At 38.8% G+C, this 72,089-nt stretch overlaps 2 protein-coding genes and 1 pseudogene across 2 annotated transcripts; all 3 read right to left on the bottom strand.

Annotated features, from left to right (window-relative positions):
• Positions 1-18,659: 18,659 nt before the first annotated feature.
• LOC146556679 (nectin-4-like) lies at positions 18,660-26,969 on the bottom strand. Its single transcript, XM_085249277.1, has 6 exons — positions 26,852-26,969; positions 23,106-23,447; positions 22,688-22,990; positions 20,361-20,454; positions 19,352-19,506; positions 18,660-18,772 (listed from the first exon to the last, which is right to left on the bottom strand). Exons 1-6 carry the CDS (start codon positions 26,967-26,969, stop codon positions 18,660-18,662), a joined length of 1,125 nt encoding a protein of 374 aa, XP_085105403.1.
• A 9,807-nt stretch (positions 26,970-36,776) lies between these two features.
• Positions 36,777-48,004, bottom strand: LOC146556678 (nectin-4-like). The gene is made up of 7 exons (XM_085250370.1): positions 47,839-48,004; positions 46,215-46,556; positions 45,795-46,097; positions 44,359-44,452; positions 39,940-40,094; positions 39,480-39,576; positions 36,777-38,620 (listed from the first exon to the last, which is right to left on the bottom strand). Exons 1-7 carry the CDS (start codon positions 47,912-47,914, stop codon positions 38,605-38,607), a joined length of 1,083 nt encoding a protein of 360 aa, XP_085106496.1. The 5' UTR covers positions 47,915-48,004; the 3' UTR covers positions 36,777-38,604.
• Positions 48,005-61,095: 13,091 nt separating this feature from the next.
• Positions 61,096-67,426, bottom strand: LOC146556677 (uncharacterized; annotated as a pseudogene).
• Positions 67,427-72,089: the final 4,663 nt, after the last annotated feature.

Genomic DNA, 72,089 nt, shown 5'->3' with positions numbered 1-72,089 from the left:
TTCTGGTTACTTTTCCATTTCGTTCCAAAGCTATTTTAGAAACAATTCTTTTACTGCTGGCACAGCTCTGTTTTGTCACGGCTGCCGAGGCGAGTCGTGTGGTATGAAGGGAGAAAGGACCCAAAACGCAGGCAGTAGATGATAATGCTGGTGAAGTTTTATTTACACAGTGGTGAGATGGCAAAACAGGCAAGAGGGAAGACAAAACTAAAGACCTAAACTGGGAAAGCTAAATGACAAACCTGAGAGGGTACCAGAATGGGGTGAGAGACAGAGAGACACAGACGAGGGACAGGACACCGTGGCCCACAGACTGACACGACGTAACACAGACGAACCGGCAACAGGCAGGAGAACACATAGGGCTTAAATACACACACCAGTAATCAGGGGATGAGAGACAGGAGGGCAACACAGCTGGGAGGAATCTGAGCTGACGGGACAGGGGAAACGTAAACTGAGCACACTCACATACGACACAGGCCTTCACAATAAAACAGGAAACTCAGACACATGGAACCAGTCAAGACATTGAACTAAACAGACAGATTCACAACCAGATGGGGTGACACCATAGACAGACAGATACAGACGCAGACTGAATATAACAGATAGAACTTAAACAATCATCATCAAGAAAATGATAACGAACTAAAAGCGCTGGGTCACCGACCCAGGACCATGACATGTTTATTAGGACCTTCATGTTTACGGTGCCTTTCTGTTTGAGATTTTGAAGCACAGAATGCTGTTTCTCATCACATTTTCCTTCCTTCCTGTCTTCTAATTTCATGAATATAGATTCATGATTTTCACATACATTGCTCTAAATAGCTTGGAGCTCTAAATTAGAGGTATAGTGACCCTCAATAAGCATTACTGTTGTCTTACTTATTTTGTACTGAGTCCAAAATAAAATCCCAAACCAAGAGAATTATGTTTTATATTTCTGCAATCTTAGAATGAATCGCTGGTTCTGCAGCATTCAACCACAAACAATTAAAATTGATGACTGAATAAAAATACATTTGTATTTTGTTTTAATTTTTTAAATTTTCTTTTATGTTTTTATTTTAATATTGATTTTTTTGACTATTGTAAGTGAGTGACACCAAATGTCACAATACCCCTCAACAAAGAGAAGTATGTTGACAAAGGTGTTTACAGAATTTTGATGTTGTGTCTTTTTTGTTAAAAATACCGATGTAGGGTCATCCTCACTTTGTCACCAGTGAGGCACCACTAAAATAAATCAACATAGTGGGTGAAAGGATGGTGAAAGTAATTCTCTGTCTCACAAATGTTTGTTTGTCTGTTTTTCATAGTAAGCAAGTTTAGAGGTATCTCAATCTTCTGATTTCCACTCGGAAATAAGGTGAAGATGCACGTTTATCTGCCTTCATCCTTCAGGGCAACATTGGATAACTGGAGACTTCCATTTTTGTCATCAAAAATTATGACATATTTAAATCGGCCATCATGTCCATTGACAATCTGTAGTCCATTTCTGGGTTACATAGTAATAAAATTGCCATTGAGAGGTTTTTCTCTTGTCCTCCTCTGCCAGGTAATTTGTGTCAGGTCATCGTTGGTATCAGTGATATGACACGGTAAAATAGCGGTACCTCCCTGAACTACTGTCACACTTCCACCAATCACATGGAGAGCTGTAAAGACAAACACTATTAAAGAGAGGAACTAGGAAAACCAGAAACAGGGGACCCAAGAAGATTTACAGGTTTAAACACTAAAGTACAAGTTTACTTGCGTCTGGCCTCCTCAAAAACTCTTGAGGGAGAGGCTGGAATTTCATTAGAAATTACTTGATGTATCAAACCTGTGTCATCCATTGCATCTTAGATGGAGCTAAACGAGAATCAGATCTTACACACCAAGTTTGATTGTCTTATTTCACAGGTTTGGCACATTCTTCATGAAACAAAAATAAAAATAAAGCCCACTTTGCACTGGTAGGGGTAAGTAAACTAGTCATAGGCAGTTGAAAGTCATGCCTGTATTGCTAAAAACAGGACTAGCTGGATTATATTCTATGCTCCAGCTACTGACACAACAAGCACACCTTTATCATGACTTGAATTTTCACAGCAGATTGGAAAAAAGAATAAAAATTAAACAACTCAACGGTGTGGACGATTGGCCTTCTCAGAGAATTACCCTATTTACCTTAGAGTTGTTTTTGATTTAATGGTCTCATTCTTTGCCTATGCTTCATTTTTCTGCTTTGTGCTGTTTTGTATAACCTTGGTGAAAGACAAGTAACGACTAAGGAGAGTAATGAAAACATTTTTCCATTGCTCTCATTTTTTTACTAGCTTCCCACATCCTTGTTCAACAAAGCAAGGTAAAAAACCAATAGACCCTAGATGTGTGGGACTGAGTCTGAGAGTAAAACAATGTGAAAGTTCATCTTCATCATGAAAAATTTCTTTAGCTATCCAAATTTAGTTAGGGCTCAAACCGGTGTCTACTGCCATACTGAGAAACTCTCAGCTCATGTGAGAAATTATCACATAAAGGCAAATTTACAAATTTCACACATATATGAAGCATTGGAATTCTAACTGAGAAAGTAATCAAGCTTAAGTGTGAATTGATTTGCTGCATTGATGGAACTGTTCAACCTACAAACAGTTCAGAGATTTTCAGAAACACAGGGAGGCATAAAACTGTCACAGTTCCTAGGTGTTTGACTCAGTGTTTTGTTTTTCACTCTTTATTTTTTCAGTATAATTTATTATTGGGTTCTCTTTTTTTTAATTTTTAACTTTTTTTTTCTTTGCTTTACTGCTTTATGTTGATCTCTATGATATTCTTTTGCATATTGAGTCTTTAGTTCTTGTGAGTTTTAGTTATTGAGGATTTTCTGGAGCTTGTTGTCTTTCAGTTTTCTGTCAGTTCCCCCTGTACTCTCTCTGACCCTCTGTTAGTCTTGGTTCTGTGTTTGCCTCCATTCCAGTTTAATATCTTGTTCCCTTGTTTAGTTATGCTTTGCTTCCTGTTTAATTTTGGTGTGTTTATAATTTTGCTTATTTTGCCATTTTTTGAAGTAGCTTCAGATGTTTATTTGTTTTTTCTTACCCTCTCCCCGATTACCTCTTGTGTATTTATAGCTCGAATCTCACCTTCAGTTGTTGTCTGCAAATTGCTCAGTTAATCTGGAGATTTAGCAATAAACATTTTAATAGCAGTTTATAGTTTTATCACTGTGTGTGCTCTCACTGCTGTTGATGGATGCATATTAGAGCTTTGTAACTTTAAACTGGAATCATTCAAACATCAAACCTTACTAATGAAAAAGATGTGGAAATCGCTTGAACTTGTGAAATAAATTTGATTGATTGTCTGATTGATCTGTGATTCCTAGAGTGCGAAAGAGACACAAACAAACAATAAAACAATATTTAATGGCTTTCTAAATCACCAAATTGATCTGCAACCATCCCTGTGGTTTCAGTAAGGTACAGCTTAACAACTTGAATTCTGTCACAGCTGCGTCGTTAGTTGTGTGATGTGGAGAGAAGGACCCAAGTGCAAGCACAGATGTAGGATTTGTTATGATATAACTTTATTTACAGAGGGGTGAAACAAACTACAAACAAGGGCTGAACACAAGAGCTGCTACACTGCAAAACCTAAACTGGAAAGACTAACTAAACAAACCTGAAACGCAGATAGAACACAGGGAATGAAGGGCAAAGATGACAGGACAGAGACTATCAAAGTAAAACAGGAAATGCAACAGGTATGCACAGACATGAGCTTAACTCTAAGACATCAGACATGGCAACAGGGAGGGAACACAGAGACGTTGGACCAGGGCAGGCACAGAGACACAGAACAAAAGGAGCTCAAAATCAAAAAACAGATACCAAACCCTAAGAGCAAGATAATCCTAACAAGAATTAACTTGAAACATAAGATAATAATCAAAACCAAAACCACTGAGTCCACAGGCTCAGGACCATAACACATTCATCAAATCTATTCTGCCAGCAGAGAATCAATATCATATTATGACATTTATTAAGTATCTAAATGAATTTAATAAACTATTTAAAATGTGTTATACATTTTTTGTTGCCAATAGAAAAAGAAGAGGAATAAAATCAGGGAAACACTAAGACATTAAACCAGAGGTGTGGACTCGAGTCACATGACTTGGACTCGAGTCAGACTCGAGTCATTAATTTTATGACTTTAGACTTGACTTGAAAAAATGTTGTAAGACTTGTGACTTGACTTGGACTTTTACACCAATGACTTGGGACTTGAATTGGACTTGAACCGGTTTACTTGAAAAGACTTGATATTTTACCCCAAATATAAAATTTAACATGCATATTATATAGAGATTGAAAATGTGACGTCATTCACGGGTAGAACCGCAAAGGATTCTGGGAACTCGTGGCAAGCGGTACTAGCGCACGCAGGCTTTCAATTGAAATCAGTCACACAGCGATAAAAAGAAACACAAAAATGTCAAGAAGCTGTTGTATTATTAACTGCAATAGCCGGTCGCATGACAGCCACGGGAAGCCGACGGGTAAAGTATGGCGTTATTTTTGTGCCACTATTCTGAGCGCACGTAAAAAAGGTTTGCAGGTGCAAGTGTTGCATTTTGAGGAGAAATTTATTTTGAGCGAAGAAAAGCTGAATTTGAGTGAACAAAATTCATTGCTGCATGCAAAAAATGTATATCCGTGTTTGCTATTATCCATATACACACGCACAATAGCAGCCCCTCTCGCTCAGTTTTTGTATTTGCGCTCGCAATGTGTCGCTCACGCTCTCAACATTTCTGCCCGTGCACGCTCAACTCTTTCTGTACACCGTTATATTTGTGCCACAAAACCAGCCAATCACAGACTTGGATGCAAAAAAATCTGATTGGCTGTTTTTGTCTCCAATCAGCTCGAAAGGACGAAATGCAATATCCCAGAATCCATTTCGTCCAAAGCTCAAACGAGGCAGTGGCGGAGGAACACAGAGTGGCGGAGTTTGAAATATTACTCTTTCTGGGACACAAAATAAACTTTTAAGATATTTTCATGTTAGAATGTAGCTGTGTGAACTTCAAATATCTGCTCGATTTATCAAGACATCACATATTTGCATAAGTGCTCCAACGTTTTCGGAGATACGTCATTTTCATAACATAATTGGTGATATAGGTTACAAGCAAGTCTGGCGCTAAACAGAAATTGTCGCGCTATGCTCCTTTGTTTATTGTGCATAAATAGTGAATTGTCCTGACACAATATTGTGTTTCGCTTCTGTTATTATGGTACATTGACAAAAACATATACTTTTATTCACAGGATAAAACAGGTTTTTTGTATCACTAATTGCCCAGTACGATTACAGCATACAATATTGTTGTCACTGCTACATTTCTGTGATGGGTACCAGAAATTATTTCCACTACTAATTAATTACCGTTGAGCTCAAAGGTCCTATTAATAAACGGTTAACGAATGTGTATTTATGACGACGATTTGTGAGACTGGTAAACTTATGATATGTACGATGGTCTTTACTTTCTACACGGTGCATTTCAAGGTCCTGCACCCATCCGTCGGTAAACTGTACCTGGGCTTGTTGCAGTGACCGGAAGTTACTAAACTTCATGAGTGTGTGCACTCACTCCAAGAACCGTATGATTATAAATATGCATATAAATATGCTAAGATGAGATAGCTGACTTCATCTAACTAGCAAATGTTTTCCAGGCTACGTTGGTGATTCAGTTTTTTTTAATGTGTATGATATTTTTGTCATGCGGTTTTAAAGCCGGTCCTACAACCGCATCCAAGAATAACATGCAGCTTATCTCAGAACTGTCGGTGAAAATTATTCTTGGAGCTAAGTTTAATTGAGCTGCATTTTAAAGAGGTGCAATTTCACAATTTGTGTATATTTTCTAAGTTCACTATTTTGTCATGTGTTGAGAAAAACACAAATTAAAAAATTACATGGTCTAATATTTACATTTAGCATAACTGCAACATTATTTTTTCGTTTTTTTTTTTTAAAGACTCGAAAGGACTTGAAATTCAAAGTTTCAGACTTGTGACTTGACTCGGACTTTTACACCAGTGACTTGAGACTCGACTCTGACTTGCCTGACATTACTTGAGACTTGACTTGAGACTTGAGGATAAAGACTTGAGACTTACTTGAGACTTGCAAAACAATGACTTGGTCCCACCTCTGCATTAAACGGTATTTTAAAAAAAAATTTAAAAAAATTACACCTTCCCACTATCGTGCACAGGGGTCCAAGAGATATTTTAAGAATTGTGAAGTTATTTTCTGCATAATCGATTGTTCAGTTACAGCATAAGTTGTCATAGCAAGCTATAGCAGTAGGTAGTGAACCAGAAAATCCAGTGTTAACCCTGAAGTTACCCAGATAAGCCAAAATCAGACATATGCAGGTAATTGTATTATAGGCTTAGGCCTCTAGATTTAAAACAAGGTATTAACACAGTGAAAAGTTTCCATGGACATGAATGGGTTACTTTTTGGTTGTCTTGGTTATCTTTAAAAAATAATAATAATAATATTTTTTGGATCAATAATAAACTCCAGTAAGGAGCACCACTCGTCAAGCATGGGAGAGTCTGTGGAGGTTTATTACTGGAAAACAATTTCAGTTCTCAGCACAAATGTTTTCTGGCAATCTGTACATTCTGCAGCTGTGGACTGTTGTAGAGCCCTTTGTGTGACCCTGAGGGATGAGGGACATTTGTGTCACAGGAAGAGATGTTTATTATCGAGATTATGTCGACTTTCCTCGGACTGACTTCTATTTACTTCACTTAAAAAAAAAATGCTGTATGCATCCTCCTTTTATTTAGTTTAGTTAGTCTTGTTAAAGTAAGTACTCAATGTTTACTTATTTGCTGGTAACATGTGGGCAATACATGACGAGTTAATTTATATGTATCTATATCTTTACATGATTATTAGCATATGCATAACAAAAAGGAGCACAGTCAGCAGCACCAGACGACTCAGCATCACACTTTCATGTGCTTTCGTGCAAATACAACAGATGTCAGACTGAGAAGGAAATTGCTAACATTCCTCTGACACACCTAACGGGAACAAATGTCCCGCCCCAAGAGTTCTTCAACAGTACCTCTTTGTGAACCTTTTTCTGGCTGTTACTGTGGTCAGGCTGTGTGTAAACGTTCAAGTTGTGCATAGTTTCAAGTAAAGTTTACTAATAATTTGTTACCTATATACATTTAAAATAGACTCAAACTGTTCATTAGTGCAAAACCGTAGTGCTTCCAGCATCCTCAATACTGTTGTGTTGCTGTAATTCTGCCAGTGAACATTACCGTAATATGATTACCAGAACTACAAACAGGCAGTTACTGCTGTTACCTGTACAGAGTCAAAGTATTTATGTTCTTTTGAAAAAGCCACAAAGTGCATTCAAAACTTGCAAGATCCAAATACCTAGACTTTTAGGTAGTTTCTGCCGCACCCTGGTAAAATAAACCACATTTAAACACAGGTGATGTTCCACAGGCTTTTTCCAAAAGTACTGCATTTTTGCACAGTTACCAAGTGCTGTAACCAAAACACATGGCACCTGTTTGTGATTGTTATAAAATATTAATTAATTAATTAGTTAAATTTAGCATATTTAACATCATTACACGTGGTGCTATCCACTGGTAAATTATTTGGGTTCATTTAAGCAGTCAAACCTCACTCCCATCTCCACACCAACTCAAAAAAGAGCTTATGTACCATCACTGGTAGCAAGCAGGTTGGGCTGAAGTACAACATATTGATAAAATATAAAGTTTTTTTTAAAATACTCAGAAGCATTTATTGAAACGACCACCAGAGGGTAGTGTTGATCCAGCAATGAGGGATTTAGCTGCAATTCTGTGTCTATGCCACGTTGTATAATCGGCTTCTATCCCATAATTAATATCATACTTTATTTTGTTATTGGCTTTAATACCGAATGTGAAAGAATAATTGAAATAGGTGTTTATATTATTTCCTACTTGTACCAATTTCAGAACCAAATCCTTACTCGAAAGCCAGAGTGCGTGCTTAATGTGTGGCAGCAAATACAGTCCTTAAGTACTGTGACATAGTCTCATGTCTCTGACTGGACATTATTAAACGGGGACTGGACTGAACCATGTTCCAGAGATCGTGGGTTATTTTGTCCACTATAATAATGTTGGGATTAAACAGATGATGCAAATACATTTGTGAGCAGAACCACAGGAATTCTACAGACTTCTTGAAGGACATTCAAAACTCTTCTTCGGATGCTGGCTGCCTTTTTGTCTCTATCAAGATGATCCCACACTGTTTCAATAAAGTTGAGTTTCATTGTGTGTTTTTCTTTCCAGGAAAGCTTCTATTATATATAATGAAAAAATTCAAATTTTAGTTCATCGCTTGATAAGACCTGATATCTCTAATTCTAATCACAGTTCTTGTGTTATCTGACATTTTTTGTATATTCAAAATATTATTATGTGTTTTTGTTACAGAGTGCTTGCAACAAAGTGCCAGAAGATATTATTTAAAATGGGTTCTTTGCTAAGCTGTCTCTTACTTGCAGATGCAACACTGGTTTATCCGCCGAGTTTGCTGCCTTTTGTTTAATGCATGAATGATTTATACTTCTGTGTTAAGTGTCCTTGTGTTCTGGGCCAGCCTTGCTGTTGTATGTTTGCTGTGTTTTAACTTTTGTACCACAGTCTTTGTGTCTACATGCAGAGCCCTGCTAACTGTGTTCACAGGCTTGTAAATCAGTCTACAAAGTAAGAGAATAAAATATTGAGAAATGTCTTCTTTTTTGTTTTAATGATTTGAGAGCATTGACCCAAGTATCCAATAAAAATACAGCTGGACAGACAATAAAACATTTCAGTTTCACCACTGGGTCCATCAAGCTCTCAGTCATGTCACATGATTATCACCAGTTGGAAGAAGAAGAAGAGTTTGCTGTCTCAACCACTGAATAAATAAATTAATGTAGTTTTAGAGCTACTTAAGATTAAAAAAAAGAAAGAAAAGAAACACTTAATATTTAAACACACTAACACTGCATTTACCAGTGTTAAGGTTCAAAATATTGGGGATGGAGACAAGAGAAAAAACCACAATAACAACACTGGTCCGGTCGGGTTGAGTCAAACGATGATTTTAATGATCACACGCGTGGGAGATGGACACTGTATGCAGACAGCCTCAGATCTCAAAATGGTGGAGTATTGCTCAAACTTTTATAGCCTCTGGTGCCTCCACCTTATCATAAAAAGCCTAAACATTCACATGCTTTCTCTCACACAGCGCCTAAGCTACGACCTTGGCTCCCCGTCTATCTGCTCCTGCTGAGATGGGGCAGAAAACTCCAGCATGTTCTCTTCTAATCAGACAAATAAGACAATAACTTTCTGCGAACAGTATTTCTTATAACTCAGCAGTATAATGCATCATAAACAATATCATTCATTCACAACAAGTCAGCAGTTTAATGTAATGCAAATCAGTTTAACTAATGCAATAGTTATCAGCTTCTTCTAATTCAGGAGAATAATGCAAACTAAAACTACATAATAATTCACAATCTTTAATTAGGGGTATAACATGGCATAAAATAATATTAGAATCTAACAATTCCCTCTGATGAGGTCATTAGAATAATGAGCTCACCAACACCCCATAATTCAGTGTGGCCGGGTTCATCTCTTCTCACTCCTGAGGTCCTTTGTCCCCCTGAGGGGCGAACCATATGTGAGATGACCTCTGTGTTTGCGCAGTTCAGATGCAAGAAAAACTATTATTCCAACAATAGCAGGTACAGATGACACTCCCCGGGTCTCCCACAGCTTTATTTTGGTGCTACCTTATACCCTTCAGACGTACTCAGACTAGAACCTCTGTCTGAGGAGCTTTTAGCCTTTATTTTATTGCTGCAGCTACCAGTGTCGTCCAGTTGGGTGATCCTCTGCTCTTCATTCTTCAACCTTAGGGGTTAGACAACCCTTCAGTCGTGGCACAGATCAGGGGATTATTCTGCCCCGATTTCAAACAACGATCTGTGTATCCTCCAGAAAAAGGAACAGGAATGTGTTCCCCTTTTTGCCCAAGAGCCTCTCGAACTTTGTTGGTCTGGTGTTCCCGGATTTCCGCCAACCCCTTCATGGTTATTGCTGTGTTTATGGGATCCATCCTTTTGTGGTGACTAGCTGGAGCCCAAACGCCATGACCCTTGGACCCAGTTGATGTCTCGGCAGTCACTCTGTCTGTCTCTGCTGCGGAGGATCCTCGCATCTCTGTGACCTCATCTGGTGTCTGTTCCTTTCTCTGTAAGAGACAAAAATGAGAATTTCTCATTTTTAATGGATCCGCAATGAAGTACAGAAAGAGAAGCCAAGGACTGCTGAGTGACACTGGTGCAGTTTAAAGTGAAAATAATTTATGTGTAATCAAATTCACAGTGTAAATAAAACTGCTTTGCTAAAAAAAAAACAAAAAAAAAAAACACGTTTTTTTTTTTTTTTTAAATTCCACTGTCAGTTTGTGAACATAAAGGATTTAGTTTAAGTTTTAAGGTCTCATTTGACAATTTGACAACAAATGATTTAAAAAAAAAAAAATCACCACAGTTTCTTCCTGTGCATGGATCTGGATTTTAAAATGTTCAGTTTCTGTGGTGAGCTGTTCAATAATCAACATTTACTTCAAAGCACATTGGTCGAGAACCTCAGGGTATAACAATTAAATTTTTTAATTGTTAGTTTCTTGACCTCTCTGTATTTTCAGTGTTCACTCAGTGTGGACCGACACATCGACAACAATGTCTCAGTCAGTAACATTTTCCCTCCTTCACTTTCCAGTTTACAGTCTTCAGCTATGACGGAGTGTCAGGATACCCAGTGTGTGGCAGGCAGATGTGAGAATAACAGAAGGAAATAAAATACCAACAGGACACATGGCCAGAGGAAGATTCCGACACTGGACGGAGGGAGACAGAGAATATATACGAGAGGGAGTCAGGGGAGAGAGGAAACACCTGTGTACACAAACATGATCTAACGGATGAGACAGAGGGAGCTAAACTGAACATGACGCACACAGGATGAAAAGAACTGTCAGAATAAAACAGAAAACACCAGGAACACACACTAAGACGCAGACTAAATACAGGGAACACAGCGAGGACCCAGGGTGACAGAGCAAGGGACGGAAACAGCGAGCGACATAATTCAGGAGCCAAACTGGCAAATAAACATGGAGACAAGATTGACTTAACAGGTAGAGACTGGGGGAAGGACACAGAGACGAGACAAAACCGTGAAGGGGACCAAACAACTTAAACTAGAAATATAGATAAACTCAAAAGCACAAGAAAACCAAACTAAGAAACATAAGTCACACAGAGAATATAAAAATAATGTTTAAACAAGACGTAAAAATCCATAAACACAAAACACCAAGTAGGGGTCCAAGGAAGGGAGTCCTGATTTTAATGCTTGAGATTATAATTCTCAGCATCTAAACTGCAAAACAAACATGTTTGCACATTTATCTTTTATAGGTGTTCGAGGTCTGTGAAAACGTTAAGGATGCTAATGAAAAAGAACAAAATATAACAAAAAAACCCTGAAAAAACACCCCAACCTTAATATGTGCTATACAAAGCCATTAAGAAGTGAGGGTGAATAAAAGGAAAAAGCTGTACAAAGGCATTAAATGTGCTTCACTCCCTCAGCCTTCAGAACAGGAACAGACTGCAGAATACTGCATCAGTGTGCTCCAAAATCATTGGACTGCTTGTAAGAACTCTGGCACAGGTTTTCAGCCAACATGCCCTTAGTGAGGCAGCCAAAATCATCTATGACCCCCCTCACATACTTCACCCCGGCTTCCTTCTGGGTGACGCCTCCACCTCCGCCTCCGCTGGTACTCTGCTTTTTAACTCCAGCCAATAAGAACATTTCCCACACCAGAAACATAAACTACACTCTTCTTATACTACTGACACTTTATTCACTTTTAGTCACTTAGTTATTTATTCACCTTTCAGTCACTTTCATTTTAAAACTGTATAATTTTAAAACTGTGTATATTCTGTATATTCTGTGTATTTATTATTTCACTCCTATTGCCTGTTCTTATTGTCCTGATCTTCAACGTATGCTGCTCGGTTGTTTGTTAATTGCCCCTTGGGGATAAAGAAAGTGTTCTGATTCTGATGATTCTGATTCTCTTGGTTCCTCCCTCTTTCACAGTTACACACTCGAATGAGTCCTCTGAAATGTAACAGAGAATTCAAAGATCAAAAACAGAACTGTATAAACCCTCAACTGATGAAATACTGATGTCAAAACAATGTTTCATACATGTTTGAATCCTGTCATGTCAGACAAAACCATAAATCTTGGTTTAGTATCAAGGAGTAATCCTTTCAAACACATTCAGAGTTGTCACTGGCTCACTTACAATCACCTTGGTCTGAAAACATCATATTAGGTTTCTTGGTCTTTGTTAGAAAAAATCCTCTTATTAAGTGAGACAGACAGAGTAGCAAGTTCTAACATGTTTATTTTACTTGCAAGGAAGCAAAAGCAAACACCATGAGTGTCTATGTGAGTGCTCACTGGGGCAATCCTGTGTGTTTCATTTATACACTTCTTCCAGAATTATCCTGGGAACAGATTTGTGTGTGAAGCTCTAACAGAAAAGCAGTTCAGTTACACGATGTACTCGTACAACAGATAGCAGAGCCGCAAAAACAAGGCCTGAGAAAAGAGCAGATTAGAGGGTCAGAGAGACAGATACATTCCTTCAGCTTACTGTAAATAGTCATATTGAATCATTATTATTACAGAATTTTCAGGCGGGGAATGAAGCAGCATCCAGTCAACAAGGCAGCTGCAGAGACTTAAAGAGAAGACACACTCCCACTTCACCTACCAAACCACTGCTCCACTGAAGTTTTGAATGGGTCAGTTCATCTAAAGCAATTTTATTCTGCCAAGTCATCAGAGAAGTTGCACGCAGTCAGAGATCCCCTTCACTCATACCGAGTGTGACTCAGAAATCTCTGTTGATTATAATCAACAATCCAATCTACGTTTTTATAAATTGTCACCCACCAGAAAAAGACTGACTCAAGCCATGCAGGTATTTGATTTCTAGCTTTAAACTCATTGGGCACTCCCCTTGGAACACAGAGGACGTCCATATACACACCTCAAAACTAGGGAACAAAAATGCACGATGAGAGAAGCTTAGTGTGCAGGTTACTTTCCAGTCAGAGAGGATTTTAACTCTCAGCTTATGACCCCAGCAAAGCCACCACACATCACCCCTTCTGGTGGTATGGTTAACAAACCAATCCTATGGTAAGGGGAAGTAGCTCATGTCACATCATAGGTGACATTGTATCAGTTTAAGTCATGCAGATCCTGACGTTGCCCATTCCTGTAAACTGTCTGTGGATGCTGCTTCATTCCCCGCCTGAAAATTCTGCAATTCAATAATGATTCCATGGTAACTTTTAGCGTTGGGGGGGTTTACAGGTAAGTGATGCAAAGATTTATATGTCTCGATCGGGGGCAGTAAAGTACTTCTAAACAACTGCAGAACAAGTGCTAGGCTGGCTGGACCAATACCTGATGTCAGTTGAAATCATAATGTGGTCTGGGTTCGTCTAGCAGGTGCAAATGCCACACACCTCGAAACATTAACTTGGGAGACAGTCGAAAACACAATCTAACAACTTATTTTTCGTCTGTATCTCTAACACTTCTTTAGCATTTGCTATAATTAGGGTCATTTCTACTGTGAGGTTTGTGTGTTGGAAATACAGAAACTGTGTCAGTGATTTACTATTTTAAACATCGAAAATGGGCCGGTGCCTGATGCCCAAATACCTAATGCATCCAACCCTGTGTCCCTTATTTCAACATTTTTCAAATATATTATGCCCTTATGTTCTTAACCTACTTTCTTTATAATGGTGAGGCGACCCTTTACTCTGTGTATTAGCAGGTGTCCCCAGTCAGGGCCTGTATTAGACACTACAAGACCCCAAGCATTAGAATAACATCTGTCTGTCATTTGACTGTGCTGATGTCTCCTTATTTTAAAAAAAAGAGAAAAACTGCTTATGAAGGTTCCTTTTTTTTTTTGCCTGTCCCGTTTGGTTCTTTAGCCATCAGAATTCAATTCAATTCAATTCAATTCAATTCAATTCAATTCAATTCAATAAAACTTTATTGATCCTGATTGTTGACCCCGAAAGAAATTGGGGTAAGGCTGCCGAGAATTATTGTCTGACAGCCAACAAGTTACCTAACGGATTTACTTTACCAAGTGGATCATCACGGCCTTGCAGTATTGGTCTATTTGATCGACCTTTATTTTATTTTATTTTATTTTATTTTATTTTATTTTATTTTATTTTATTTTATTTTATTTTATTTTATTTTATTTTCAGTTGTTACAGACAGGACAGGCATGGTTGGGGGATAGGAAAGGGAGAAAGAAAGAGAGGAAGGAAAAAGAAAAACAGAGGAGAAGAGGGACAGTAAGAAAGGGCACTTAAAACGAAAATATCTCCCAGATCACCTGTTGAGAGAGTAAGAAAAAAAAGAGAAAACAAGCAAAAAGAGTAAATGGACTGATTCTTATATAGCGCTTTTCTACTCTCCCAGAGTACTCAAAGCGCCGTATACAACATGCCTCATTCACCCATTTGCACCCACTCATACAAGCACTTCTAAACACAAGTGCAAACTAAACTACATTCACACTCTGATGAACACATCAGAGGGCAACTTGGGGTTAGTATCTTGCCCAAGGATATTTGGCATGCAGACTGGGGAAGCCAAGAATCGAACAACTAACCTTCCAATCAGTAGCTGAGCTGCTGCACCTGAGCCACAGCCACTCTACAAGCAGCATAATAAACAAAACACCATCGCTTTAATCTAGCTAAGTGTAAATAATAGTACTAGATATTGAATGTTGTTGTGCAGCACACAAGACTGACAGCGCACAATGTGCTTTGAGGTAGCAGCGAAGAAAGGGGTAGTTTTTGTCAATGAACAGTGAATACCCGTGTGCACACCTGTGCGCACACCTGTGTGGACCAGCGGGCTTGTATTCAAAAGGTTTATCTATGTAATGATCTGCTAGGGGTGTGGGGAGCCATGGCCCCATCCCCCAGGGCATGAAGCAGGCATCAAGGAGATCCAGGCCCCAGACATCCAGAGGCTCCCAGAGTGCAAGAGCCCAAGGAGGATCATCGGAGGGGCATCTGTGCCACCCTCCTGGGAAGAGCTGAAGAGAGCCCCAGATGACGGGTCACCCAGCAGCCACGGAGTAGAAGCTAGTTTTTTTTTGTTTTGTTTTTTTGTGTATATTCAAACATAACTGAAGATTAGCTCTGAAATTGCCAGCTCTGGCCATGGATCACATAAGCAAAAACTGAGAGGAGGGTGATTGGCTTAATAGTCACAGGAAGAACTGGACCAAGTGACTGACCTGGTTAAATAGTGGAAAATGAAATATCGAATTTTTCCAACCTCCACAGGAGGTTACAGATGGGAAGTGCATCTGTAACCGGAAGGTCACCGGTTCGATCCCCGAGCTCTCTGTCCTGGTTGTCGTGTCCTTAGGCAAGACACTTTACCCTACCGCCTACTGGTGCTGGCCAGAGAGGTGCGATATGGCAGCCTCGCTTCTGTCAGTCTGCCCCAGGGCAGCTGTGGCTACAACTGTAGCTGCCTCCACCAGTGTGTGAGAGTGAATGAATAGTGGCATTGTAAAGTGCTTTGGGTGCCTTGAAAAGCGCTATATAAATGCAATCCATTATTATTGGTGGACAGGACATTTTTCAATCTTTTTCAGTGGGTAAGCAATGTCAATGCAACCTAATGCCTCCCCAGCAGAATTGTCAGGTGAAGTGGAGGTAAACATTATTGTACTTGCTTCTTGCTGATAAGAAAGCCAAATTAAAGCTCCTGAATCCCTCTTTGTGTGAGTTATGAAGAGAAAGGTGAAATGTAGGTAAAGCAGCGCTAACCCACAGAAACACATTCTTCCTAATGAGATAAACCACATCTCTGTTACCTGCCACTACCTGACAGAGCAGGTATACGTCTGCAATACTTTGTTGTGCTGTCTGGATAGTTTCAGAAGAATATGCAAAGACTTTTAGCGTATCTGCAGATTTTAGAAAGAACGCTTGAGTTTTAATTCCTCAAAAATCAAGAAAGAAAAGAAAGAAAAAGATTTACTTTTGAACTGCTCAGTTCTTTAGAGAAAACCAAACAAGGTGCAATTCAAGTGCAAAACTCGTAATTTTAATTGAAGGCTTTGAACAAAACTACTGTATTGCATGAAGCTGAACTGTAACTGGAGAACCATAAACATAATCATAAAACAGACTGTTTGGTTTGAATACTTTATTGTATCCTTTGTAGGCAATGGGTGAAGTCTTAGAGATCACTGGAGAATGGGTTTTCTCTTCTTGATCCTTTCCAAGCCCTTTAATCTCAGGCTTTTCACTTTCTTATTCTTGGCTCTTACATCCTGTGTTCAGGATGTAAGATCCAGCCAAGTTGGAGTGACATCAGGGGACTGAGTCCATCACTGCAGAATACTACGCCTCCTTCAAAACCTCCTGGGCTTCTTTTTCAGTGTGTTTTGGATCATTGTCCATCTGTACTGTGAGGCACAGAATCAACTTTAATGTATTTGGCTGAAACCAAAGTATACAGGGAGTGCAGAATTATTAGGCAAGTTGTATTTTTGAGGAATAATTTTATTATTGAACAACAACCATGTTCTCAATGAACCCAAAAAAACTCATTAATATCAAAGCTGAATGTTTTTGGAAGTAGTTTTTAGTTTGTTTTTAGTTTTAGCTATTTTAGGGGGATATCTGTGTGTGCAGGTGACTATTACTGTGCATAATTATTAGGCAACTTAACAAAAAACAAATATATACCCATTTCAATTATTGATTTTTACCAGTGAAACCAATATAACATCTCCATATTCACAAATATACATTTCTGACATTCAAAAACAAATCAGCGACCAATATAGCCACCTTTCTTTGCAAGGACACTCAAAAGCCTGCCATCCATGGATTCTGTCAGTGTTTTGATCTGTTCACCATCAACATTGCGTGCAGCAGCAACCACAGCCTCCCAGACACTGTTCAGAGAGGTGTACTGTTTTCCCTCCTTGTAAATCTCACATTTGATGATGGACCACAGGTTCTCAATGGGGTTCAGATCAGGTGAACAAGGTGGCCATGTCATTAGTTTTTCTTCTTTTATACCCTTTCTTGCCAGCCACGCTGTGGAGTACTTGGACGCGTGTGATGGAGCATTGTCCTGCATGAAAATCATGTTTTTCTTGAAGGATGCAGACTTCTTCCTGTACCACTGCTTGAAGAAGGTGTCTTCCAGAAACTGGCAGTAGGACTGGGAGTTGAGCTTGACTCCATCCTCAACCCGAAAAGGCCCCACAAGCTCATCTTTGATGATACCAGCCCAAACCAGTACTCCACCTCCACCTTGCTGGCGTCTGAGTCGGACTGGAGCTCTCTGCCCTTTACCAATCCAGCCACGGGCCCATCCATCTGGCCCATCAAGACTCACTCTCATTTCATCAGTCCATAAAACCTTAGAAAGATCAGTCTTGAGATATTTCTTGGCCCAGTCTTGACGTTTCAGCTTGTGTGTCTTGTTCAGTGGTGGTCGTCTTTCAGCCTTTCTTACCTTGGCCATGTCTCTGAGTATTGCACACCTTGTGCTTTTGGGCACTCCAGTGATGTTGCAGCTCTGAAATATGGCCAAACTGGTGGCAAGTGGCATCTTGGCAGCTGCACGCTTGACTTTTCTCAGTTCATGGGCAGTTATTTTGCGCCTTGATTTTTCCACACGCTTCTTGCGACCCTGTTGACTATTTTGAATGAAACGCTTGATTGTTCGATGATCACGCTTCAGAAGCTTTGCAATTTTGAGACTGCAGCATCCCTCTGCAAGATATCTCACTATTTGTGACTTTTCTGAGCCTGTCAAGTCCTTCTTTTGACCCATTTTGCCAAAGGAAAGGAAGTTGCCTAATAATTATGCACACCTGATATAGAGTGTTGATGTCATTAGACCACACCCCTTCTCATTACAGAGATGCACATCACCTAATATGCTTAATTGGTAGTAGGCTTTCGAGCCTATACAGCTTGGAGTAAGACAACATGCATGAAGAGGATGATGTGGACAAAATACTCATTTGCCTAATAATTCTGCTCTCCCTGTACAACACATATTTTCAAATCACAAATAAAACATCAGAGACCCAGTACATGAGAATGAATTCATTGTTTTAAGAGGATGTTGTAAGTTTTAGATTACGAGCTGTTCAAAAGGCTTCCATAGTTTCCCTGACATCATTCCGGTTCAGGTCCAATCACATTTATGCCAGTCAAAATATAACCGCACAATGTCTGCAATTGAGGCTTGGCCTATTTTTATTCACTAAAACTTCAAAAGCTATTTGTACATTGTGTACATATCCTTTAATATTAGGAGTAGAGTGCTACGTATTCAGTGCACAAAGAGTTATTGTTCTAAGCACTTTTGAAAACACCCGGATTTATAAAAGAACCATGTAGCTCCAATGGCATTCAAGGAAAGCAAAAGACCAAATGAGGCCCAAGCAGCAGAGCATGCTCCTGCAGAGACACAAGAAGGAAGAATATATTGAGAAGGAGATGATTAATCGTTTTCTCTGTTTATTGGAATTTAGTTTTATATTTCACATTTAAATGAGTTGGACAGTATTCAAACACCACCTGACACCTGTATCCAACACATTGAAAAATGTTTTCCAACAGACAAGATCTGACATAGAAAAGAATGTGAGACAAATTTGGTATGAAAAGAACTTCAAGCTAAGACATGCTGTTAGCTTAAAGAACTGGTCGTATTACACTGGGTGGAGCATCACTCATTGATTGATTAACTTATCTCTAGGGTAATCGAACTACTTCTTTAACGTAACTATTCTCCAAGGAATTCTAACTTCTAGGGCATGATGAAAATGCTTAAATATGGAGAGAAATTTATATGGAATAATTTTACTCATAGTCTAGATATTCAAGTCTCTGTTTATATCTTTCAATAGGAGAAAACAAGAAAACCAAACAGAGTAACATCTAAATGACACAACATCCACAAAAGCTCAGATCTAAAAAAGAGAAACAAAAGATAAATTTGAACAAACTGCACAGCTAAATCCAAACTGATCTCACCTGATGCCACATGCACATAGAGCTGACCATGTTTTATTCCATATGAGTTAGCTGCTTCACACTCATAGAGGCCATTTAGATAAGCGGTCAGACTCAGCAGTTGTAGCTTTGCACCCTCTTCTTTGACAGCAGACTCCAGGAAAGACTGCCCAGATCTGATAAAAAACATGAATGAGGCTCAACATTAAATATACATAAAGTGAGTGAGTTGTGATTTGTGCCAAAAGTTAAATGAAAAGTTAAACAAATTTCAGTCTTTGTGATAGTATTTTTCTTTATTCACATAAAGACGATGGATACACAAAACATCATGTTAATGGAGACAATACTTGGACTACAGCTTGAGCTGTGGGGGAATAAAGGCAGTTGACAAAGTCTTTGTCTTTAGTGAAAAGCAGATAAAGAGCCATTCAGTGACATACATACATAAGTGACTTATGTATGTATGTATGTATATATATGTATATATTGTACTATTCTTAGTTAGCGTATTGTCTGTCTTGTCTTAATGTTGGTTTAAAATGGAGCACTGTAACAAAAAATAATTTCCCCCAGGGATCAATAAAGTATTCTGATTCTGATTCAGAAAACCCTATGAAGAGTAGGTTTTCACGGTGGGGTTATCAAGGCCCAACCCAGAAACGAGGCAAATGGTGAGCGGGTATCCCTGGGGCGAGGCTTTAACCCACGAAGCCCTAATAAGAATATCCTGAAGAAATAACATGTGCAGGAGATGCCCTAGGTGTTGGGTACAGTGTTTATCAGGGGCAGCCGAGGGAGAGATTTTAGATATCGTGGGTGTGTCTTGGTAGAGGAGATCTGTGGTGGTGCAAAGACAGGGTTTCTGGATAGTTTTAATCTCCCAAATATAGCAAAAATCTGTTGATACATATCAGAAAACTTTTCTTCGCACCCAGCTCTGCTATGGTACCTTAAATCTGATAGGACCACTAGCACACTCTACTTAAAAAACATGCCTTAGGCAGTAAAAGAAATATTTATACTTTACCTGCTCCAGGTAAAGTTTGCATTTGGGTTGGCTTCTGTCACACACTCAAATGAGTCCTCTGAAATCACTGAAATGTTCACTTCTGTAGGAGACACTGCAAAAAATAGAGCAAGAAATGTGTTAATCTTGAACTGAGGAAATATTTATGCTATCAAAATAACATCTCACATATGTTTTAGTAAATCTTGGTTAGTTTAGATTTTGTTTTAAAGCCATTTTAGAAAACAGTTCTTTTCCTGCTTCATGGTTTTCATTGGCTCACTTACATACACTTCAATCAATCAATCAATCAATCAATCAATCTTTATTTATAAAGCACTTTTCAAAAAAAAAAAAGTAGCACAAAGTGCTTTACATGGTTAAAAGCAGCCCACCCCACCCCACCCTCCAACTTACTCCACACACTCTCATTAACATAAACAATGTGAATACACACATATCCCCCCCCCCCCACAAACACACACACACACACTTAAAGCGTAAAATTGGGCTGGGTACGCATGTGCCAAATGAGGAAACACTATAACAGGGAGCCGTCTGCACCGGGAGCCGGTCACAGACCGCAACCTCCAGGCAGGAGAGAGGCAAAGAAGCCCCCCAGCCAGGCTGAGAGGACCCCCAGAGACCCAGCAGCCACGGTCGATCACAGCCCCGGTGCAGAGAGCCCCCTCCGAGGAAACACTGGAGATATGACGCAATAGGCTATATACAGGGTAAAACGATAAAATAAATAAGAACGGGATACAATATAAATATAAATATAAATAAAGTAAGAAGATTAAAAAATGAATAAGAATAAAATCAATAAATATTAGGTAAAGCCTAAATTAATAATAGAATAACCGGATAGAATAAAAAAGCATAAAATAAATAAACGTTAAGTAAAAGCTGAATTAAAAAGGTGGGTCTTGAGCCTGTTCTTAAAAACGTGTACGTTCTCTGCGGCCCTGAGCTCCTCCGGCAGGCTGTTCCACAGACGAGGACCATACCACTGAAAAGCTGCCTCTCCGTGAGTATGTGTCCTGACTTTAGGGACAATTAAAAGGCCAGTACCAGAGGACCTCAGGGTCCGTGAGGGTTCATATGGTAAAAGCAGATCTGAGAGATAAGAAGGCCCAAGACCATTAAGACATTTAAAAACCAATAAAAGAACTTTAAAATCTACCCTGAAACACACGGGGAGCCAATGCAGCAATTCTAAAACCGGTGTAATGTGGGCCCGCCCTCTGGTCTTCGTCAGCACACGAGCTGCTGAGTTTTGTAAAAGTTGTAAAGTTGAAATATTCTTTTTAGGAAGACCAGAGAGCAGGGCATTACAGTAATCAATGCGACTGGTAATAAAAGCATGCATCAGCATCTCCGTGTTGGCCCGAGAGAGAATAGCGCGGACTCTGGCTATATTTTTTAGATGATAAAATCCAATTTTGGTTACATGTTTAATATGTGGGATAAAACCAAGCTCAGAGTCAAAAATAACACCCAGGTTTTTCACTTGTAGCAAAGGACATAGTGAAAATGCCTCTAATTTAGACAAGAGTTTCTCTCTCTGAGCCTCGGGACCGATGATTAAAACTTCAGTTTTGTCCTGGTTAAGCTGTAAAAAGTTTTCTGCCATCCAAGATCTTATATCTAGAATACAGTTAAAAAGGGCACTTATAGCTTTAAACTCTAAATTTGAGGTATATTGTTCTAAACAAGCATACCGTTGTGTTACTTATTTTATACTGTTGTTTAGGAGTCAAAAATAAACTCTCATAATAAGGCTTATTGCAGTGGAAACTGTTAACGGGGTTTTATTATTATTTTTTCTATGCATACAGACAACAAACAACTAAAATTACTGATCAAACAATAATATTTTTTCTATTTTAATATTCTTTAGTTACTATTTTATGTGGCCTAGGTAAAATGTTACAGTCCCACTCAACATAGAGAAGTAAGGAGAAACGTGTCTCAATTTAATACTTAATGCTACTTGTTATAAAAAAGTGTGTGTCTGTTTTTGTTAAAAACACTGATGTAGGGTTTGTAAAAAGAACTGAAAGGATAGACATTACATTATTCATAAACAAATGTATTTTATCATTAGATAATGAAACTATTTTTGTCTCATGGCTGGATGACCGGTACAGAGTAATTTCATACTGTGAAAAGAGGTTTTTGCTCATTTCAGTTCAGTAGCATTACCTTATGGTTGAATGTAAACGTGTGTGTGTCTGGCTGTGCACCTTGTTAAATAGCAAATTAAACAATTAAAATTATTAAATGGACAGCGACACAAAAGAGGGAAAATAATAAACTCTATTACCGTAATAGATGATACTCACAGTAGACCTGTATGGGGAAGGGCAGGGTTTCTTCTTTAGTCAGGGAGTCACCGCTAATGACACACTGGACCTTGTGACCATTAATCTCTCTCGTAGGAACACCAAACAGAGAGCTGACTGTGGTAGTCGTGCTGTTGTCACACTGGGTGGAGTTTGTTGTCGTCCTCACTTTGTCTCCCAAAGCACCAGTTAGCCACCTCATCACTGCAGGAGGCTTCGATCCAGCAGCCGTGCAGGTAGCAAATAAAACCTCTTCTGTGCCCAAAGTGGGAAGATTGTCCTTGATGCTTGTGAAAGGAGGCACTAGGAGAGTTACAGCACTTAAATAAATCAACATGCAAGCAGGATGGTGAAAGTAACTCCTTCTCTATGTCACACACAAACACAAAGAGTATTTTAAATAAATGTTTTTTCATACCGAGCAAGTTCAGAGGAATCTCAGTCTTCTGATTTCCACTTGGAAACAGGGTGAAGATGCACGTGTAGCTGCCTTCATCCTTCAGGGCAACATTGGATAACTGGAGAGTTCCATTTTTGTTGTTAAAATTCCCGATATATTTAAATCTATCATCACGTCCATTGACAAACTGGAGTCTATTTCTGGGTTGGATAGTAATAAAATTGTCATTATGAGGTTTTTCTCTCATCTTCCTCTGCCAGGTAATCTGTGTCAGGTCATCATTGGTATCAGTGACATGACACGGTAAGATGGCCGTACCTCCTTGAACCACTGTCACACTTCCACCAATCACCTGCAGAGCTATAAAGAGAATGAAACACTATAAAACTGAACTGGACAAAGCAGAAACAGAGGATCCAAAAAGATTTACAGGTTTAAACACTAAAGTACAAGTTTACTTATGTCTGGCCTCCTCAAAAACTCTTGAGGGAGAGGCTGGAATTTCATTAGAAACTTGATGTATCGAATCTGTATGATACAGTGCATCTTAGATGAACCTAAATGAGAATGCCATAGATCTTACACGCCAAATTGATTACCTTATTTCACAGGTTTGGCACATCCTTCCAGAGGTGTGGACTCGAGTCACATGACTTGGACTCGAGTCAGACTCGAGTCATTAATTTTATGACTTTAGACTTGACTTGAAAAAATGTTCTAAGACTTGTGACTTGACTTGGACTTTTACACCAATGACTTGGGACTTGAATTGGACTTGAACCGGTTTACTTGAAAAGACTTGATATTTTACCCCAAATATAAAATTTAACATGCATATTATATAGAGATTGAAAATGTGACGTCATTCACGGGTAGAACCGCAAAGGATTCTGGGAACTCGTGGCAAGCGGTACTAGCGCACGCAGGCTTTCAATTGAAATCAGTCACACAGCGATAAAAAGAAACACAAAAATGTCAAGAAGCTGTTGTGTTATTAACTGCAATAGCCGGTCGCATGACAGCCACGAGAAGCTGACGGGTAAAGAGATCGGTTGTTATCGGATTACGTCGTTGAAGAGAAATTGTTCAAACCATGTTTCCGAAGTAACAAAGATGCGACGGATGGCCTGGATTGCAGCCATTCAAAGACCAATTATAACGTCCCAGAACCCTCCAGCTCACAGGTTAGTCTGCTCCAAGCATTTACACAAAGGTCAGTCTGCTGTTGTAGTTAATGCGTCATTTTTCTTAACATAATTGGTGATATAGGTTACAAGCAAGTCTGGCGCTGAACAGAAATTGTCGCGCTATGCTCCTTTATTTATTGTGCATAAATAGTGAATTGTCCTGACACAATATTGTGTTTCGCTTCTGTTATTATGGTACATTGACAAAAACATATACTTTTATTCACAGGGTAAAACAGTTGTTTTGTATCACTAATTGCCCAGTGCGATTACAACATACAATATTATTGTCACTGCTACATTTCTGTGATGCTACCAGAAATTATTTCCACTGCTAATTAATTACCATTGAGCTCAAAGGTCCTATTAATAAACGGTTAACGAATGTGTATTTATGACGACGATTTGTGAGACTGGTAAACTTATGATATGTACGATGGTCTTTACTTTCTACACGGTGCATTTCAAGGTCCTGCACCCATCCGTCGGTAAACTGTACCTGGGCTTGTTGCAGTGACCGGAAGTTACTAAACTTCATGAGTGTATGCACTCACTCCAAGAACCCTATAATTATAAATATGCATATAAATATGCTACGATGAGATAGCTGACTTCATCTAACTAGCAAATGTTTTCCAGGCTACGTTGGTGATGCAGTTTTTTTTTAAATTATATATTTTTTAAAATATCATTTATTTATGTATGATATTTTTGTCATGCGATTTTAAAGCCGGTCCTACAAGCGCATCCAAGAATAACATGCAGCTTATCTCAGAACTGTCGGTGAAAATTATTCTTGGAGCTAGGTTTAATTGAGCTGCATTTTAAAGAGGTGCAATTTCACAATTTGTGTATATTTTCTAAGTTCACTATTTTGTCATGTGTTGAGAAAAACACAGATTTAAAAATTACATGGTCTAATATTTACATTTAGCATAACTGCAACATTCTTTTTTTCGTTTTTTTTTTTTAAAGACTCGAAAGGACTTGAAATTCAAAATTTCAGACTTGTGACTTTACTTGGACTTTTACACCAGTGACTTGAGACTCGACTCTGACTTGCCTGACATTACTTGAGACTTGACTTGAGACTTGAGGATAAAGACTTGAGACTTACTTGAGACTTGCAAAACAATGACTTGGTCCCACCTCTGCATCCTTCGTAAAACAAAAATAAAAAATAAAGTCCACTTTGGACTTTCAGTCTTTGTTATAGTATTTGTGGGGATAAGTAAACTGATTATAGGCAGTTGAAAGTCATGGCTGTATTGCTAAAACAGGACGAGCTGGATTATATTCTATGCTCCAGCTACTGACTTAGCAAACACACCTTTATCATGACTTGAATTTTCACAGCAGATTGAAAATGAAGTGTCTAAAATTACTGTAACAGTTTGCAGAGAAGGCAACACCCATGTTTTGATTTAATGGTCTCATTCCTTGCCTATGCATCATGATTCTAAATGCTGGGGTGTGCAGTTTTGTTTACACTTGCTAACAGACAAAGTCATGACTAAGTATAGGATATGTAAAGATGTTTTTGCTCGTTTCAAACATACTGTGTCTGAGAGTGAAACAATGTGAAATTTGATCATGATCTTTAGCATTTCTTTAGCACTATCCAAATTTAGCTGTGGCTCAAACTGGTATCTATAACCATATTTAGAAACTCAACACTAATTTGGGAACTTATTACACAAAGGCAAAATCACAAATTTCACAAATGGACTATAGAAATCCCTAGCACAGCAGGTTCACAGCACAAGTTACCATGGGGAATGACCCCAGCAAGAACTCAATCACCTTTAAAGTAGAGAAAATCAAGCATCAACCCCAGAGGTACCAGTATAAGCTTTAAAAAAAATGCTATTATTTTAAAGATATTAATAAACGTTTTTAGCGGTGCACCGAGGTTAACCAGCCCCTTTTTATACTGTGAAAAGATTGTGAATCATAAACCAGCCGTGGATATTTTTGCCATGATCACACTCTGAAAAGTAAAAAGCTAGGTTAACACATAATAGATCAAACAAACTGTGAATTCTGTCAGAAATAAACACTTTATTTGTTGGGAACAAAATACAAAAACAAAGTAGCCATTTTTTACAATTATTATGGATGTTTTAAGGCTGTAAAACCCCTCACTACACACTTTAAACACTTTTCTCAGACAGGCATGATCATTTTCACACTTTTCTCTCTTGTTTAAACAGTTCAAACCTGCTTAGAAAATATAAGTCTAGCATTATAGAATGAAACCAAAGGCTCGCGCTGTGCCTTTGATGGTGAAAAACGTTTCCTCGACATTGTTGTGTTTGTTGGGGAGAAAACTAATAAAGATTCAATACAGCACTTCAGAGTCACACTGCTAGCGATCGAAGATTTAAGTAAACTTGACAGGCCGAAGGCATTCTGTTCTCTACAGGAGATGCGGCACGAGATTGATTGACAATGGTCGACAGCCAATCAGGAATCTCACATCACAGGTTGATTTGAGTTACTTTTAATGTATCTATACCTTTACATGACTATCAAAAAATGAGTGACATAGGCAGCAAACAAACAGCTTCTATATACTGTCAGCATCTCTGCTCAGCAGGAGTGCAGCCAGGAGCACCAGACGACAGGGGATCATAGAGAATTTACTTAGTATGAAATTACTGACCAAGAACACACAAAGAAAAGCTCCATCCATCCATCCGATCTTTTTTCTTGCCATTAGCTCATTGCTGGAGGAGGAGTGAGGAGCGATAATTACAATATAACACAAAAAGAACTTTTACGTTTACGTATACACCATTTATGTAGTATACACCATTGCAACTCAGTATCTCCTGCTTTAATAGTAGCAGGCGTCTGGGTGAGACGGAAACTGCCAACATTCCTCTGGAAGAGAAAAAAAAAAACTCAGACAGTATGTCTTTGTTAGTGAACAGGTTTCTGCCTGTTACTGTGGCCAGGCTTTCAAGTAGAGTTCACTAGTAATTTATTACCATTACAAACGAATTTGAAATTGTACTATTTTGTTATTTTGTTTCTGTGAACATTGTTACACTGTAACATGATCACAAGAAACAGCTTAGCCCTTTAAAAAGAAGTTTTTAAAAAGTCAGTTACTTTGGAATGACACCTTTCAAATAACAGAAAAAGAAAGAAAAAAACACAAAGAGCTTGCAAAGCTTCAAATAGCCATATTTATTTTTTAGGTTTTAGGGAAGCTTTACCCCCACCTAGTGAAATAAACCACAAGTGGATTTCACAGGCTTTTACCAAAGATATTGCATCTTTGCACAGTCATTAAAATTTATAGGATAAAAAGTAGATGGTCAAACCTAAATAAATTGAAATAGAAGGTCACTGATAAGAAATGCCTATCAGTGACTGGTTGTTTTTAGATCATCCTAAACAAAAGACAACTGTTTGTGAATCATACATATAGGGAGTGCAGAATTATTAGGCAAGTTGTATTTTTGAGGAATAATTTTATTATTGAGCAACAACCATGTTCTCAATGAACCCAAAAAACTCATTAATACACAGCAAAATCTCCAGTGTTAAATTAACACTGGAGAGTGTCTATATGGGTCCACACCTTTGAGTGTTAAATTAACACTTTTGACAGTGTTATATGTTTAAAAGTAACCTAGTCAGTTGATTTTCTAACACTGGAAAATAACTTAAAATGTTAGAAATATTCCAGTGTTAGAAAATCAGCACTGGTCAGTGTTAGTCTTTGTTAATCTTCAAAACTGACTAGGTTACTTTTAAACATATAACACTGTCAAAAGTGTTAATTTAACACTCAGTGTTGTATTTAACACTCAGAGGTGTGGACCCATATAGACACTCTCTAGTGTTAATTTAACACTGGAGATTTTGCTGTGTATCAAAGCTAAATGTCTTTGGAAGTAGTTTTTAGTTTTAGCTATTTTAGGGGTATATCATTGTGTGCAGGTGACTATTACTGTGCATAATTATTAGGCAACTTAACAAAAAACAAATATATACCCATTTCAATTATTGATTTTTACCAGTGAAACCAATATAACATCTCCACATTCACAAATATACATTTCTGACATTCAAAAACAAAACAAAAACAAATCAGCGACCAATATAGCCACCTTTCTTTGCAAGGACACTCAAAAGCCTGCCATCCATGGATTCTGTCAGTGTTTTGATCTGTTCACCATCAACATTGCGTGCAGCAGCAACCACAGCCTCACAGACACTGTTCAGAGAGGTGTACTGTTTTCCCTCCTTGTAAATCTCACATTTGATGATGGACCACAGGTTCTCAATGGGGTTCAGATCAGGTGAACAAGGAGGCCATGTCATTAGTTTTTCTTCTTTTATACCCTTTCTTGCCAGCCACGCTGTGGAGTACTTGGACGCGTGTGATGGAGCATTGTCCTGCATGAAAATCATGTTTTTCTTGAAGGATGCAGACTTCTTCCTGTACCACTGCTTGAAGAAGGTGTCTTCCAGAAACTGGCAGTAGGACTGGGAGTTGAGCTTGACTCCATCCTCAACCCGAAAAGGCCCCACAAGCTCATCTTTGATGATACCAGCCCAAACCAGTACTCCACCTCCACCTTGCTGGCGTCTGAGTCGGACTGGAGCTCTCTGCCCTTTACCAATCCAGCCACGGGCCCATCCATCTGGCCCATCAAGACTCACTCTCATTTCATCGGTCCATAAAACCTTAGAAAAACCAGTCTTGAGATATTTCTTGGCCCAGTCTTGATGTTTCAGCTTGTGTGTCTTGTTCAGTGGTGGTCATCTTTCAGCCTTTCTTACCTTGGCCATGTCTCTGAGTATTGCACACCTTGTGCTTTTGGGCACTCCAGTGATGTTGCAGCTCTGAAATATGGCCAAACTGGTGGCAAGTGGCATCTTGGCAGCTGCACGCTTGACTTTTCTCAGTTCATGGGCAGTTATTTTGCGCCTTGGTTTTTCCACACGCTTCTTGCGACCCTGTTGACTATTTTGAATGAAACGCTTGATTGTTCGATGATCACGCTTCAGAAGCTTTGCAATTTTGAGACTGCTGCATCCCTCTGCAAGATATCTCACTATTTTTGACTTTTCTGAGCCTGTCAAGTCCTTCTTTTGACCCATTTTGCCAAAGGAAAGGACGTTGCCTAATAATTATGCACACCTGATATAGAGTGTTGATGTCATTAAACCACACCCCTTCTCATTACAGAGATGCACATCACCTAATATGCTTAATTGGTAGTAGGCTTTCGAGCCTATACAGCTTGGAGTAAGACAACATGCATGAAGAGGATGAAGTGGACAAAATACTCATTTGCCTAATAATTCTGCACTCCCTGTACACACACACACACACACACACACACACACACACACACACACACACACACACACACACACATATACACATATACATACATGTACATATATGTACACGTACATAAAAGAATAAATAAAGAAGAACAAAGAAGAATTGTTAGTTTGGTTAACTGACCTGTTTCACAGTTTCCTCAACACTGTTTTAACAATAGCTCTTTGTTTCTTTTGTATTTTTTCCCCGTTTTTAATCTTCATTGACAAACTGCTCTGGGAGAATACCAAAAGAGGAGAGGGAGGTGACTGAGAACAGGTTGTCCCTGTTTCTGTGTTTTTTTTTAATGCACCTGAACATGCACAAAATGCTTCTGTGATGGAGTTACACTGTCCCGGGCTGTAGACAGCTGACCTGAGCACATACATGCACCACCACCATTAGTTTCTACACTTGTCACGCTGGGTCACCGCGGCGGCGCGTCTTTTAGGTGACAGATAACAGAAAGGGGTGAGAGCAGGGGCGGCTCTAGATGGGTGGCATGGGGTGGCAAATAAAATTGCCACCCTAAAATAATCCTTTGCCACCTCAAGTGCCACTCTAGTTTTGCATATGACAGTGTTGTTTATTAAAGTAAGATAGCATTACCACTTTGAGCGTAGTTACAGTTAACATTAAATATAAATGCTGAAACTGAATATATTGCATAGTGTTAAAAAACAGCTTGATTTTGCCACCCCATTTGATTTCTTTGCCACCGTAAGAAAATTTCTCTAGAGCCGCCCCAAGGTGAGAGGTATATTCGAGCGGTACAGAGAGTGGCCACTGGCCAACATATTTTTTTTAACTTACCGTTATTAAAGCTGGTTGCGTAGACTCTCTGTGATCGCCGATTATGTGAGTGGTTATGTAAGCCGATGGTATGGTGTTCCAGGGTTCAAATAGTGGGTTTGCGCGCGCTTCCAGTTTAGACATGAACTGTATTATTTTTGTTTGTTTGTTTGTTTTTTTGTTGAAACACTGTAGGCTGCCTCGTAGTGGCCATTAATGTCTGTATACATGACGGCCAACAATAATAAACATCGATTATTGTTGGTAAGTATCCAACTTAGACACGGAAAGGCCTATGCTACTAAAAAAAAATACACTTAACCACATAGAAATAATCAAGCTATAGATTTAACACTATATTTACAATAAAGATAATAAACTATCACCATTTGGAGGGATAGACAATCATTCTGGAAAATACAATAATTATAATTCTACAACTGTTTACAACTGTTTATAACTTGCATAGTTCATATTTCTGTATAGTTTTCATATGTATATCCCCAAAAGACAAGGGTTGAATTGTAACCTCTTAAGCCCTAACGCCCCCTGATACGGGGGCAAAAGGCAGGAGATCAGTGAAACATACATTTTAGAACAGTATATAACTTAGATGCACTCTAGGCCGAGTAGATTTTAATTGTCCCCAGTCGGTTTGAAAGGTCTTTTAAAAAAAAAAAATAATAATAATAATTCCATCGTGGATTTTTGTACCATGGAGCTAATTAGCACAAAGGGGTTGAGCTTGACAGCAAATTGCCAAAAAAAGCCACCTTGCATTCAGACATTACTTGCAGATACAGAAAAACTGATGCCTGGTGAAGAATATCGTGGAACCCCACAATCATCATAATGACTATCCTCCTTCCCATCCATGATACTGATGAAATAAAGATGTAAACAAGTGTTTTGTTTATTTGTTCTTTTTTTGGGAGTTGGAGTGAAACAGAAAAATGACTGACTGATCATGCAGATCTGATACATTTGTAAGGAACAACACAACTTGAAATACTAAACAACCAAAAATGACATTAGCAATGAAACGTTTGTACATATTATCTTATTGCCGCACACCAGTCTAGATGCATTAGGTTTTAAAGAAATTATTTACGTTGTTTTTCAATTTTACCACAAATAAATAAATAAACATGGAAGGTCATTATTGTCTGAGTTTTTAAGGAGCTTGGAAAGAAAAGCGTCTGGACTTCTTTAAGTTGCTTGAAGACGTTTCACTTCTCATCCGAGAAGCTTCTTCAGTTCTAAGGTCAAATGGTGGAGAGTCCCAGATTTAAACCCAGTGGGAGTAACCCCCCAAAGAGAGACAAAAGGACCCCCTGATGATCCTCTACCTCAGCAGTTCCCAAACTTTTTTTGTGAGGCTACCATATGTGAGGAGCAGAATCTTAAATTTAGTTCTGGATTTGATGGGAAGCCAATAAAGAGAAGCCAATATTGGAGAAATATGCTGCCTGTTTGTAGTTCCTGTCAGTACTCTTGCTGCAGCATTTTGGATCAACTGAAGGCTTTTCAGGAAGTTTTTAAGACAATCTAGAAGATTACAATCTAGAAGTAATAAATGCATGAACAAATTTTTTAGCATCAATTTTAGAGATATTGCCCAAGTGGAAAAAATACTGCATGTTTCTTTAAGACATTCTTGCAGTATAACTGGTGTGTTGTGTGTGTTATCTGGTTTCATGGACAGATAAAGCGGGGTATCATCTGCATAGAAGTGATTATGTGTCATATGCCTTCAAATGAAACTGCCTAAGGAAAGCATGTATAATGTAAGCATAATTACCTAAGTGTGTAAAGAGGACTCAACATTTAGGTCAGGGGTCTCAAACTCGAGTCCTCAAAAGCCAGTGTCCTGCAACTTTTCAACGTGTCCCTATTGCAACACATCTGAATATAATTAGTAGGTCATTAGCAAGACTCAATAGAACTAGACTGCATGCTCAGGTGGCAGTTCAGCCATTTGATTCATGTTACAGCAGCTCATGAGTACACGGTGGAATGATTTTTCCAAACACTTACATTCACTTAAATTTATTTGAGTAGGGTTAAGGGTTGCCATATCAGCATGCAGTCAAGTTCTATATTCTTGCTAATAACCTAGTAATTGGGCACTGTGTCGCACCGTCTATCTATCGTCAGTCTATCTTCGCACAAGCCAGGTCCTTTCCCCTCGAGCCTGGCTTCTATATGCTCCTTCTTCCTGGAGTCTGAGCCTCTCTTCCTTTTTGCCTGCTCAGCCAGTTTTTTAACAGATCCATTCAGCAGCTGATAAGCCACCTAAGGGCGCACCCACACCTCAACAGGTGGCTACTAATTACCAATTCGTCCATTGCCCAACCAGTCCACAGTGAATTAAAAAGAATTCCTGCAAAGCACTGAAAACATGCAATACAAATATCAAAATCAAAATGAAAATCATGCAAATAAACACACTAAAATTGACTATAAGACAAATCCAAATTTTCACTGTGTGACATTTGCATGAACCACTTGAAGTACATTAGATAGCATGCTCTAATCCAGCGGTGCCCAAACTTTTTTTCGCTAGGACCCCTCTGTTTCACAAGAAAAATGTTACATTAACATTTTAAGATCTTACTATCTTCAGGTTTTACATGCTTAGATATACACACACAACTCCTGTTCCTCCATTTAGAAAGGCAGAGGCGACATGGTGTAATTATTTTACTTGTAGTTGTTTTTTTTATGTGTAATAATATTCAAAGTTGCTATAAAATGAAAAAAATGCCTCACTGTACAAAATGGTTTCAAAAACATAAACAAGTGTGGGATACTGTTTGTCCGTGACAGGGGGAACAAATTACAGCAGGATCAGCCTGATATTATTTGTATCCCACTGTAACTTTACTGTATAAAGAGCTAACATCTCCAAAATGTCAGGAGTAGTTAGTCATTAAGTGTTTGTGAACTTAAAATCAAGAATGAGGGATACTGTTTGTCCGTGATTTGGAGAGCCCAGTGCGTGCTCCCGACGAAGGGAAAAGCAATTATGCAGGGGAGACCTACCTTGGCACTTGTGCAGGTGAAGCCAAAGGGAGGACATGCTTCATCATATTTTCTAGTCTTTGGGTTGGAAGGAGGTTGGTTTGGAAATGCTTATGCTTCATTTCCTGCTTTGCGTTTGTGTGGGCGCCCCGTCAAAAACCTGTCTAAAGCAGTGTCCAAGCATTCATTCTTTTTTTTTTCTTTTTTTTTTTTAAAATGTATTTATTTATGCAAGTTTCAAAATTTTTACACATTCACAAACAGGGAGACAGAGGAACACAGACAATAAAGACAATAACAACAACAAAAAAACAAAAAACAAAAACAAAACACAGGAACAAACAAACAAACAAAAAAAAAAAAAACAGAGCAACAAACCCCACAACAGGGTACACAGCCAGCACTTATTAAAAACAGCAGAGAAGAAAAAAAAAGCAACTGGTATACATGTCAAACAACTCACAATCTAGTGAGTCCAATCCACAAGATCAAATCCAAAGATCGCTAGGAAGAGCTGATAACAATTATGCAATAACAGTTATGGGCAACAGCTCAGAATGAAAGCAGTTAAAACAACGTGGTCAGGACCCAGGGCGTGGACTGTCCTTCTTAATGTGGTCTATAAAGGGCCCCCATATCTTCCTGAACTTCTCCATGGAATCAGACGTAGAGAACCGAATTTCTTCCAGGTATAAACAGGAGACCATCTCCTCGAGCCACCTCTTGAAGCAGGGAGGGGAGGCAGATTTCCACTCCCCCAGAATCAGACGTTTGGCAATAACCATACCAAACATGAAGGCCTGTTGAACAGCAAAGGGAAGTGCCAAGGAGTCGCTGGAGCAGCCCAGGATCACCATAAGACAGTCAGGATACAGTTGCCTATCATAAACAGTGCTATAGAAACTAAAAATACTAGTCCAAAAGGCTGTAAGCGTAGAACAGGACCAAAAAAGATGGCCAAGAGTACCGTCCACAAGTTTACATTTATCACATTTGGGGGAAACATTAGGAAAAATCTTGTTCAATTTGGTTTTGGAATGGTGCAGTCTATGGACAACCTTAAATTGAATTAACTGAAGTTAACAGAGCATAGTTTTATCCGGCTTAACACTTCAGCCCATAAATAGTCAGTGATAACCAAACCAGTGTCCCGTGTCCAAGCCTCTTTAATATGGCAAGAGGGGGCTGCCGAAGAAAAAAGGTTAACAAGCCGAGAAATTAAGTGTTTTGAGGTGGGAAGTTCGTTCATTATATTGTAAAAGACATGCTGTATGGGGATGGTATCTAAATTTGAGAATGCTTGCTTGACATTAATTCCTAATTTGTAAGTACCGAAAAAAAATGACATGTAGGGAGATTGTACTTTGTCTGAAGCTGAGCAAAAGAGGCAAAATGATTGTCAATATAAAGATCCTTTATAGCAATTAACCCTTTGACAGGCCATCGTTTGAAAGCAGCATCCAGCATTCTTTCTTTTTTCTTCTTTTCATTCTGCGCCCCCCATGGAATGGCTCTGCGCCCCCCTAAGGGGTGGGCTCCACACTTTGGTAAGCTCTGCTCTAATCGCTGTAATAAAATATTGTGGTCAACAGTATCGAACAATGAACTGAGATCTAGCAGGACAAGCACAGAGATGAGTCCACTATCAGAGGCTGTAAGATCCTCTGTAACCTTCATTAAAGCTGTTTCTTTACTGTAATGAGTTCTGAAACCTGACTGAAACGCTTCAAATCACCCATTCCTCTAAAGATGATCAAGAATTTCTGAGATACAGTTAGGTCCATATATATATTTGGACACAAACACAATTTTTTTCCAAAGGTAATTGGACACTTGATTCAAAGGCTATTTCATGGGCAGTTGCGGGCAACTTCGTCATTATGTCATCATCAAGCATTATGTTCTGTCAGTGCGCCCCAGGGTGGTTGTGGTTACAATGTAGCTTGCCATCACCAGTGTGTGAAGCGCTTTGGGGTCCTTAGGGACTAGTAGAGCGCTATATAAATACAGGCCATATGTTCATGCAGGTGAAAACAAGCCATCCTTAAGCAGCGAAAACAGAGAAAAAAGAAACCAAATGAACAATCTCTACAAGGTAGGCGTATTGATAGTCCAGCATAAAGAGAAGACTGCATGAAAGTAAAAACAGAAGGTTCACTGCAAGATCCAAGTCATTCATAAGGCTCAAGAACAGAAAGGTTAGATTGGACAAAAAAAAAAAAAAAAAAGCCAGCCCACTTCTTGAAAATCATTCTTTGGACAGATAAAGCCAAGATCAACCTCTACCACAGTGTCAGCAAGAAAAAGTATGGAGAAGATATGGAACATTCTCATGATCCAAAGCATACCACATCTTGGGAGTGTAAGGCTGCCAGTGGCACTAGGACACTAGTGTTTATTGACCATGTGACACAGGACAAGCAACCAAATTAATTCTGAAGGGTAAAGAGCCATACAGCCAAAGCAACAGCCAAGCAGGAGTTTAATAAAGCACAGAAGTGCTTAAACCGAATTGAGCATTCACTTCCCTTGTTGAAGAAAAAACTTTGGACAGAAAGGCCCACAAACAAACAGCACCTGAAAGCCGCTGCAGTAAAGGCCTGGCAGGGCATTAAAAAAATTGGAAACTCAGGTTGTGATGTCCATGAGTTAAAGGCTTCAAGCTGTCATTGCCAGCAAAGGGTTTTCAACCAAGTATTAGTAATGAACATTTCATTTTCAGTTATTTAATTTGTCCAATTACTTTTTAGCCCCTGAAATGAAGGAATAAAATGCTTTAGTTCCTCACATTTTATGCAATCTTTCTGTTCAACCCACTGAATTAAAACTGAAAGTCTGCAATTTCAATGCATCTGAGGTGTGTTATTTAACATTCATTATGTGTTAATGTACAGAACCAAATTAAAAAACAAACAAACCTGTGCCTCTGTCCAGATATTTATGGACGTAATTGTACTACACACCATGATGAAATATGACAAGTTTTCAACTAACAGATCTTTGGAAATCACCTTATCGTTGCAAAAAAAGAAGAAAAAAAGAATGAGAAAAACATTTTAAAAACGTATATGTATGCAGGTTTATTTAACTTTTAAGACAAATAAAAAAACAAATCAATTTACAATGCAGACCAAAGACCATGTTTTAGTTATTTAATCTTTTACGCAAAGCTGCCACATTTGAGACACCAGAGTATGTTATACTATCACTACCATATACCAAAGTGGTTCTCAGAAATTTTCTGCTATGCCCCGTCTTACAAAGTTGATCCCAGGAAGTCATTAACAATCAGTAAGGTGCAAGTCCTGTAGTTAAAGGGCAACATTAACACATAACCAGACTGTTGGCTGTTTATTGACATTCACAAAAGTAACAAGTAACAAACAAAGAATCAAAAAAAAATATCAGTTTATTTTAATTTCACCTCAGTTTGTCCCCAGGTAATCCATGCTTTTATAACAGTGTCTTTGTGAAGCCACCAGTAAGTAATACCTCATAATTTTAATGTGTAAAGATATGATGCCAAAGGGAAGAGATTTTTACTGGGTTTCACTTTTTTGACAGGTTTTAAAGAGCCAAATGTGCCTTGGCTGTTTTGTTGCATGCTAAATTCAGGCTTCAGGATAGGTTAAGGCTTTTCATATAGCTGTGATGGCTAAGGTTGTGGAAAGGTCAAATGTAACAAATAACCATTAGTGTAAAAATAAAAACAATGCTGTCTACACTTCAGTAACAAGAGAAAAATAGCTCAAGGTGTACAGTTAAAATACATATACAAGTGCATCGAATGCTAAGAAGGATTAAGATAGCTAAATATGTTTTAGTAAAAAATATGGAGGTACAAAAAATACTTACTTCTAAATACTTATTTACTTACAAAATCTAAACACTGATTTAGCAACAATGACTTGATTGGTCAGATACTGGTCAAAAGTCATGCTCCTCAGAAAAAAAATTTGGTATCTCTATCATTCACTGCAGTAAAAGTTCGTACCTAAAACAGATGTGCAAAAGTTCCACTAGGAAATCAACAGGTCTGTGAAAACAACATGAAATAAGGGAAACAAAACCTTTCCTTTCTAGCTAAACTCTCCCGGAAAATGTTCAGACTTAATGTTTCTTATAGATGGTTAAATGAAAAAATTTAAGCAGGATAAGACCTTTGATTTTAATTCAGTGTGCCCCAGAGCAGCTGTGGCTACAATGTAGCTTGCCATCACCAGTGTGTGAATGTGTGAATGACTGAATGTAGTGTAAAGCACTTTGGGGTCCTTAGGCATTAAGTAAAGCGCTATACAAATACAAGCCATTTACCATTTAATTTAAAAAAAAACCAAAACCCTAAAATAATAAATCTGGCAAAATGGAGGATCTTTTATCTGTATAAAAAAGTCCCTGATGAGTGATTGAGATTCCTTTTTTTTTTTTAAATAAAAAGGACAAAGGCAGGGCTGCATAGTTATAAAATTATATACTAATGATACTGGTTGAAATTACAGAGCAAGTGTTTGCACCCTCAGCTTTGGTTGCTCAGTTGTAATTATACACCAGACAGACAGATTACTGCATTCAAGGTGTTGTCTGGTGTGAGTGTTTGTACTGTCTGCGAGCTGTTTTGAACCCAATGTCTGCGTGGGCTTTCGTGGTGTACTGCTGATGAACAGGCTGTGTGTCTAAACTTGTGCTGGTACTGTACATTTTAAACCTAAAAATATACAATTAACATTGTTACCCTTCATGAAGGGTAGTAATAATAAGTAGATGGGGAAAAACAAAAACAGCTGTAACCACATTAATATAACTGCTATCAACAGCCAACTGCAGATGAAAGCACTTCAAACTGTTGGTGGAAACAGTATGGATCCCAAATACTGCTTAAGTTGTTCATGACAACAGGAACAGGCAGTAAAAGCCACATCCAAAATGCTGTGGCAGTGGGAGTGACATGCAAGGAGAGTGGGAGTCAGTTACCAATGTTTTGCGTGTATTTATGCAATTACTGCAATTTTAAAGTAAGACAAAAACATTTATAAACCTGAATCACAAAATAAAAGGGATTCGCGGGTAGGAAATGTTACCAAATACCTCCATCTATTCATCTGTATGTTTACCAGTTGACTGTGGAATGACACGTTGGTGGAGGCATCGGTCCAGATGTTGTCCCTTATTTGCTCCCACAGCTGTTAGAGGAAGCCGGGGCAGAACACTAATTTAAAATTGCATTTAATTTCAACTGAACATGAAGAGACTTTCAGTTTATCTGCTAATGAATGTTTAATATTATAAAACTATTATAATTATAAACGTTTAATATCCTAGACAATAGTAATGGAAAAATTATTATTTTAACTTCTCAGCTGCTTTAAATTGTTTCCTCAAGAAAAGCATATTTAATAAAATGCCTTTTGCATAACTAAAACTATAAATATACCTCAGATAATAGAGTTTTACATTAAATTCAAGTAAAACTAATCACAACCAAGGCAAGAGAGACTCAACTCCCAATAATAATGTCATTTATATAGATCATCAACTAATAAACTACCTGTGGTATTGCAACATACTTTTTTAATAAAACGAATTATGAAATATGTTGCTTTAAGAAGTACTCAGCCCTTGATAATGCTGCAAACAGCTAGTTTGCAATGTGTCTTTCAATAGCAGCTTAGTTACAGCCTATTGTGGTATGTGGGCCATGTGTAAGCACATTGTGTGGGCCAGATCTGGGCCATACCAAGTTTGCTATGTGGGACACTTCTGTAAAAGCTTCTGAGGAAATTATCCAATTTGAGACCCTCAAAACGGATGTTTGATTTTGAATTGTGCAAAAAAATAAAAGAAAAAAAGAAAGAAAGACATTTATATTGTTTTCCAGCCCCTTGAATTAAACCTGAGTCTGGACTGTACCTGCATTTGATTTTTTACCCTTTTCTACTTACCAAAGATTACTAGACCCAGTTGTCCATTATGTCCATATACTGTTATATCAGAATGACTACATATTATACCACATATTAGCTATGTTATTGTTCAAAGTACCTTTTAAAACGTCCAGATTTATAAAAGTACCATGCTGCAGCCCCAACATTCAGGGAAAGCAAAACAAGAAATAATGCCCAGGCAACACGGCTTGTTCCTGCAGGGGCACAAGAAGAAACAATATCATGGGAAAGAAATTAAATATTGTTCTTTCTCACTTCCTTAACATTTAGTTTTATATTTCACATTCAAAACTTCCTTGTATTTTCAAGTTTTAACGTACAAAAATAAATTAGATGAACTTGATATGACCCTGAAAAAAGCTTTCACAAGCTAGGACACGCTCTGAGATTCTGTCAGTGAGGCAGAATAACATGTATTAATAACATGTGTTGCACTGGGTGAAGCATCCGACAACCATTCATCAACATGCAACATGACACAACATCCACAAAAGCTCAGATCTAAAAAACAGAAACAAAAGATAGATTTGAACAAACTGTAAAAGCTAAGACTTCACCTGATGTCACATGCACATAGAGCTGACCGTGTTTACTTCCATATGCGTTAGATGCTTCACACTGATAGAGTCCATTTAGATCAGACGTCAGGCTGAGCAGTTGTAGGTTTGCACCGTCTACTTTGACAGCAGACTCCAGCAAAGACTGGCCAGATCTAGAAAAACACGAATGAGACTCAACATGAAATGTACAGAGAGAGCAGAAAACTGTTGTACCAAAAGTCGAATACATTTCAGTTATAAGCTCTTTGTTATAGATCGTTACTTGCTCACACTAAGATTTTGTATAAAAAAAATAAGAGTAAATGGCACTTTTCATGTTAATTTCTGCTTTTTTGAAGAAAATCTTGTGTGAGTAAGGTTTCATGCCACTGTATTTTGTGCATATCAGCAGAGCCCTGCTAAATCTGTTCAAACTACATCAGTCTACACATTTGTCTTCAATGATTGATGATTCAATGATTTGGGAGCATTGATTGAAGCATTCAATGTAATGCAGCTAAACAACATCAATTTCAGATATTAGATAATAAAAGATTCAGTTTCACCACATCTGATTCTCATTTATCTCGCCTGATTAACACTAGCAGAATGAGCTTGCTCTCTCAAGTATTGAAAAAAAATATAGCCACTTAAGATTAAAAAAATATAACTTGAAAATATTTAAAGCACTGCATTGGCCAGGGATTCCTCACATTTATTGGATCATCAGTGAACTACAGAGAGAGAAGCCAAAGATCGCTGAGTGACACTGGTGCGGTTTAATATGAAAAGAGTTTATAAGTATGTGAAAAAAAATCATGTTATTTGTAATTCCACTTTTGTTTTATGAACATAGTGAATTTCTTACCTACAATTACATTTAAAAATGTCCCAACTTTAAGTATGAACATCATACATCACGAAAACAGCTTTCCCTGAAGACCAGGCATTTCTATAGTTCAGAAGCACCTGATAAAATTATTTGTTTAGTTGCTATTTTTTGGAAAGCATCATCCATATATCGACCGACACATCACCTATGGGTATGTGTATAAAAGTATAGTAAAAATGCAAGGCAGGGTGTCTGTACTGCTGTGATTGGCTGAAAAGCCAAGAAGACAAATGAATCATCAATGCTCACAGCTGATCTTCTTGAGAGCCTCTTTACCATCTGCCTTTCTACATCTAGTAGCAATAAAGGGCATGCTGAAGCAGTTTTCATTACTTTTGAAGAGTCTACCTAACAGATGCAGCAGGTAAATGTAATGCTTTAAGCATTTTGTGTTGCTGTGTTTATGTTTTGTTTTTAATGCAATTTTTGACTGTTTTGCTTTTCCATTACTTTAAGTGGGAACACAGAAGCTGGGAACAATTCTTGCCTTTGTCACTGGAGCTAATACTCTTCCACCAGTTAGCTTCTCTCCACAACTTACCATTTAGTTTTTTTTTACCAACACCAATCCAGGAACCATGTGTAAACTACCTCATGAATCCTCATATCATGAACAAATTAAATGGTCTTGGGTTGCTTGGCTGCTATTACTTCAACAAAGAATTCTACACCCAACCCTAACATGAGATAATCATCTGTTGAATAAGATTTTTTTTTCTTTTTTTTTTAAAATTAGGCGACTTTATGAATTTTACACTCTAGTTGTTGAAAACTTTTAGCAAGGTAACACGGTCGCAGTCTTGTTACCTTTGTTGCCCAACACCAATATAGCCCTGGTTTTGAATCCAAAAACTTGGACTTATAAAGATCTAACTAAACACAAAAACCTTTTAACTATTTGGAAGCAATATCTAAAAACAGTAAAAGGCTAATGTGTGTGTGTGTTAGTCCCCATAGGGAAATTGCTCCTCTGCATTTAACCCATTCACCCAGTGAAGCAGTGGGCAGCCACCAATGCAGCGCCCGGGGAGCAGTGTGTAGGGACGGTACCTTGCTCAGGGGTACCTCAGGGTAACCGTTCAGTGGAGTCGAACCCCCGACATTCCAATCATGGGGCCACCACTCCACCTACTGAACTATCCCTGCCTTAATGTAATTGTCTGGACATTGTAACAACAATTAAATAGAGCTCTTATGCAAAATTCTAGTTTATCCTCACATTTAGACTTTATGTGTTTAAAATCTCACTGGTTTGGTATAACCTTTGTATGCTTAGGTGAAGTGTGTGTGTGTGTGTGTGTGTGTGTGTGTGTGTGTGTGTGTGTGTGTGTGTGTCAGTATGACGTCGTAAGGAAAACTGCTTAGCTAGGTGCAATGATGTTTCATTATGTTATTTGCTAACTGTTTTGCTCAGAAGGATGAATCTCAGAGCCAGCGCCAGGGGCTTCCTGGGAAAAGATAGTGGGAGTAGCTTTTAGGTCTTCATCCACAGGCCGTGGGACCTAAAGATACAGAGAGTTGTGTGTGGAGGGGTAAAAGAGAAGCATCCGAAGGGCAGAGCAGGCATGACTGTGAACTGTGATGTTTGATGTGTGTGTTGGCTCTCCTGCCCAGAAATAAATAGCTCTTTCCGTGTTGCAGACTTTATTCCACTTTATTCCATTTTGCAAAATTCCACAACAATACTGACTCACTGTTGGTATATGTATTAAATAGCAATATTTAAGTCCATCTAATTTTCTTTGGACACATGGGCAGCATCTCTGTATTCCCATTCACACATGGAAAATCCAACATCCAATTAGAGTCATCATGTATGTGCTCTAGCGGTCAAGACAATGGCATTACTGAAGACACCAGTGTTACAGTATTAACCTGAAGTGACCTCCCTATAACTTCAAAGTAGTTCAGAGTTAAACCATCTAAAAGTTACATTATCAACCACATTATATATGTACTATACACAAATGAACTGGGTTTATATAGTTTATACAACGATATCAATTAAAGAGGAAAGTGAGGCCACATAGGCAATTTATGGAAAAGCAGCACACTTGATGGTCTCTCAAATGTAATCCCTGTTCATACAAATAAAGGTGGATCAGTTACACGTATAACTGAAAGTCTTATCTTTTCTCTGGCTATTGGCTAAAAGATCAGAAAAATAAAATCTCAATAGCCGAATCTTGATAGCATCTGCAAGAGCTTGCCAAAAAAAACAGTACCTAAAATACTGGTATGAATGACGTTAATGTCAAAAGGTGATGTCGCTATCAATAAATCATCTCCTTGGGTTCCCCTCCAGTTGCTCTTCAGTTTCTGGGATAACACCAATGGGATAGAAGTATGCATGCAAAATAGCTGCAGGTTCAGGTAACTGTCTGTTCTTTTTTTTTCCTTTTTTTAAAATTTTCTTTATTTTTTGCTCAGACACATGAAAAATTAGAGGGAACATTGATCGTGGGACAGAAATAAAGTGAGTAAAAAAACTACCTAAATGCATTTAGAATATATTTAGAACTATAAATTAAATTATCTTAGCAATTATTGGTTTTTTTAATGTCATAATTCCAACCCTCCTCCTTTATCCAGGCTTGGTACCGGTGTTCTGACAAACCATTCTATTTTGGCAAAACGTCCTACTGTAAGTAGTTTATGCACATTTCTCCTGTGACAGAGTAATTCCAGCACAAATATAAGTAGGTATGACAGTTTGCCACTTAACTTTGCCCATCAGAGTATGCTTGTAGCTCATATTCATAAAGCCAGGATGGTTTGCACTTAATTTTACCCTTTAAGTATGCTTGTAGGTCACATTCACAAAGGTAGCATGGTTTGGCACGTAATTTTGCCCATCAGTCGCTAAGTTGGCAACACTGTTCATAAGGACAAAGACATGAGCTCACCGGTCCTCTGGCCAGGTCAGCTAACAATAACACAACTTTCCATGGTACCTTATCATTAAGAATCAGAAACTTTATTGTCATTGTCATGAGAACAACGAAATTAAGAATGGTCCCCGATCATTGCATCATCCCTAGCAATATCAAAATATAAATAAAACAATAAAATTCAATAAATAAAATAAGAAAAGAATGACCTCATAAACTTTTTAAAACAGCACCAGTTCTTTACTTTCTAAAAGGATTGCATTAATAGAAAAATGGCTCCTTTCTCTGTCATATGCGTGGGCATACATTTTCTAAATCCATGTTATGGATGTTATTTTCTTAACAAACTGAACATGAGGAACATTATGCTTCTGAGAGAAAGTGAGGTGGAGGATTTTTTTAGGGTATTAAATCACTGAGCAATTAAGTTTAACTGGCTGACCTTTTGATCAGATCGCAGATTATGTGCTTAAAGTACTCACACTGAGCTTTCATCTGATATCATAGTCTGCAGTTTATTTTGCAAAATTCACTGCCAGCACTACAAAAAGAGTTTTTACCCACATGTGTACATGTGCCTCTAAATATAAGTCTCTTTCTCTCTCAGCATTTAAATGAATATTTCAACCGAAACCATTACTAAAACTGCTTTACCTGATCCAGGTGAATTTTGCATTTGGGTTAGCTTCTGTCACACACTCAAACGAATCCTCTGAAATTGCTGAAATTTTCACTTCTGTAGGAGAAACTGCAAAAATCAAAGAAAAAAAAAACAAAAAAAAACTGTAAACCCCAAACTAAGGAAATACTAATCATGTCAAAATAATGTTTCATAAATGTTTGAACCCTGTCACGTCAGGCAAAACCACAAATCTTGGTTTTCATTCAGTTTCAAAGATTAATCCTTTCAAACACAGTCAAAGGTGTCACCGGCTCACGTACAGTCACTTTATACTAAAAACAACATATTAGGTTTCTTGATCTTTTGGGGAATTCCACCAGAAACAGAACACCACAGTTATATAACATCACTAAAAAAAAAAGAGCACACAATACTTCAAACAGCCTCATTTAATTTTACTTATAGTTTGACATATAAATTGCTTGTTTGATAATGCCCATGTTTATATTATATATATATATATATAATGTTCTTCCTCTACCCCCCTGCAATTTTTGCACAAGTCGAGGAGCGTGTCAGGTTACATTTCACTGTTTTATACTTGTATAACTATGCATGTGACAAATAAAGAACCTTGAACCTAGGGGAACTGCACAGATTTTCTCACTGGAAAGAGAATGATGCTAATTGAACTCATCATCTAGCTTGAGAAGACAGCTTTTACTTAGTGACATGGTGTTTTGTCATGCAGGAACCAGTAGGACATAACCTCAGGCCACAAACTCTGCAGGACAGGCTGAATATCTGAAATAGTAGTTTATTGGTACTGAGAGGTGAAGGTCTGCAGAGAGAGCAACTAAAATTACGGAACAACTGACAAAAAGTGACATACATTATATTAATAATGTATCTAATAAGAATGCATGTATAGAACCACATTGCACACAAATATTCCAGTATTGTAGTACCAGTCACTGAGGAAACAGACTTGTGTCTGGACTCAAAGTCAATAGTTTCATCTCACTGGAATAACTACTGTGGTATGACTTCACTGTATTTTTTTGGTTACATGATTTCATCTTTTGCAATAGTGGTGTAACAACACCCTTTATACGAGTCTAAATGTCGCAACTTAGTCTGTCTGGTTTTTGAGGAAATCTCTCCGTCTGCTGTGACAACCTAAATTTAAGAGACTTAACACAGAGGCAAAGTCATGCCAGCAGGGATAAGGTTGCAACTGCAAATGCAACCCCCCCCCCCCCCCCCGCTAAAACCTTCTCCTGAACAAAGACAGAAATATGAGAACGTTTATGTCTGTTTTTGTATAAAACAGGCTGAGATTGATCCTGGGTGTGTTGGTGTACTTTATTAATGATTTCATTAAACTGTTAAAATTCTTAAATGAACAGTGATCAAAAAAAAAAAAGAAGAGGAAAAATAATAAACTCCATGAACAGCTGATACTCACAGTAGACCTGTATGGTGAAGGCCAGGGTTTCTTCTGCAGACAGGGAGTCACCACTGATAACACACTGGATCTGGTGACCATTAATCTCTCTCGTAGGAACACCAAACAGAGAGCTGACTGTGGTAGTCGTACCGTTGTCATACTGGGTGGAGTTTGTTGTTGTCCTCACTTTGTCTCCCAAAGCACCAGTGAGCCACCTCACCTCTGCAGGAGGCTTCGATCCAGCAGCCGTGCAGGTAGCAAATAAAACCTCTTCTGTGCCCAAAGTGGGAAGATTGTCCATCACACTTGTGAAAGGAGGCACTAGGAGAGGTACAGCACACAAATAAGTTGACATGTAAGCATGACAGTAAAAGTAACTCTATCTACATCGGTTATACAAACACCTAGAATATCTTAAAACACATTTCATTTGTATACCGAGCAGGTTTAGAGGAATCTCAATCTTCTGATTTCCACTTGGAAACAGGGTGAAGATGCACGTGTAGCTGCCTTCATCCTTCAGGGCAACATTGGATAACTGGAGAGTTCCATTATTGTTGTTAAAATTCCCGACATATTTAAATCGATCATCACGTCCATTGACAAACTGTAGTCCATTTCTGGGTTGGATAGTAATAAAATTGTCATTATGAGGGTTTTTTCTAGTCTTCCTTTGCCAGGTAATCTGTGTCAGGTCATCATTGGTGTCAATGACATGACACGGTAAGATGGCCGTACCTCCTTGAACCGCTGTCACACTTCCACCAAGCACCTTTAGAGCTGTAAAGAGCATGAAACACTAAGATCAAACCTCAGCTTAAAGATAAGAGACAAGAGAGGAGATGCTTTACACAGATTTAAAGTTACAGCTAAAGCAGTTAATTAAAAGTAGTCTAACATAAATGTAAATGCTGTAATTTGATTATTTTAATAAACCATATAACTTGGATGGATTCGATGCTGGCGTGACCACAGTGCACGTCTGATTTACACAGATTTAAAATTACAGCTCCAAGTCCATCTAGGATAAATTGTTCAAAACCCAAGCAAAAACTCTCAGAGCATAGTGTCTGATTTGGTTATTTGGCCTGTACAGAACCATTTGGAGCCATGGGTGTGGCTTCCTGGTTTTTACCTAAAATGGGACACTCAGCTACAATGCGTCCAGGCTTCATACAATAAAAACACATTTTTCCAAGTTCAATATAGAAGAACTAGAAACGTTGGTACGGCCACTTCCTTTAGCATCAGGATGAGATATTTGTCACTAGTGCGGACTTAATGGGTGTCAGGGTATTTCATACATTATTCCAAATCAAGCACCATGGTGACAACTCAAAACAGTCACTTTATTCAGTCTTGCAAAGTTGCCTGCCTCCAACAGCTCTTTTGTCTTGTACTAGCAAACAAAAGGAACAAAAGAAAAAACACTAGCAAAACAGTTTTAGTAACTGTAGGCCACAAAGCACAATATAATTACAATACAACAAACCACAGTACAGTAAAGACAATTAAAACTCAAAATACCATTTACCACACAAAATGTGACCGACATAAACACAACTGCACAATTACAAAACTCAGACAAATCAAAGTAAAAATAACCTGTTGGGTAATCGTTGGGTAATTGCTCCAAAATACACTCTGAAAATCTAAAGCATACGCAAGAATCCATGTGCTACCAACTACTACTGACTTGTTTTGCCTTATTAATCTAAAACCTTCCAGGTTCCTACCTATCTGTAAAGTCTGGCTTCAACTGAATTTATTCAGCTGAAGACAAACTTGTCTTATATAATCAGCATTCGCCGAAAAAATGTGAACAAAATATAAAAGTTTTTGAACTTTTCACTTTTTACTTTATAAAAAGCGTTACTGCTGTTTCGGTTTAAATTTAACTTTGTCATACCTGGTTTTTCATTTCTAGTCTGTTTTCCCTTCACTCACGTTATCTAGTCCCACATTTTTCGCTGTTAGATTTTTACAGCCTTCAGTTGTAACATCTGCCAGATTATCTCCCTTCAGCTGCAGCCTATCGAAGTATGGAAAACAAACTACGTACCGTCAGCTTCTCTGGCAAATAGAAGCGCAGATATTAGCAACAAACGACAAGTTATCAGGGGAAAATAGCGTTGCATGACTTCTCGCTGTAATTGCCAATGAAAAAACAGAAAAATCCACTCGCTCTGCTTACTGCGGTCAAGTGAGCCCTCACTTACGAAGTCACAGTCAAGCTAGCCGCCCCGCCAGCCGCACCTAAAATGTGGTTGCACTACTCTTACGCATATTACGGTACAGGTGCCGACTGGCTTAGAAACGAAGTGTTTTCTGTCCTGACACTATTTTACTTCACAATCCACTCCCAGTTTTGGTTTATCTCCACTTTCCCCCCTGTGATCCACAGCCCAAATTACTGTATGATTCAGAGAAAATTAACAATAAAATTTGCCCAATTTACTCTACTGTACTCTTAATATTCTCATCTTTGAGCTCAGATTACAGGAAAACTGTAAGAGGTGACACAGATATTTCACTGGATTCTGACTCTGGGTGACCCCCACTCTTCACACTGTCATCCACAGCAAAAATTACTGTACGGTTTTTGAGAAAATTGATAGTAAAATCTTCCCATTTTGCTTTACTGTACTCTACATATTGACATCTTTGAGCTCAGATTACAGGAAAACTATAAGAGGTGACACAGATATCTCACTGGATTATGACTCTGGGTGACCCCCACTCTGCACCCTGTGATCCACAGCCAAATATACTGTACGGTTTCTGAGATTGCTGTGTTGACAGAGTATGATAAAGGCTAAGAAAATATACTGCCTAAAATAATATCAAATTTATACAACAAATTACAAAATTGCCACATCTGCTGTTATTGCCATGTGTTAGAGCATTATTTAGTCATAGAAAATACATATCATTGTAATATCATCAGTAAAAGAAATACTCCCACTATGTAAGACATGTTTTTAAATTCAGTTAATAAATATTGTATCAAGTCCATACAGATGTTTAAAGACATAATGCAAAGCATGTTTGTTTCTTATTGCTTACAAATGTGTTTGCCTTTAACATAATTTACATTTCATTTATACATTTTCACAGACGAAACAATAAAAGAGGTTTCCTGAACTGTTCTTCATGGCCCAAATTTTGAATCCTTTTGAGGGTGATGCATTATCCAAGAAAGTGGGAAATTTGTTCATTGATCTCTGACCCTAGCTGACTATGACGCCTCCTAATTCTGCTTCCAGCCTTGCTGATTAATTTGTTCTTCCTTTTGGCATCCCTGTCACTGATGCTGTCACCAGTTGTACACAGCATCTCTGTTTGTCCACCAGTCTAATCTGTAATTCAGGTGAACCCAGAATTACATGTATCTTAAGATAAGATAAGATAAGATAAGATAAGATAAGATAAGATAAGATAAGATAAGATAAGATAAGATAAGATAAGATAAGATAAGATAAGATAAGATAAGATAGAACTTTATTAATCCCTCGGGTGGGTTCCTCTGGGAAATTCGACTTCCAAAAAAAGCACAGCAACGACCGAAGTTACAGTTACAGAATTGTTATATATATATATATACACACAAACACACACATATATAAATACAGAGACAAATATAAATAAAATATACAAAGGGGATAAATAGAATAAATAGGAATAAAAAATAAAAATACAAGTGAATTGCACATTTCAAGTATTGAGTCTATTGCACTGTTGACTATTTACAAAAAGTATTGCACAAGGTATTGCACAGTGAGGTGAAGAGGCACTACAGCTTAGTTGTTCCCCCCTCCTTTGTCCTCCTGTTTCCCCTCCCTCTCCCCTCCAGAGAGGAGTTAAACAGTTTGATGGCGTGTGGGACAAAGGAGTTTTTAAGTCTGTTAGTTCTTGTCTTGGGGAGAAGCAACCTGTCACTGAACAGACTCTTCTGATTGTTTATGGCCGTGTGCAGAGGATGCCCAGCATTGTTCATAATGTCCATCAGTTTCTTTAATGTCCTTTTCTCTGCCACTGTCACCAGAGTGTCCAGCTTCATGCCGACCACAGAGCTAGCCCTCCTGATCAGTTTCTCCAGCCTGGATGAGTCCTTCTTTGCTGTGCTGCTCCCCCAGCACACCACAGCATAGAAAAGTACTCCAGCAACCACTGACTGGTAAAACATCCTCAGGAGCTTCCTGCAGATGTTAAAAGACCTCAGCCTCCTGAGGAAGTACAGTCGGCTTTGGGCTTTTTTATACAGGTGCTCTGTGTTGCATGACCAGTCCAGTTTATTGTCCACCCACAGCCCGAGGTACTTGTACTTGTTGACCACCTCCACCTCCTCCCCCTCTATCTGAACCGGCAGTGGACCTTCTCTGGACCTCCCGAAGTCCACAACCAGTTCCTTAGTCTTTGAGGTGTTGAGTTGCAGGTGGTTTGTGTGACTCCATGCGACAAAGTTCCTCACCAGACTTCTGTACTCCTCTTCTTGATCATCCCAGATACACCCCATGATGGCCGTGTCATCTGCAAACTTCTGAATATGGCATAATTCAGAGTTGTAGCAGAAGTCAGAGGTGTACAGGGTGAAGAGAAGAGGGGACAGCACAGTTCCCTGTGGTGCTCCTGTGCTGCTGACCACAGTGTCAGACGTGATGTCCTTCAGCCTGACGTACTGTGGTCTGTCGGTGAGGTAGTTGGAGATCCAAGCCACCAGGCAGGGGTCCACCTCCATCCTGTTCAGTTTTTCCTGAAGCATACAGGGCCGGATGGTATTAAAGGCACTGGAAAAGTCAAGAAACAGGATCCTGACCGTGCCTTTTCCCCCATCCAGGTGTGAGTGGGCTCTGTGTAGGAGGTACAGGATGGCATCCTCCACTCCGACACCCGCCTTGTATGCAAACTGTAGTGGGTCCTGGGCATGTTGTACCTGTGGTCGGAGGAGGTTGAGGTGGAAAATTAGTATTTGGTCAATAACAAAAATACAACTCAATACTTTGTAACATAACCTTTGTTGGCAATAACAGAGCTCAAACGTTTACTATAGGTCTTTACCAGGTTTGCACACACAGTAGCTGGTATTTTGATCAATCCTTCCTGCAGATCTTCTCGAGAGCAGTGATGTTTTGGGGCTGTCGCCGAGCAACACGGACTTTCAACTCCCGCCACAGATTTTCTATGGGGTTGAGGTCTGGAGACTGGCTAGGCCACTCCAGGACTTTCAAATGCTTCTTACGGAGCCACTCCTTTGTTGCCCGGGCGGTGTGTTTTGGATCATTGTCATGTTGGAAGACCCAGCCTCGTTTCATCTTCAAAGTTCTCACTGATGGAAGGAGGTTTTGGCTCAAAATCTCACGATACATGGCCCCATTCATTCTGTCCTTAACACGGATCAGTCGTCCTGTCCCCTTGGCAGAAAAACAGCCCCATAGCATGATGTTTCCACCCCCATGCGTCACAGTAGGTATGGTGTTCTTGGGATGCAACTCAGTATTCTTCTTCCTCCAAACACGACGAGTTGAGTTTATACCAAAAAGTTCTACTTTGGTTTCATCTGACCACATGACATTCTCCCAATCCTCTGCTGTATCATCCATGTGCTCTCTGGCAAACTTCAGACGGGCCTGGACATGCACTGGCTTCAGCAGCGGAACACGTCTGGCACTGCGGGATTTGATTCCCTGCCGTTGTAGTGTGTTACTGATGGTGACCTTTGTTACTTTGGTCCCAGCTCTCTGCAGGTCATTCACCAGGTCCCCCCGTGTGGTTCTGGGATCTTTGCTCACCGTTCTCATGATCATTTTGACCCCACGGGATGAGATCTTGCGTGGAGCCCCAGATCGAGGGAGATTATCAGTGGTCTTGTGTGTCTTCCATTTTCTGATGATTGCTCCCACAGTTGATTTTTTCACACCAAGCTGCTTGCCTATTGTAGATTCACTCTTCCCAGTCTGGTGCAGGTCTACAATACTTTTCCTGGTGTCCTTCGAAAGCTCTTTGGTCTTGGCCATGGCAGAGTTTGGAGTCTGACTGTTTGAGGCTGTGGACAGGTGTCTTTTATACAGATGATGAGTTCAAACAGGTGCCATTCATACAGGTAACGAGTGGGGGACAGAAAAGCTTCTTACAGAAGATGTTACAGGTCTGTGAGAGCCAGAGATTTTCCTTGTTTGAGGTGACCAAATACTTATTTTCCACCCTAATTTACGAATAAATTCTTTACAAATCCTACCATGTGAATTCATGGATTTTTTTTCACATTCTGTCTCTCACAGTTGAAGTGTACCTCTGGAGCAAATTACTGACTTCTGTCATCATTTTAGGTGGGGGAACTTGCACAATCGGTGGCTGACTAAATACTTATTTGAGTTAGATTTAAAACCGTTGTAATTGATTACAATGAATGTTCTCATAAGAAGAATTATTTGAATTTAGTTACTATTGTCTTGTTGAAACACAGGTCGCATATTTGTGGAAACAACAGGAAACGGAAGTTGTTGTTTCTGTGGTCCCATCTCAGATTAGAGGTAACAACTTTGTCATACGTCACAGTGAGTTCCTGACCCTTAGACCACACAGCTGGCTTGTTGGAGAGGTATGTAAACTAGTTATTTAAAAAAAAAAAGTACTGCATAAGGTTAACGTTAAAGCTGGTGCAGGACATTAGTTTTTCCCTACACATTCAGTAAGTACTACTTTAGATCGACATTCCAGGCATATCCTCATGACTGAATACTGAGTATACGTAAGTTAAAAAAATCTTTATTAAACTTTGTATTCCAAAACTTTATCATGTTTACAAAGTAATAAAAGGTTATTTATTATACTCCTCAGGTCATTGAAAGTCTCCTGCACCACTGGGCCATTCGGCTAAATCAGGGGAATAATATCTACATTATGAACCACTACACGAGCGGTGTGATCCTCTATGGAGAGAGAGAACTAATCAGGAGACAAAGCTTGTCCAAGGTAAAAAAAATTTTTTATATATTCTAGAATTAATTTTTTAAAAGTTCATTAATATCTCGAAATGGAAAAGGTATTGTTGCAAATTTGTAATTAATTCCTAATATGTCACAGGTGAACTTTGACAACTACAGAGCCGTTTTATCCTTTGTGAACATTGGAAATATACACTGGAAGTTTCTGGTTAGTATGAGCAGCATTTCTGTGAAAACAGTTTGTTTCAATAACACATTATTGAAAATTTATGTACTTTTTAAATTTATATATCTATCGCAGTACATAAATGCAGATGACAGCTGTCTGTATTTGGTCGATCCTTCAAGAAACTCTTTGGAGCAGGAAGAGTGTGACCGTGCAGCCAAAAGATTCTGGTAATTATGCGTTATTACATGTATATAATAACATGAAGTATTAGAGAAGTGACAGGAGGACTTAGGAGGTCTTTTTCTAAAGGTGAACGTATGGTTGTAGATTAAAGTTTAATAAAATCTGTGGTTATCAGTTCTTTAAAGAATTTTAAAAAATAATTCAAAATTACACACATATGTAATTTTAAATAATAAAAAAACCACTGACAGTGTTTAAGCAGTGATACATTTGAGACAGTTAACATTTGTAGATTTAAAAGAACATGTTAATAAGTTTGATACTTCATCTAACATAATGTAGAGCACAGGGCTTTCTGACACACCATTAAAAACAGTGATATGTACTATATGTGTCTTTTTCTGTGTGACTTTTATCTTTCATTTGTATATAAATGTGATGTATGTTATGTTCACAAAGTGAATACTTCAAAATGAGGAGGACATGCTACAACAAAACAGACTGGGTGAATGTGAGACTTCGAGGAGGAGTACTGACACATCCATTTCAACGGGATGGTTCTAGCTGAGGAGTAATGGTCATCATGGTATGGTACCACAGTAACGCAATAATATTTTTCTGTGAAATTAGATAAGAAGATGGGGTGGGGGAAGTTAAAATAACCTTAAAAGGTTAAATTGTGTAAACAGGAAGTGTAACATTTGCAGATGTTTTCAATTAATTGTTTTTGGGTTTTTTTATTTCAGATGGTCAAAGTAGTAATGGAAGCATTCCCAAATAAACCAGAAATGACATTTTTGACGACAAAAAAAGAGATGGCCCAGGCACGAAGGACATTTGCACAGACAATACTTGAGGCCTCCGGTGTGTAATATCTTCTTCAAATGGACATATTTATTTGTGTCAAACTGATGAACACTAACTTCCTTACTCCCATCCTCCCTTCCTTATCTTTTAGAAAAGAGCTTGTTAAAAGCCAGGTGGTTTGTTTCAGAATTCACTAATGAAAGAACTCTGTATTCTATGTCTAGGAGTGTATTTTGCTGGGATGATCATAAATTGTAGCTGAACTGATAAACTACACAAAGGATACTTCTTTGCTCAGAAGGCAGGAAGACGTTTCCTTATTTGGTCTGTACCGGAACCTGCTGACACACGAACCTTTTTTTCCTCTATATAAGCTGTTATGTACTAAATAAACCTTTGAGTCGATTGGGAAGGCAACCTAAAGCAGTCTCTGTTTTCTTGTTCTCCCAAGCTGCTCCCGAGCTCGTACTAACACGCTGAATGGCATACCTGAGTGTTACTTTAAATAATTAGGAATCTTAGAAGGAAAGGACAGAACTCTGCTTATCGCTCGTGCCTTGGAGGGAAAACCGGGATGGACATTTTTTTCCTTCAGGTATAGTATTTTTAAAAATTGTTTTATGTTATCTACAACAAAGTATTTGACTCTGTGTCTTAAAGATTGTCATTGATTAAAACATAGAATTATTTACGTAATGTGTTTATGAAAGTTCATATGTTTTTGTTTACAGATCCAGTGTGATAACTGCAACCGCTGGTTCCATTCTGAATGCCTGGACATGACAAATGAACAGCTCAGCAGTGCTCAGAAGACAGAGTGGAAGTGTGTGCTTTGTGTAACCTAATTCCACATGCAGTGAAAGCTACTTGAATAATCTGCTTATAGTTGTTATTGGTGTTTTGAGGAACACATGTGTAAAACACAATGTGTATAACATTCTTGCTTTGTGCTCGTACTTCAAGTATTTCCTTTTTGATTTTTTGGGTTGATTTGTGTGATGACAGATAATGAATAACAATATATCTAAACTGTGTAGTAGTAATATGAGAAATCAGTAATCTGAGAAATGTAATTTCTCACCCTGACCGGTTGAGGCAGATGGCCGCCCCTCCCTGAGCCTGGTTCTGCCGGAGGTTTCTTCCTGTTAAAAGGGAGTTTTTCCTTCCCACTGTTGCTCATAGGGGGTCATATGATTGTTGGGTTTTTCTCTGTATGTATTATTGTAAGGTTTAACTTATTATGTAAGTGCCTTAAGGTGACTATTGTTGTGATTAAACACTGAATAAATAATGTCTAAAACTAAAGTTGCTACTTGAGGTGGTGTGTGAATGACATTTTGAAAAATTTAAATTGTGTGTGGAAAGAAATTTCTTGTAGTTAAGCAAATACTTCAATGAACTCATTTTGTTTGGTAATGGAATAGGATTTAATTTTATCAGAAATCCATACAGTAATTGTTGCTGTGGATCACAGGGTGCAGAGTGGGGGTCACCCAGAGTCATAATCCAGTGAGATATCTGTGTCACCTCTTATAGTTTTCCTGTAATCTGAGCTCAAAGATGTCAATATGTAGAGTACAGTAAAGCAAAATGGGAAGATTTTACTATCAATTTTCTCAAAAACCGTACAGTAATTTTGGCTGTGGATGACAGGGTGAAGAGTGGGGGTCACCCATAGTCATAATCCAGTGAAATATCTGTGTCACCTCTTACAGTTTTCCTGTAATCTGAGCTCAAAGATGAGAATATATAGAGTATAGTACAGTAAATTGTGCAAAGTTTACTATCAATTTTCTGGAAAACCGTACAGTAATTTTGGCTGTGGATCACAGGGTGAAGAGTGGCGACAGCCTAGAGTCATAATCCAGTGAAATATCTGTGTCACCTCTTATAGTTTTCCTGTAATCTGAGCTCAAAGATGAGGACATTAAAAGTACAGTAGAGTAAATTGGGTAAATTTTATTGTTAATTTTCTCTGAATCATACAGTAATTTGGGCTGTGGATCACAGGGGGGAAAGTGGAGATACACTAAAACTGGGAGTGGATTGTGAAGTAAAATAGTGTCAGGACACAAAACACTGCGTTTCTAAGCCAGTCTTCACCCATACTGTAATATACGTAAGAGTAGTGCAACCACATTTTCGGTGCGGCTGGCGGAGCGGCTAGCTTGACTGTGACTTCGTAAGTGAGGGCTCACTTGACCGCAGTCTCTACCGCGGTAAAGTGAGCCGTCATTTGTGAGCCGCGGTCAAGCCAGCCGCCTCTTATCCGCCGCATAAATTTCCTTGCGCTTTTACACCAGTCTTTACGGTAGCGCCTTTTCGCTTTATGTGCCGATTGAAAGCCTATACCCGCGCACACGTGCGCGCGCGCGAACAGTCGCACGCACATGCGCGCACACAAATTACAATGAAACAGCCCGATACAGTCAATACAATTATGGAAATGTCAGAAATTCATTAAAAATCATCCTAAGTAGTTGATGTCCAACTTTCAACACATCCCTCCTCTGGGACACCTACTGTACCTGTGTGCCAAGTTTCATCCAGATTTACTGTAGAATTCCTCAGAAATTAAAGGACATTTATATTCAATCTAATACAGCCAATACACTACAATTATGGAAATTTCAGAAATTCATTAAAAATCATCCTTAGTATTTGAAGTCCAACTTTCAACACATCCCTCCTCCGGGAAACCTGCTGTACGTCTGGGCCAAGTTTCAGCCAGATTTACTGTAATATTCTTCAGAAATTGCAGGGAACTTATGTTCAGTTCAAGAAAGGCTGAAAGACGACCACCACTGAACAAGACACACAAGCTGAAACGTCAAGACTGGGCCAAGAAATATCTCAGGACTGGTTTTTCTAAGGTTTTATGGACTGATGAAATGAGAGTGAGTCTTGATGGGCCAGATGGATGGGCCCGTGGCTGGATTGGTAAAGGGCAGAGAGCTCCAGTCTGACTCAGACGCCAGCAAGGTGGAGGTGGAGTACTGGTTTGGGCTGGTATCATCAAAGATGAGCTTGTGGGGCCTTTTCGGGTTGAGGATGGAGTCAAGCTCAACTCCCAGTCCTACTGCCAGTTTCTGGAAGACACCTTCTTCAAGCAGTGGTACGGGAAGAAGTCTGCATCCTTCAAGAAAAACATGATTTTCATGCAGGACAATGCTCCATCACACGCGTCCAAGTACTCCACAGCGTGGCTGGCAAGAAAGGGTATAAAAGAAGAAAAACTAATGACATGGCCACCTTGTTCACCTGATCTGAACCCCATTGAGAACCTGTGGTCCATCATCAAATGTGAGATTTACAAGGAGGGAAAACAGTACACCTCTCTGAACAGTGTCTGGGAGGCTGTGGTTGCTGCTGCACGCAATGTTGATGGTGAACAGATCAAAACACTGACAGAATCCATGGATGGCAGGCTTTTGAGTGTCCTTGCAAAGAAAGGTGGCTATATTGGTCGCTGATTTGTTTTTGTTTTGTTTTTGAATGTCAGAAATGTATATTTGTGAATGTGGAGATGTTATATTGGTTTCACTGGTAAAAATCAATAATTGAAATGGGTATATATTTGTTTTTTGTTAAGTTGCCTAATAATTATGCACAGTAATAGTCACCTGCACACACAGATATCCCCCTAAAATAGCTAAAACTAAAAACAAACTAAAAACTACTTCCAAAAACATTCAGCTTTGATATTAATGAGTTTTTTGGGTTCATTGAGAACATGGTTGTTGTTCAATAATAAAATTATTCCTCAAAAATACAACTTGCCTAATAATTCTGCACTCCCTGTAGGTCTGTTGACAGAGCTCTGTACAGGTCTGCTCGAGCTGACCTGAAAAGGGGTCCCACCTGTCCAGCAACAACACATGGCATGGAATAATAGACATCATAAACCACAGAGGCAGAACTGTGAAAACAGAAAACCTGAGTGTGCAGCTAGCAGAGGAAATAAACAGCTTCTTCGCCCGCTTTGAAACACCACAACAGCAGCATTCATCTGCCTCAGCCCTGCTCGCATCCTCATCCTCACCTGGTTCCTGCACTGCTCCATTCACTGTAACGGAGCACGATGTCAGATGTGTGTTCCTAGCAGTGAACCCCAGGAAGGCGGCCGGTGCCCACCAGCTCACCCTCATCTCCACCAGAATCTTCAACCTCTCACTGGATGAAGCAGCCATCCCATCCTGTCTAAAATCAGCCACAATCATCCCAGTACCAAAGAAGTCTCCCATCACCAGCCTGAACTATTATTGCCCTGTGGCCCTCACACCGGTAATCATGAAATGCTTTGAGAGACTAGTCCTTCAGCACACCAAGGATTACCTCCCCCCAGAATTCGACCCCCACCAGTTTGCATACCGTGCAAACAGATTCACAGAAGATGCCATCACCCTCCACTCGGTGCTGAGTCACCTAGAACAGCGGCAGAGCTACGCCAGAATGCTCTTTGTGGACTACAGCTCACCCTTCCACCACTCGCCCATTGAGAGCCTACTAACTTACTGCATCACAGTTTGGTACAGCAGCTGCACTAAGGCGGATAGAGCCACCCTCCCAGCATGTTTGCAATGAGTAGGAGATGCTCGGTATCTCACTGTACAACTGTATAGTGACAAAGGTATTGGGTTCTTTTCTAAAAATTGCTATAAACAGAGGAACCCAAACTGATGAAAAGTGGCGAATATTTTTTTTCAAATGACTATTTTTAGTGGATTTTTGATATAGAAGCAGAATGACAGAATGTTAAAAGAAGTTACTTTTAGTCATTCTAAGCTGGGCATTGCGTTCTCTGGCTGTTCAAAGCCATAGAACTTTAGACTTTCCAAGCAAATAATGATGGCCATACTGATGTTCTTTTCAGTACATTTTACTTTATGTTCATTTTCATTTTTATGATGTTTCTATTTTTACATAATTCCTCCCACATAGCAAAATTGGTATGGCCTGGATCTGTCCTACACAATGTGCTTACACATGGCCTGCGTACCGCAAAGAATGACGGCCCTATGGTGGCCCAGATCTGGTTTACCAGAGGTGGCCCACACATGAGCCAGCACAAGGCCAGTTGCAGACACACTGCTGGCCCTGTGCTGGCCCAGAACAGTTTCAGCTCTGGCCCCAGATGTCAGCCTAATGTGTACCTTAGCCATGTAAGCCATGTAATAACAACATGTGCTGGAACATAATAGTGCAAAAGTAACATGACGAAACTCTGTTCAGACAGTGAATGGACTGATTCTTATACAGCACTTTTTTACTCACCCATATTACTCAAAGTGCTCTATACAACATGTCACATTCACCCAATCAGGCCAAATGTGGCATGCCATCACATAAACAGTGCCATCTTACCATGCCAGAAGTCAGCCAGCAGTGCCGGCTTGACACCAGATCCAGGCAAGACCCGTCTGCTATGTGGGATGACTTGTTCTTTTGGCATTTTAGTTGTGGATTATGTTTGGGCTGTGTCTCTTGCCCTTTCAGTATTGTTTTCTTGTGCTTCTAAGTGTCCCTTTGTTTCTTTTTAGGTTATGTAGTATGGGTTAGAGATATTTTGTATGTTGTTTTTGTTTAATAAATCCGCCTTTTGGATTATTCCCTGACGTGCCTGAGTTCTGTAATTTAGTGTCACTTTGAAAGGACACACATCCAGCATTGACATATAATTGTTCTTTCAATTTTTGATAAAGATTACAGTGAATTGAGATGTAACTTGGCACACAGGACGCCCAGAGGAGGGATGTGTTGAAAGTTGTACCTCAACTACTCAGGATGATTTTTAATGAATTTTTGAAAATTGACATAATTCTATTGTATTGACTGTATTAGATTGAATACAAGTTTCCTGTAATTTCTGAGGAATTTTACAATCAATCTGGATGAACCCTGGCACACAGGTACAGTAGGTGTCCCAGAGGAGGGATGTGTTGAAAGTTGGACATCAACTACTCAGGATGATTTTTAATGAATTTTTGAAAATTGACATAATTCTATTGTATTGACTGTATTGAATTGAATATAAGTTTCCTTTAATTTCTGAGGAATTCTACAGTAAATCTGGATGAAACTTGGCACACAGGTACAGTAGGTGTCCCAGAGGAGGGATGTGTTGAAAGTTGGACATCAACTACTCAGGATGACTTTTAATGAATTTTTGAAATAAACATAATTGTAGTGTTTTGACTGTATTGCACTGAATATGAGTTTACTGTGAATTCTGAGTAATATTACAGTAAATCTGGGTAGAACCTGTCCCAGAAGAGGATTGTGTTGAAAGCTTGGCATCAACTTTTAAGAATGATTTTTAATGAATTTTTGAATATGCAACCAGACTGTCACGATGGCTGTATTGGGCTGTTCCATTGTAATTTGTGCGCGCGCGCGCGTGTGCGCGAGTCTAGGCTTTCAATCAGGATATAAAGCGAAAAGGCGCTACCGTAAAGACTGGTGTAAAAGCGCAAGGAAATCTATGCGGCGGATAGGAGGCGGCTGGCTTGATCGCGGCTCACAAATGACGGCTCACTTTACCGCGGTCAAATAGAGCACATTTCATTCATAATGAGGTAAATCCAAGACCATCATGTATTCATGATTTGAATCCTGGGTTGTGTGAAATCCCAGAAATAAAATAATAGACAAAGTGAATCTGTGAACTAAGGTGTAGGTCTGTTAGGTTATGTTGTGGTGATCCTTGGGTTGGGGGATTTGTGTTCATACTGGTGTGCAAAATTAAAACCAATGGAAGATAGACAAGAAAAGTTCAAAGCCATCAGGTCCTCAGTTTAAAAAAAGAGAAAAGAAGAGGAGGAGAAACGAGCAAAAGATACAGGTAAGCAGATGTGTCATTGGATAATGGCAGGTCATCCTGAAACAATCAGAATACTTTAATAATCCCTAAGGAAATAAAATAGAGCACATTTCATTCATAATGTTGTAAATTCATGATTTGAATCCTGGGTTGTGTGAAATCGCAGAAATAAACCCTGGACAACGCAAATCTGTGAACTAAGTTGTATGTTGTGTTGTTCCAAATCTAAGGAGCTTGGAAAGAAAAGCATCTGGACTTCTTTAAATTGCTTGAAGACGTTTCACCTCTCATCCGAGAAGCTTCTTCATTTCTAAGGGTCAAATTGTGGAGAGTCCCAGATTTAACCCAAGTGGGAGTTTCCCCCCAAAGAGAGACAAATGACCCCCTGATGATCCTCTACCTAATCACTAGGCGTGAAAGCGGGTGTGAGTCACAATCCAGAGTTTCGGGTGAGTTCATTGTGAAACCTAGCCCCACCCTATCATGCGAATTCCTGAGGTCAGATGGCCCAGGATGTGAGTGGGTGCTAAGGCTGCTGGGAAGGGATCTCAAAACTGGATTATGGCAGACAGTCGGTGTCGTAAGCCACCGCCTCTGTTCAAAGATATTTGCTCACAGTGGACATAGATGGCTTCTTTCACTCCTCTTTCAAACCATCTGTCCTCTCTGCCCAAAATGTGAACATTGGCATCCTCGAAAGAGTGTCCTTTATCCTTTAGATGCAGATGGACTGCTGAGTCTTGTCCTGTGGAGGTGGCTCTTCTGTGTTGTGCCATGCGCTTGTGAAGTGGCTGTTTGGTCTCTCCAATGTAGAGGTCTGGACATTCCTCGCTACACTGTACAGCATACACCACATTGTTTAGTTTGTGTTTTGGAGTTTTGTCTTTCGGGTGAACCAGTTTTTGTTTGAGTGTGTTGCTGGGTCTGAAATGCACCGGGATTTCGTGCTTGGAGAAAACTCCCTTGAGTTTTTCTGATACACCGGCTACATAGGGGATGACAATGTTGTTGCTTCTGTCTTTCTTATCCTCCCTAGCTGGTGTCTGATCTTCTGTTCTGTGCCTCTTTGTTGACTTTATAAATGCCCAATAAGGATAACCGCATGTTTTAAGTGCTTCCTTTACATGTGTGTGTTCCTTCTTTTTCCCCTTTAGGCTTAGAGGGAACATGTGTAAGGTCCTAATTATTCCAAGTTTGTGTTCCAGAGGGTGACAGGAGTCAAAGAGGAGGTACTGGCCCATGTGTGTGGGCTTCCAGTAAACTTCACTGTTGAGGTTGCCATTCTCCTCAATGTGCACAGGGCAGTCTAGGAAACGCAAACAGTTATCTTTTGTGTCTTGTTTGTGCCTTCCTGTTCCAACTGTCAGCAGCACAGACACTGTCCAAAAAGGTGGACAGAAACATTTTAAATGATTTAAGAGACATAAAAAAAAACAAAAAAAACAAACACCCGAGGCATTGCCAGCATTTTTCTGTAAATAGCTGTATATAACTTTGTTGCTTGAAAAATATGGACATATTTTTTTCTAATTTACAACTTATGTTTCAGACTATGAAAATGAGTTGTTGAACATGTTTGTGGTTTTCACAGAAAAAAAACCCGACTTTTTTTCTACTTTTTGTGGGGGGGTGTGTGATTTTAGTTCTAGTGTATTAATATAATGTGGGGTTTTTTTTTATAATGTGTGTTTTTGGGTTTTTTTTTGTTTTTTTAAATGTGCAAGCAGACACATGAAGCTGTAAAAATGATACCAACTCAAGGTAAACAGTTTTTAAAGGTGAAATATATAGGTAAAATCAAAAGTTATCAGAAACAGCTTAATATACCGTTTTAACCACATACGGACCCCAGAGGTTTAATAAAGGATTGTTGTGCTCTTTGCGCTCATGTCCACTAGAGGGCAGTATTGATGAGATGAGATTCCATCCTCAAAGCTTTGATTCAGTCTATTCCTCTTTGTAATATCTGCTTCTCTCACATGGCTAACAATATATTTTATTGTTTTATTGACTTTAATACTTAATGCAAAAAATAATGGAAAATTATTGAAAGAGATGGTTATATTATTTCCTACTTGTACTGTTAAATTACCCCAATTCTTTGATCTTTGGGCTGAAGGAAGAACAACACTGATATTATAAATGCTCAATTAACAATCACTTTAATCAATACACTCTTATTATTCCATATAAACACAATGAGCAATACAATCATCCGGATGGGAGATGTGCACAGACAAAATGTCGGACCGTTACTCAAACTCATATAGCCTCTGGTGGCCCCCACCTTGTCATAAAACCTAGAACCTTGGCTCCCTGTTTTTCTGCTCCTGGCTAATGTGGGGGAGAAGCTCCTGTACAGTGCGCTCTGTTCTTTCTACAATCAGAAAAAGAAGGCCATGATTCTCTGCAAACAGTATTCTCTTTATAGATCAGAATAAATCAGCAATATGAAGGACCATAAAACAGTGTAACTCATTCACAGTAAATCAGCAGTATAATGTAATACAAATCAGTCAAATAAATCTAATAATTTCACCTTCTTCTAACTCAGGAGTATAATGCAACCTAAAACTATAATGCGTTCATAAGCTTAAATCAGAGGTATAATGTGGCCTATAGTCATACGATGATTCAGCAACTCTTTGATTAGAGGTATAATGTAACATAAGACAGTGTAATAATCTCACAGTACCAATTTCATCATCCCCATTCACCCGTCTGTTCGTGACACTTATAAAGTCCTAAACACATTTTGCTTGTTGTTTTTAAATTGGAGTTGGGTGTGAAACAGAAGAAGGCTGTAAGTATGCTTAACTGGTCATGTGAATGCATTTGTGAGGATATCATTTAAAAGGGGTTCTTTGCTAAGTCTTCCATTACTTGTAGACACAACACCGGCTTATCCATGAGTTTGGTGCCTTTTGTTTTATGATTTACAGTTCAGTGGTTAGTAGCTTAGTGTTCTGGGCCAGCTGTGAGAACAGTGAGCTCCTGTGGCATGCTGTGACTGAGTTTTAACTGAGATCTGTGAGTAATGCCTGTTCTTTTGTTTGGGTGATATACTGGCACAGCAGTCTCAGCAGCTTTGTCTTTTCCTGGTCCTACTATTATCTTCCCTCATCCTCCAGATCTTATTCAGGGTGAATAGTTAAAAGAGGACAAGCTATGACCAAACCATTTTCAAAAACATTTATTTCAGAGGTGCTCTACAAAACGTACAACAACCACAAGTCAGAATGCAGAAGCAGCAAAGAGATTAAATCACCCTTTCTCACTCCCGAGGCTTAACATCCCGACGTTTTGTCACGTCCCGCGGCGTTCCTGAGGAACGCGAAAGGTGACCGTCCGCATTCTCGTGGTACGCGCCGGGTCATGGATGGAATCCAGTGGAGTGACAGTCCCGCGGTAATAGACGTTCCAGCCCTAAACCTAACCTTATCCCTAACCATAACCATGTTCCTAACGTTAAACAGCACTTTAATGACGTGAAATAGTGTTTTCCCAAGTGATTTTAAGAAAAAGAGCAAACGTGTAGAAAGAGTCCAAACGGTTCTCATGTTTCCTCATTTTTCCGATGTTGTCCTTTAGGAACGTGTTAATATGTTGACGATTTGTCACCTAGTGTAAAATGTTACACTTTGGGAGTGAGAACGTGTTGAAATCACATTTGCAAACGAAATAATGCTGGTACCTTTCTGTAAATAAATGAAACTAAGGGATCCTTTTTTTAAACATGTTGCAGAAAACAGTAAAACAGATTCGATAAAAATCAGTAATGTAACACAATTGTGTTACATTACCACAGCATTTACACATATTCAGGTTTTCAATTATTTTTTTGAAATTTACATTTAATCAACAAACAAACAAACATACAAAAACATATCAGTTCACCTTCATTTCACCTCAGTCCCAAACCCCGCACCCACCCTGGTGATCCATGGTTTTACAGCAATGGCTTTCAGCAGATTATGACCCACAGTTTTTGAACCACTGTTTTAAAGTGCACATGAAACACTACATGCCTAAAGTCTACATCTTACATCATGGAGCCCTGCTCTCAAAAACTGACATAAATTTAACACTGTCTGTCAGTCTGGATTGAAGAAATAAGTGCTTAAAGTTAAAGTTTTTGATTGGCACCAAATTGTGCCAGTACAGAATATCACATCACTGAGTTGTCTGGTTTGTTGCGACAAATAGACTTCCATTAGCTTATGTTAGCGAACTAGTGACAGAACCTGGTGACATAATGATCTGTACTAGGACATGATGTTGCTATACATATTCTTAAACTTTAAGCACCTATTTCTTAAACCAAGCTTCACAGACAGTGCTAAATCTACAGTTGTATGAAAAAGTGTTCACCTGCTTGATTACAAGACTTGATTACAGTTGTTCCTGCTAAGGGTGGCACAAACATTTATTGGTTTAAGTTAATTGCTTAGCTTAATAACAAACACGTTAATTTAGAAACTGCATTTTGTGTGTATTTGTGTCATCTTTGTCCACTGTTTAAATTTGTTTGATGATTTGAAACCTTTGTGAAAAACATACAACAACAACAACAACAACAAAAGAGTTTAGAGGGCAGAGGTGCTCCCAACCAACCTCTTCTCTGAGTCTGGCTCCAGGAGGGGCCCCTCACCCATCACCAATTTGAACTGGGGATCTTACCAGGGGCAAATTGCTCCCAACATCATAGCTCCTAGATTCACTGGGGCACACAAACCACTCCACCACATTAAGGTGCTAATTAATGAGGGGTGAGCTCATTGTGAAACCTGGCCAGGTTTCACAATGAGCTCAACCGAAACCACCAGATGCTTTTCTTTCCAAGCTCCTACGATGACCTGGATGACTGAGAACCTTCACAGACGTCTGGTGTGAATGTTTGTTCTGGGTGTCTGAGTGCTGTATTGAACTGTCTGCGTGAGCTTCTGTGACTTACTGGTAATACATCTGTTGTTATGAATGGTTGATGTGTCAGAACTTGTCCTTGCATTAGATTGTAAACTTAAAACGTAACATTAACATTGTTACCCTTAATGAAGGGACATACTAATATCCAGGTGGGGGAAAAATAAACAAATGAATTTACAGTAACTACATTAATATAGCTTCTGATGAAAGCAGTTCACACTCTTGGTAGAAACACAAGCACAGCTCTCAAGTGCCATTAATGTTGTTACACATCAAAACAAAGGAACAGCCACATCCAAAATGCTGTGGCAGAGTGGGACTCAATTAACAATGTTTTGCTTTTAAAATGCTGTAATTACTGCAAATATAAAGTATAGTGACAGCAAGACAGAAACATTCATATCCATGGATTCAAAAAAAAAAAAAAGACATTCAGGATTATAAAAGTACCGAGTACCTCGACCTGTTCATGTGTTCATCTACAAGCTGACCCTGGAACATGCTGGTGGAGCCTTCAGTCCAGATGGGCAATTATCTGCGCCCACAGCTGTCAGAGGATGCTGAGGCAGAAAATTCAGAATATATAAGAAGTATTCAGCTTCTAATAATGTTGCAAACATCTATTCAACTTAATACAAGCTACAATGCTTCTTTTAACGTCAGCTTAATTGTTGGCTGACTTATTGTGGTGTTAAAAATAATTCAGAATGAATAACTACAAGTTCCAGCAGACAAATGGAGAAACATTGTTGTAAACACATTGAAACAAATTTGCCGTTACTGACTTCGTGCTGTTCTTGCTCTGCTTCATTTGCTGAAAAATTCTTCCAACAAAATGTCACAGTTGCAATCTTCTCCATACTTTTTACCCATTTCATTTACAAAACTGCTTTTTGAGATTTGTGATGGAATTAACCAATTATATTTGTGATTGTTCAAATTTAATCGGTTGACTGAGAGTTGTGTAAAAAAGCAAGCCCTAAAAAAGCCTTATATCTGAAGTCCTACATATTATACTACATATTAGGTGTATACAAAGTTATTGTTCTTTGAAAGCGTCCAGATTTATAAAAGCACCATGCTGCTGTCCCAGCGACATTCAGGGAAAGCAAAACGAGAAATAAGTAAATTTAGTTTTTATATTTCACATTCAAAACTTCCTTGTACTGAAAGGTTTTAAGGTACAAAAACAAAGGAGATGAACTTGCTATGACTTTGGAAAAACCTTTCACAGGGTAGGTGTCATGGTCCGGGTGAGTACAGGGTTTTTCCACTCCGCTGGGCTCCACCTTCAGGCAGAGACTCCAATCAGCTTCCACACCTGGTTCCAATCAAGTCACCAGCATATAAGACCAGCATTCACAACAGACCTCTGCCAGATCTTTTGCTAACTCACGTTAGTGCTAGGCTGCCAAGCCCTTGTGAGAGCCCTTAACTCCTGCTTTTCTCCTCACCGTGTTTTCTTTGTCATAGGACCCACCTGGCAGTCGCATTTCCCAAGCTAAACTACCCACATCTCCGCCTGGACGCTGGTTCTGTCATCTGGTTGCTTCCTTTCCATCATTGGACTACACCTACCTGCCTCCCTGCCAAGTCCCTCACTCCAAATATATTGTGGATCCTCTCTGGACACCCCCTCCTCGCATGACACTTTAACCTACAATGCGTAAGCCCTAACCACCACAGTCTAATCCTTCAGCTGTGATTCACTAGACTGCCACTGACTACTTGTCTCCTCTCATTATAGTGACTGCGTACCTCCATCCAAGCCGCTGCCCCTTTTTCCATTCCCAGGATCCATCCATGAAATCTCGCACCTAGTCATAGCACTCAGAGTTTCATGTTCATAGTTTGGCCTCACAGTTCTCAGTACAGAGCTTCCACAGTTCAGAGCATCCGTAGTTTCCTGCTTCGTAAGTTCACTAGGCACTGTAAATACAGCACTGTGTTCACGCCCGTTTTGCCTCCCTCTGTGTCTGCATTTGAGTCCACACCCACAGCCTGGCCCTCTCGGCCCTAACAGTAGGAGAAGTAATGGATTTCAAACCATTGCTTATTACCGTCATAGGGTGAGTCATCCATTTTAATTTAAGTCTAGATGTTAATGTTCCTTTTTATTCCCTTTTATAGAAGTCCACAGAAAAAGAAAACAGAATAACTTCACAATGACACATCTACAAAACCTCAAATCCAAAACTCAGTAACAAAACCAGAAAGATTTAGACAAACTGCAGAGCTAAATCCTCACCTGGTGCCAGATAATGTGAAGACAATCTTAGTTTTAGTAAGGTTTCACACCACACTCCTCGTGCCTATAAGCCAAGTCCTGCTAACTCTGTGACCACAGTCTTGTACATCGGTCTGCAACTTAACAGAATAAAATGGTGAGAAATGTCTTCTTTTTTGTTTTAATGATTTGAGAGCATTCAATAAAATGCAGCCAAACAGGATCAAGTTTTAATACCATCAAGTTTTAATACCAGACAATAAAATATTTCCGTTTCACCACTGGGTCCATTAAGCTCACAGTTATGTCACATGATTAACACCAGTGGAAAGAAGAAGAAGAGTTTGCTGTCTCGAGCAGTGAAAAAAAATCAATTAATGTAGTTTTAGAGCTACTTACTGGAAAAAAGAAAACATTAATCTTTAAACACACAAATACTGCATTTACCAGGAATTTCTCACTTGTAATGGATCAGCAGTGAAGTACAGACAGAGAAGCCAAGAACTGCTGAGTGACACTGGTGCAGTTTATTGTGAAAAGAGTTTATGTGTAATCAAATATACAGGGCAAATAAAACCGCTTTGTCATGTGAAAGAAAATATTCATATTGCTTGTAATTTCACTGTCGATTTATGAATATAATTCTTTTCTTATTAACTATTACTGTGAAAGAATCACAGCATGGAGCTTAAATGCTGAAGATATTTAATGACGTTTTACAGAATCAGTTATAACAACACATTTACACAAATTCTGTTATTATAAATTTGAGTTTCTTTTACTTTTTCTATTTTATGCAGCTCTATTTCGTAATTGTACTCATCTAAAATGTAAATATACTTTTGCACCCTTTACGCCAACTCATTTGACAATTCAAATAAACATTGTTTAATTTTAGGAATCAGTATTTCATATTACTACGTCCTAACTTTTCGTATTAACTGCATGCCTAATGAAAATAACCTGCCTTAAAGAACAAGCAATTCTAGATCTCAGAACCACCTGAGAAGATGCTGATTTATTTGGTTACTATTTATTTTGGAAAGTGTCATCCATATTATTGACTGACACATCACCTGTCTGTTCCAGTTTGAGAGCAATGAAACAAGCCCAGTTTTTCATCTTGTCTGGTGAGCTGAAACAGCTCATGCAGTCCACATGGACACAGTTCCCAACACCACTACTGCAAAAGCAAATACTGTCTGGGTCTCCACCCAACAGCTCACATGATTTCAGACAAGTTTGAACTGGCTTTTCTGTCACACATCACAATTTCCTTATATTGCACAATGTCCCTTGACTACTGTGACGGAAAATAGGAAAACGGCATTCAGAAAACCATACAAAAATATCTGCTCCAATCTATCACTGGACTTTGGCGTTGGTTAATGACAAAAAACACAACAAAAAAACATCACACTTTTTCTCTAGAGAAAACGTAAAAATGAAATAATCACAAAGTAGGTAATTTTCCATACTTTTTATTGTGCTTTTAAGCTGAAGAAGGCATGATTCATGAGCGTACTGGATTGATTCATTGACCAACAGGATGTCAGTGGAAAATACACTGCTGTTGGCCTTCAGCTTTTAGGCCCATATTCTGTGGCTGGCTTGATTCAAAATTGGTTAAGCTACATACCTCAGATTGATAATGATCTACCTAAATGTAAGAACTTTTTACCAATTTGTAAACAATAATTAAAAACAGCAAAAGGCAAATGTACATTTCTGGACAATGTAATAGTATTGCAAACACAATCAATAAGAACTACGTACTGCTTCACTCGTTTGTTGCAGGAGTTCTTTTCGAAAAACAACCCGCGATAGTTGAAATCCATGAAATAGCTAGCTGTAAAACCCCTTACTACACAGTTTATACAGTTTTCTCAGACAGGCATGAACACTTTCACACTTTTCTCTCCTGTTTAGACTATCCACACTAGCCCTGTCATGGTTCTGGGTCATTTTGACCCAGCTTTTTCTGTTTCTATGTTTTGGTATGTTTCTGATTATGATTTATGTTCAGATTATTTAGTGATACTGTTTTGATTATGGTTATTATTTTTGCAGGTTTAGTTCCGTGTCAAGTCTGTCTCACTCTGTCTAGTCCATGTCTTAGTAAAGTGTCTTGTTTCCTGTTTTACTTTGAAGGTTCAGGTTCATGCCTGATGTCAATGTGTTCAGTTGTATTTTTCCCCTCGTTAGCCTAGTTTCTCCCAGCTGTGTCTCCCTCCTATTGCCAATTCCCTGATTACCGCACTGTGTATATAAGCCCTATGTTTTCCTGCGCTCTCTGTTGAGTTGTCTGCGTTACGCCGTGTCAGTCTGCATTACTCTGTGTAACCCGGTGTTCTTTCTGCGTCTCTCTGCCATCTCTCTCTGTGCATTTTGCTCCTCCTCCCGTGAGTGTTTGGTAGTGATGGCCAAATGAAGCTTTCTGAAGCATTGAAGCTTGTATTGAAGGAGGTTTTTTTGGAGGTTAAAAAAAATTGGTTTATTTGTTTAATAAATAGTTTTGACCAGTAAACTCTCCTTGTTTAAACATGCACCATGGTGTGGTCTTTCTTTGCTTGTGACTTCTTGATGTTAGTAAATACAATAATTGAAAAATACCACATTACATATAATATACATATAATAATGTACAACAGATTATGGAGTATGCTTCTGCTGTGAGGTCCTGCCTCCCTGCACTTGTGCAAGAGCTAGACGGGTGTATTTATAAATAATATTATATTAGGGAAGTTTTCCTAGACATATTTTTGACCTGTGGGTAGAATTGATTGTGAAATGGAAAGGGAAAATGCTTATGAACTTGCAAATTAAAAACATGATGCATTTAAAGTAACCCTTTTTCATTTTTATTTAAGAAGAGAATTTGTTCTAGTGTGCGATGGCCGAACCTGTTCCTTTTCGTGGAGATCATTTATCCTGCCTTAAGGAAAATCCCTTCACATGGCCCAGAGGAGGCTGGAGTGCAGAGAAACTGGTAGAGATGCAGTTATACAGTCTACCTGGGCCCCACAAACTATCAGCTAAAGAGAATAAATAAATTCAATTGCTGCACATTTGGCAGACTAACATTTTCAGATTAATTAAACCATAAAATATATATTTTTATAACATTACATGTAAAGAGTCAAGTTTTTTTTCTAAAGTTATTTAATGATATTTATATTATAAAAGCAGATTTTTTTGACATTTTAAGTTTTTTCCCGTTATATTCCTCGCTGGCTTCAAATCTCTCAGTGGAATGATCAGTGGTTCACTATCTGTCACCATCAAAACACCACAAATCCCGCGAATGATTCACTTACTTATAAACCATTGAATCAGACACCGAAGCAGTTAGGCTCTAAATTAAGCTTCGGACGTCACTGGTCACGTGACTCTGGCCAAACGAATCAAACTTCGACACAGTGCTTCTGAAGCTTCTGACCTTTTTTTTGCATTGGAAGACACCGAGAGAATATGGAAGCCCGTCTGTAGTCAAAAGGTTTATATTATTACCTGTTCACAATGAAACAATGAGTTAGAAGTCATTTTATGGAAAAATATTTTTTTCCCAAGTGGACCCTTACAGCTTTGCTATAAGGGTCCACTTGATAGTTATCAAGGACAGGACATGGGATAGATAAAGAAGAAGAAAAAGACTAGTTGGGAAGAAAGTGTACAGAAGGAGTGGGAAATAAAAATAGAGAAACGATGGAGAGAGAGAGGGAGAAAACACTGAAGATCTGCTTCAACACAGACAGTCATATCCAAGACCAATTAATCTAATATTATTAAAGTCTGACCAATACTCCAGAAGGAGTAGTGATTCTTGTGAACATGGAAAAGTGCCCATGAAGCAAAATAAATGACCTTGATTACAATTTAGGTAAACACTCATTAGGTGATTCTTGTGCATCTGTAATGAACATTTGTCCATTGGTCTATATTTTTTGACTTGTTTGAGCTATCCTGCTAAGTCCTGGTATACTAAATGGAGAACAGCCAGTGCTTCTATTGATATCTCAAGTGTTTGTGCTGCCTCTTTTAGCCCAAAGAGGAAGGAAACCACAAAACTAGTTCAATGAGAAGATGCCTTTTTCCTTGTTGCATATACAGTGGGGCAAAAAAGTATTTAGTCAGCCACCGATTGTGCAAGTTCCCCCACTTAAAATGATGACAGAGGTCAGTAATTTGCACCAGAGGTACACTTCAACTGTGAGAGACAGAATGTGAAAAAAAAAAA

Source organism: Mchenga conophoros, linkage group LG16 (assembly GCF_057382185.1).
Source record: "Mchenga conophoros isolate Kocher_MC1m ecotype Shallow Benthic linkage group LG16, M_conophoros_male_GT1.1, whole genome shotgun sequence".
In the NCBI taxonomy this organism is placed as follows: Eukaryota; Metazoa; Chordata; class Actinopteri; order Cichliformes; family Cichlidae; genus Mchenga; species Mchenga conophoros.
Note: the sequence above shows the minus strand (reverse complement) of the source record. Positions and strands in the feature narration are given on the sequence as shown.

Bases quoted from the DNA above. Each gene is read 5' to 3' on its own strand.
- LOC146556679 (XM_085249277.1), bottom strand. From the start codon at position 26,969: ATGGATGGAGCTTTTCTTTGTGTGTTCTTGGTCAGTAATTTCATACTA. The intron at 22,991-23,105 runs GTATGAAAAAAC...TAACTCTCCTAG, and splicing joins GATTCCTCTGAACTTGCTCG to TGCCTCCTTTCACAAGCATC. The intron at 19,507-20,360 runs GTAAAGTATAAA...GTTTTTTATCAG, and splicing joins GCAAACTTTACCTGGAGCAG to ATCTGGGCAGTCTTTCCTGG.
- LOC146556678 (XM_085250370.1), bottom strand. From the start codon at position 47,914: ATGCAACGCTATTTTCCCCTGATAACTTGTCGTTTGTTGCTAATATCT. The intron at 46,557-47,838 runs GTACGTAGTTTG...TGCTCTTTACAG, and splicing joins ATTTGCCAGAGAAGCTGACG to CTCTAAAGGTGCTTGGTGGA. The intron at 44,453-45,794 runs GTGAGTATCAGC...TGATTTTTGCAG, and splicing joins CTTCACCATACAGGTCTACT to TTTCTCCTACAGAAGTGAAA.